Source organism: Amblyomma americanum, chromosome 6 (genome assembly GCF_052857255.1).
Source record: "Amblyomma americanum isolate KBUSLIRL-KWMA chromosome 6, ASM5285725v1, whole genome shotgun sequence".
In the NCBI taxonomy this organism is placed as follows: domain Eukaryota; kingdom Metazoa; phylum Arthropoda; class Arachnida; order Ixodida; family Ixodidae; genus Amblyomma; species Amblyomma americanum.
In genome coordinates, this window is record NC_135502.1 from 113305532 (window position 1) to 113374044 (window position 68513).

The following is a 68513-nucleotide window of genomic DNA, read 5'->3' on the forward strand; positions in this document are numbered from 1 at the left end:
CTGCCTGCCTGCCTGCCTGCCTGCCTGCCTGCCTGCCTGCCTGCCTGCCTGCCTGCCTGCCTGCCTGCCTGCCTGCCTGCCTGCCTGCCTGCCTGCCTGCCTGCCTGCCTGCCTGCCTGCCTGCCTGCCTGCCTGCCTGCCTGCCTGCCTGCCTGCCTGCCTGCCTGCCTGCCTGCCTGCCTGCCTGCCTGCCTGCCTGCCTGCCTGCCTGCCTGCCTGCCTGCCTGCCTGCCTGCCTGCCTGCCTGCCTGCCTGCCTGCCTGCCTGCCTGCCTGCCTGCCTGCCTGCCTGCCTGCCTGCCTGCCTGCCTGCCTGCCTGCCTGCCTGCCTGCCTGCCTGCCTGCCTGCCTGCCTGCCTGCCTGCCTGCCTGCCTGCCTGCCTGCCTGCCTGCCTGCCTGCCTGCCTGCCTGCCTGCCTGCCTGCCTGCCTGCCTGCCTGCCTGCCTGCCTGCCTGCCTGCCTGCCTGCCTGCCTGCCTGCCTGCCTGCCTGCCTGCCTGCCTGCCTGCCTGCCTGCCTGCCTGCCTGCCTGCCTGCCTGCCTGCCTGCCTGCCTGCCTGCCTGCCTGCCTGCCTGCCTGCCTGCCTGCCTGCCTGCCTGCCTGCCTGCCTGCCTGCCTGCCTGCCTGCCTGCCTGCCTGCCTGCCTGCCTGCCTGCCTGCCTGCCTGCCTGCCTGCCTGCCTGCCTGCCTGCCTGCCTGCCTGCCTGCCTGCCTGCCTGCCTGCCTGCCTGCCTGCCTGCCTGCCTGCCTGCCTGCCTGCCTGCCTGCCTGCCTGCCTGCCTGCCTGCCTGCCTGCCTGCCTGCCTGCCTGCCTGCCTGCCTGCCTGCCTGCCTGCCTGCCTGCCTGCCTGCCTGCCTGCCTGCCTGCCTGCCTGCCTGCCTGCCTGCCTGCCTGCCTGCCTGCCTGCCTGCCTGCCTGCCTGCCTGCCTGCCTGCCTGCCTGCCTGCCTGCCTGCCTGCCTGCCTGCCTGCCTGCCTGCCTGCCTGCCTGCCTGCCTGCCTGCCTGCCTGCCTGCCTGCCTGCCTGCCTGCCTGCCTGCCTGCCTGCCTGCCTGCCTGCCTGCCTGCCTGCCTGCCTGCCTGCCTGCCTGCCTGCCTGCCTGCCTGCCTGCCTGCCTGCCTGCCTGCCTGCCTGCCTGCCTGCCTGCCTGCCTGCCTGCCTGCCTGCCTGCCTGCCTGCCTGCCTGCCTGCCTGCCTGCCTGCCTGCCTGCCTGCCTGCCTGCCTGCCTGCCTGCCTGCCTGCCTGCCTGCCTGCCTGCCTGCCTGCCTGCCTGCCTGCCTGCCTGCCTGCCTGCCTGCCTGCCTGCCTGCCTGCCTGCCTGCCTGCCTGCCTGCCTGCCTGCCTGCCTGCCTGCCTGCCTGCCTGCCTGCCTGCCTGCCTGCCTGCCTGCCTGCCTGCCTGCCTGCCTGCCTGCCTGCCTGCCTGCCTGCCTGCCTGCCTGCCTGCCTGCCTGCCTGCCTGCCTGCCTGCCTGCCTGCCTGCCTGCCTGCCTGCCTGCCTGCCTGCCTGCCTGCCTGCCTGCCTGCCTGCCTGCCTGCCTGCCTGCCTGCCTGCCTGCCTGCCTGCCTGCCTGCCTGCCTGCCTGCCTGCCTGCCTGCCTGCCTGCCTGCCTGCCTGCCTGCCTGCCTGCCTGCCTGCCTGCCTGCCTGCCTGCCTGCCTGCCTGCCTGCCTGCCTGCCTGCCTGCCTGCCTGCCTGCCTGCCTGCCTGCCTGCCTGCCTGCCTGCCTGCCTGCCTGCCTGCCTGCCTGCCTGCCTGCCTGCCTGCCTGCCTGCCTGCCTGCCTGCCTGCCTGCCTGCCTGCCTGCCTGCCTGCCTGCCTGCCTGCCTGCCTGCCTGCCTGCCTGCCTGCCTGCCTGCCTGCCTGCCTGCCTGCCTGCCTGCCTGCCTGCCTGCCTGCCTGCCTGCCTGCCTGCCTGCCTGCCTGCCTGCCTGCCTGCCTGCCTGCCTGCCTGCCTGCCTGCCTGCCTGCCTGCCTGCCTGCCTGCCTGCCTGCCTGCCTGCCTGCCTGCCTGCCTGCCTGCCTGCCTGCCTGCCTGCCTGCCTGCCTGCCTGCCTGCCTGCCTGCCTGCCTGCCTGCCTGCCTGCCTGCCTGCCTGCCTGCCTGCCTGCCTGCCTGCCTGCCTGCCTGCCTGCCTGCCTGCCTGCCTGCCTGCCTGCCTGCCTGCCTGCCTGCCTGCCTGCCTGCCTGCCTGCCTGCCTGCCTGCCTGCCTGCCTGCCTGCCTGCCTGCCTGCCTGCCTGCCTGCCTGCCTGCCTGCCTGCCTGCCTGCCTGCCTGCCTGCCTGCCTGCCTGCCTGCCTGCCTGCCTGCCTGCCTGCCTGCCTGCCTGCCTGCCTGCCTGCCTGCCTGCCTGCCTGCCTGCCTGCCTGCCTGCCTGCCTGCCTGCCTGCCTGCCTGCCTGCCTGCCTGCCTGCCTGCCTGCCTGCCTGCCTGCCTGCCTGCCTGCCTGCCTGCCTGCCTGCCTGCCTGCCTGCCTGCCTGCCTGCCTGCCTGCCTGCCTGCCTGCCTGCCTGCCTGCCTGCCTGCCTGCCTGCCTGCCTGCCTGCCTGCCTGCCTGCCTGCCTGCCTGCCTGCCTGCCTGCCTGCCTGCCTGCCTGCCTGCCTGCCTGCCTGCCTGCCTGCCTGCCTGCCTGCCTGCCTGCCTGCCTGCCTGCCTGCCTGCCTGCCTGCCTGCCTGCCTGCCTGCCTGCCTGCCTGCCTGCCTGCCTGCCTGCCTGCCTGCCTGCCTGCCTGCCTGCCTGCCTGCCTGCCTGCCTGCCTGCCTGCCTGCCTGCCTGCCTGCCTGCCTGCCTGCCTGCCTGCCTGCCTGCCTGCCTGCCTGCCTGCCTGCCTGCCTGCCTGCCTGCCTGCCTGCCTGCCTGCCTGCCTGCCTGCCTGCCTGCCTGCCTGCCTGCCTGCCTGCCTGCCTGCCTGCCTGCCTGCCTGCCTGCCTGCCTGCCTGCCTGCCTGCCTGCCTGCCTGCCTGCCTGCCTGCCTGCCTGCCTGCCTGCCTGCCTGCCTGCCTGCCTGCCTGCCTGCCTGCCTGCCTGCCTGCCTGCCTGCCTGCCTGCCTGCCTGCCTGCCTGCCTGCCTGCCTGCCTGCCTGCCTGCCTGCCTGCCTGCCTGCCTGCCTGCCTGCCTGCCTGCCTGCCTGCCTGCCTGCCTGCCTGCCTGCCTGCCTGCCTGCCTGCCTGCCTGCCTGCCTGCCTGCCTGCCTGCCTGCCTGCCTGCCTGCCTGCCTGCCTGCCTGCCTGCCTGCCTGCCTGCCTGCCTGCCTGCCTGCCTGCCTGCCTGCCTGCCTGCCTGCCTGCCTGCCTGCCTGCCTGCCTGCCTGCCTGCCTGCCTGCCTGCCTGCCTGCCTGCCTGCCTGCCTGCCTGCCTGCCTGCCTGCCTGCCTGCCTGCCTGCCTGCCTGCCTGCCTGCCTGCCTGCCTGCCTGCCTGCCTGCCTGCCTGCCTGCCTGCCTGCCTGCCTGCCTGCCTGCCTGCCTGCCTGCCTGCCTGCCTGCCTGCCTGCCTGCCTGCCTGCCTGCCTGCCTGCCTGCCTGCCTGCCTGCCTGCCTGCCTGCCTGCCTGCCTGCCTGCCTGCCTGCCTGCCTGCCTGCCTGCCTGCCTGCCTGCCTGCCTGCCTGCCTGCCTGCCTGCCTGCCTGCCTGCCTGCCTGCCTGCCTGCCTGCCTGCCTGCCTGCCTGCCTGCCTGCCTGCCTGCCTGCCTGCCTGCCTGCCTGCCTGCCTGCCTGCCTGCCTGCCTGCCTGCCTGCCTGCCTGCCTGCCTGCCTGCCTGCCTGCCTGCCTGCCTGCCTGCCTGCCTGCCTGCCTGCCTGCCTGCCTGCCTGCCTGCCTGCCTGCCTGCCTGCCTGCCTGCCTGCCTGCCTGCCTGCCTGCCTGCCTGCCTGCCTGCCTGCCTGCCTGCCTGCCTGCCTGCCTGCCTGCCTGCCTGCCTGCCTGCCTGCCTGCCTGCCTGCCTGCCTGCCTGCCTGCCTGCCTGCCTGCCTGCCTGCCTGCCTGCCTGCCTGCCTGCCTGCCTGCCTGCCTGCCTGCCTGCCTGCCTGCCTGCCTGCCTGCCTGCCTGCCTGCCTGCCTGCCTGCCTGCCTGCCTGCCTGCCTGCCTGCCTGCCTGCCTGCCTGCCTGCCTGCCTGCCTGCCTGCCTGCCTGCCTGCCTGCCTGCCTGCCTGCCTGCCTGCCTGCCTGCCTGCCTGCCTGCCTGCCTGCCTGCCTGCCTGCCTGCCTGCCTGCCTGCCTGCCTGCCTGCCTGCCTGCCTGCCTGCCTGCCTGCCTGCCTGCCTGCCTGCCTGCCTGCCTGCCTGCCTGCCTGCCTGCCTGCCTGCCTGCCTGCCTGCCTGCCTGCCTGCCTGCCTGCCTGCCTGCCTGCCTGCCTGCCTGCCTGCCTGCCTGCCTGCCTGCCTGCCTGCCTGCCTGCCTGCCTGCCTGCCTGCCTGCCTGCCTGCCTGCCTGCCTGCCTGCCTGCCTGCCTGCCTGCCTGCCTGCCTGCCTGCCTGCCTGCCTGCCTGCCTGCCTGCCTGCCTGCCTGCCTGCCTGCCTGCCTGCCTGCCTGCCTGCCTGCCTGCCTGCCTGCCTGCCTGCCTGCCTGCCTGCCTGCCTGCCTGCCTGCCTGCCTGCCTGCCTGCCTGCCTGCCTGCCTGCCTGCCTGCCTGCCTGCCTGCCTGCCTGCCTGCCTGCCTGCCTGCCTGCCTGCCTGCCTGCCTGCCTGCCTGCCTGCCTGCCTGCCTGCCTGCCTGCCTGCCTGCCTGCCTGCCTGCCTGCCTGCCTGCCTGCCTGCCTGCCTGCCTGCCTGCCTGCCTGCCTGCCTGCCTGCCTGCCTGCCTGCCTGCCTGCCTGCCTGCCTGCCTGCCTGCCTGCCTGCCTGCCTGCCTGCCTGCCTGCCTGCCTGCCTGCCTGCCTGCCTGCCTGCCTGCCTGCCTGCCTGCCTGCCTGCCTGCCTGCCTGCCTGCCTGCCTGCCTGCCTGCCTGCCTGCCTGCCTGCCTGCCTGCCTGCCTGCCTGCCTGCCTGCCTGCCTGCCTGCCTGCCTGCCTGCCTGCCTGCCTGCCTGCCTGCCTGCCTGCCTGCCTGCCTGCCTGCCTGCCTGCCTGCCTGCCTGCCTGCCTGCCTGCCTGCCTGCCTGCCTGCCTGCCTGCCTGCCTGCCTGCCTGCCTGCCTGCCTGCCTGCCTGCCTGCCTGCCTGCCTGCCTGCCTGCCTGCCTGCCTGCCTGCCTGCCTGCCTGCCTGCCTGCCTGCCTGCCTGCCTGCCTGCCTGCCTGCCTGCCTGCCTGCCTGCCTGCCTGCCTGCCTGCCTGCCTGCCTGCCTGCCTGCCTGCCTGCCTGCCTGCCTGCCTGCCTGCCTGCCTGCCTGCCTGCCTGCCTGCCTGCCTGCCTGCCTGCCTGCCTGCCTGCCTGCCTGCCTGCCTGCCTGCCTGCCTGCCTGCCTGCCTGCCTGCCTGCCTGCCTGCCTGCCTGCCTGCCTGCCTGTCTGTCTGTCTGTCTGTCTGTCTGTCTGTCTGTCTGTCTGTCTGTCTGTCTGTCTGTCTGTCTGTCTGTCTGTCTGTGATTTTTTTGCTCACAATGCCGAAAACGCTGATGCCGGAATTATCTGAGTAACGGGACCTTAACGGTTAAAATGGTTAGAATTCAGTGAAGACATTTGTATTTCAGCTTCTTACCTTTCCTAGTTTATACTTGCATATCGTAGGGCGAGAGAAAATTCATGAATAATTCAAAGTGGGAACAATGTTGGTCAAATATTCAGTGGAATTCCCCGAGGTGGATCCGGGTTCGAGCTCCAGACGAGGTAGATTTTTTTCTTTGATTACGAAGTTTCTATGCAAGCTGTAAAGCTTTCCTTTGTAGCCATTGGCTGCGCTTGGGTGGATGCCAATTAGTAATAACTTTCTTATTAGGAATCTACTCCATCTTGGGGGATTCCCCTAAACATTTGACCAACTTGAAATTCTTCTCAGTGTCACTCAAGGCGAGGATACCCGAGGCTCTTTTCTTATTCACGCGACTTCGTAACCTCGATTAACGAGCAACATGTCTCATATTCTCTCGTATTGGACGCTGGCCTAGCGTGAGCGCTCTGTCGTTGTTGTTGTTGTTGTTGTTGTTGTTGTTGACCTCACACAATGGCACATACCCAGAAGGGGGATTGTCCATAACCAGGCGGTGACTATTTAAATGACCAGTTGCATGTGGCAATCATGGGATGACCTACCAAAATTTGGATCGCACAGTCTCCGTAACCGAGGTGGTTGCAGGAGGTTAGGGGGGTCATACAAACTAAAATTTAGGCAAAGAAGGGTTAGGGATTACTATAAGTGGTTGTAAAAACCGAAATACAGAAGCTGATAATGGGATGGGCAGGACGAAAGCTCATGATGGTAGACGTTTTGATTCTAGGAGATAATTTGAACGGCAGAGCAAGCATTCCCATTGGTATGGCCAAGCATAGAAGCGCCAAGAGACAGAACAACCGCAGAAGACAGGCGCAAACTGAGATTCTGTATTGGAACTTCTAATAGTCGCCTCCTAATCGATGAGTAGCGACGGCAATAAAGAAGAAAGTGCTCTATTGTTTCCGGCTCCGCACAATACGGACACAATGGGGAGATCGCCAGACCAGGACTGTAGAGGTAAAAATTTAGTTGCGGCACCCGGCAACGAAGCCTCGTGAAGGAAACTTCAAGATTGCGCGATCGCCAGACTGAGCTTCTCCAAGGGAACAGTAGGTGCTGGAAGTCGTCCAAGGAAGTAAGCGCTGATGCGCCCAATTCGTTCATTACAGTGTACCGTCGAAAGCGTGCCGCCGTGATGTAAGCAGTTGTTGGAAGCGGGTCAACAATCGGTCCACTCAGGGCTGCCTTTAGTCAACAACGAAACAGTGAGTGGGAAACGACTAGCAGATGATTTCAATAACTATTTTGTGTCTCAGGCAGACGTGAGCTACAATTTTATGAACATGAAGTGTCTTGACTCGCGGGTTGTTTGCAGTGCTTTCTTGTCTCCAACTGATGCGAACGAAATCAAAAATTGTCTTCTAGCTTTGCGTAACAGCAAGTCGTGTGATATTGTTACGTACTTTGCACGCACGGGGGTTTATTCAAAGAGGGGACCGGTCGAAGCAGGATGGAAGCAGGAAGCCTAGCAGCGTCCTTCAGCTCTCTCTTTTTCTTCCTCTTTCTCCGCGGGTCAGTCCTTCATCTTCTGCTTCTTCCGTCGAGGTTCTGTGGAAGCACGTTACATTTCCCTCCTCGCAGACGATGCCCGTCGGGCGAGTTAAACAGACCGTCTGGGATGGAATCGCTTGAGGCGGGCTACATGCACCACCTGAGATTGGCGTGACCGTCGACCACTAGCAGTTAGTCGTGCTATAACGTAATTAACGTCACTTATGCACTCCAACACAACAAATGGTCCAGTGTAGTGGGATAGCAGTTTCTGACACAGACCACGCTTGCGTAGAGGGGTCCACAACCACACAATGTCACCAGGAACATAAGAAACTTCTTGGTGTTGGACGTCGTAGCGGTTCTTGGAACGCTCTTGCGAAGATAAAATTCGAACGCGGGCAAGCTGGCGAGCTTCTTCAGCTCTGCAGAGTGTGGTCGCAAGAGAAGGTTCATCGTGGATGAAAAATGGTAGCATGGTGTCAAGGCCGCAGCGAGGCGAGCGAGCATAGAGCAGGTAAAAGGGGCTGTAGCCAGTTGTCTCATGTTGCGCGGTGTTGTACGCATGAGTGATGAACGGGAGTACGCCATCCCAGTCCTTATGATCTGCAGCGACGTACATGGCAAGCATGGTGGTGAGCGTACGATTAGTGCGTTCTACCACACCGTTCGTTTGGGGATGATATGGCGTGGAGTGGCGAAAACTGCAGCTGCTGAGGCGGAGAAGTTCTTCAACAACGTCCGCTGTAAATTGACGTCCACGGTCGCTAATGAGAACTGCAGGAGGGCCGTGCCGAAGAATGACGAATCGAAGTAAGAAGTTAGATACTTCAGACGCAGTAGCAACTGGTATCGCGGCTGTCTCACAATAACGGGTTAAGTGGTCTACGCACACAAGAATCCATCGATTTCCTTTAGAGGATCGTGGGAAAGGTCCAAGGAGGTCAATGCCAACTTGCTCAAACGGGGCTGTTGGAGGTGTGATTGGCCGCAATTTGGCCGGTGGACTTGAAGTCGGCAGCTTAAAGCGCTGGCATTGCACACAGCTGGCTACATAGTGCTGGATGGTTGAACGCATGTTAGGCCAGTAAAATCGTTGTTGTGTGCGGTGGAGTGTGCGTGTCACTCCCAAGTGCCCAGACGTGGCGTCGTCGTGCATCATTTCAAGAACTGTGATGCGTAGGCTTTCGGGTACGACAAGAAGCATGCGTGCTCCTCCAGAAGCGAAATTCTTGTTATAAAGCAAACCGTCGCGAATGCAAAAAGTATTCTTTACAGAATCTTGAGCGGCATCAAACAAAGAGGTTAATGTTTGGTCCTTGCGTTGCTCAGTTCGAAAAACTTGAAGATCGGGGAAGGCTTGTGAAAGTGACGACAAGTATTCATCAAAGTTGTCTGCGTCGTCCTCAGTCGTTAGAAGCGGCAAACGGGAAAGACAATCGGCATCTGAGTGTTTACGGCCGCTTTTATGCACAACAGTGAAATTAAATTCTTGTAGGCGCAAAGCCCATCGAGCAAGCCGGCCACAGGGGTCACGAAGACTCACTAACCAGCAAAGCGAGTGGTGGTCGGTCACGACGGTGAAAGCATTCCCGTACAGATAGGAGCGGAAGCGCTGTACAGCGAAAACAACGGCGAGACATTCTTGCTCAGTAACCGTGTAATTTCTTTCGCTCTTACTCAACGAACGGCTGGCATATGCTACCACGTGCTGATCGTGACCATGGCGTTGTATAAGTACAGCGCCGATACCGATACCACTTGCATCAGTGTGCACTTCAATTGGTGCAGATGGGCAGAAGTGGCGTAGGATGGGGCCCGAGGTCAAAAGAAATTTCAGATGCCGGAAAGCTGCGTCACATTCGCTGGTCCAATTGAACGGTGCATCTTTATGCAGCAAACACGTGAGTGGGTAAGCGATGTCCGCAAACCTAGCTATAAAGCGTCGAAAGTACGAGCAGAGCCCTAAAAAACTCTGCAGCTCTTTCACTGATTGAGGCACCGTAAAACTTTTGACAGCTTCAATTTTCTTTGGATCTGGTCGAACACCTTCTTTATCAACTAAATGACCAAGAACAATTGTTTCACGGTTCCCAAAATGACATTTCTTGGAATTGAGGATAAGGCCAGCTTGTTCCATGCAATCAAGCACAATATCCAGACGGCGGTTGTGCTCACTAAACGTTTTGCCAAAAATTACAACGTCGTCCAGATAACATAAACAAATTTGCCACTTGAGGCCACGCAGGATTGTATCCATGAACCGCTCGAATGTTGCAGGTGCATTACATAATCCGAAAGGCATAACGTTGAACTCGTAAAGTCCGTCTGGTGTAATGAATGCCGTTTTTTCCCTATCTGCAGCGTGCACGGGGATTTGCCAGTAGCCGGATCTCAAATCAATAGAAGAAAAGTATGAAGCGGAGTGCAGACAATCAATTGCGTCATCTATACGTGGAAGCGGATAGACGTCCTTCTTCGTGGCCGTATTTAAGCGACGGTAGTCAACACAGAACCTCCATGTGCCATCTTTTTTCTTAACAAGGATAACTGGAGCCGCCCAAGGACTGGAGGATTCTCGAATTATGCCTCGCTTTAGCATCTCTTGAACTTGGTCATCTATTAACTTACGTTCAGTGGCTGAGACTCGATAGGGCTTCTGGCGTATAGGAGGTGCGGAGCCGGTGTTGATCGTGTGATGAATACGACTGGTAGGCGGTGGTGTTGAATCGTCTTTGGCAAAGTCGAACACGAACACGTGTTTCAGAAGGAGTTCCACTAGAGTGCGACGCTCGGTTGGGGAAAGAGCCTGATTAATCATAGCCTTAACTTGGGTCTCCATATCTCTTTTCACGTGCTGCTCACTGACAGAGTTGGTTAACGCCGCGACGAAACCTGACACACCTTCCTCGAAACGGGCGAGTTTGAGGCCCCGGGGCAACACAGCTGGCTCTTCAGAGTGGTTCACTGTCCACAGCTCGGTACGGCCTCTCACCACGGGAACGACGCAACGAGGCACGACGATACTCTTCTTAGAGCAGGCGAGTGTCGTAGGCTCTACCACAGCTTCAAAAGATTCGCACTGATTGTGAATAGAGGAAACCCGCACAAATGCTGCAGAGAAAGCTGGTACAATAGTATCTTCTTCCACCGCAAATGCTCCAAAATCCGGTGTCGAGTTATCCACAAGAGCTGAAAGTAACGAAGAATTCAAAGCAACTTCTCCCGTACGACAGTCTAAAGTTGCACCACACTCTTGCAGAAAATCAATCCCAAGAATCACATCATGCGTTGACCGTGGTAGCACTGCGAATTCTGTTCTAAACGTTAGACCACCAATAACAACATCCGAAGCACACACACCAACTGTTTATTTTATGGAAAGGTGCATATTTAAACGGTTCCGCTCAAGCATGATACTCATCCCATTATCACTTCGAACCCAGCACGTGGTATGAAAATCCGCTACATCAGGTTAACAGACTATATACTGCAGATTATACTAACAGATAACTCTGATCAAATTAATTAAAAAAAAGGAAACAAAGGGGCCATCTCTTAGCAAAAGCAGTGTCAAACAATTGCAGCAACAGCAGAGTCATACAAGAGAAGCAAAAGCAGTCAGAAACCAAAATATAAAAACTAAAAACCAATAACAATCGTTCAACAAAATTTCACCAGTAAAATATGTCGCTGATGTAATTAGTCCTGTGTTAGATTGTATTTTCAATAGCTGTATTGAACACGCAGTGTTCCCTAAGAAAATGCAGTTTGCCAAGGTCACAGTTATTCACAAAGGTGGAGACAAAAACAGTCTGTCAAATTATCGTCCAATATCTATTCTACCTGTTTTCTCAAAGTGCTTTGAAAAGATCTTGTTCAACCAGATATCTAGTTTTTGTGACAAAAATAACATAATAACGCCCAGTCAGCATGGGTTTAGGAAGAACCTTTCGACGGAAACCGCGCTGCTGACACAAAAAGAGCTAATTTTAGAATCCTTCGAGCAGAAACTTCTCACTCTTGGCATATTCATCGATTTTTCAAAAGCGTTTGACCGCATTAACCACAAAATAATGTTAACTAAGCTCGAGCATTACGGTTTCCGCGGACAGTTTCTTGACATAATTCAGTCTTACTTAAGTGCTCGATCGCAACAAGTAAAAATAAGCAATGATTTGTCTGATATTGGACACATCGTTTCTGGTGTCCCGCAAGGTAGCATCTTGGGACCATTGCTGTTTCTTCTTTATGTTCATGACATCGTCTGTATTAGTAATCTTCCAACCTTTGTGATTTACGCTGATGACACCACTTTATTCTTTAGAGCTGCACAGCTGCCAGATCTTGAGAAACAAGCCACAAAATGTTTACAGTCACTCCAAGAATGGTCTCAAAATAATTTATTAAACATAAACACTGCAAAAACGAAGGCCGTGTTTTTCGGCCTCGTAACAAGTTGTCAAATATGCCACCACTCTGTTTGAGGATCGGTAAGTCGCTCATCGAAACGGTCCCTGCGGTCAAAAGTTTAGGTGTTATTTTTAATGAGCATTTGAGTTGGAATGATCACGTTGACATGGTGATGAACAAGCTGTCAAAGGTTGTCGGTATTTTGTGTCGACTGAGATATTTCATGCCGAAGAGTATCAAGAAAATGTTGTATAGTGCACTTTTTTCCTCTGTTATAAAATATTGTTTTTTGGTGTGGGGTACCACGTCTTTTACAAATATTAACCGCTTGTATCTTCTTCAAAAGAAAGCTGTTCGAAATATTATGAATGCTCCTCGACTAGAACACACCGAACCGTTTTTCAATGAACTTCGAATCATCCGTTTGCCACAGCTGTACGATGTTTTACTTCTACAACGGTATAAAACCGGTATTAATCACAATAATTGCAATATGCTAAATCTGTCAAGATTACAATGCAATGAGCCAAAGTACACTACACGTGCGACACCCAAATGGTATGTGCCTAGGATGCGTACAAATTATGGTTATCAAATGTTGAGCTACACTCTCCCACATCAACTAAATAAGGAGTCCGAATTGATGTACAGCTAATGTCATATATGTTACTTTTGTTCATTTCCTTTTTTTATCCCTCGAAGTGCTAACATGTTGTGTACCACTGCAATGCCCTTGTGGGGTGCGTCGGCCTCGTCAAGCCTTCCCAATGGCTTTTTGTCGGCGCACCCAACATCGTCATGATGTTAAATAAACATGATTGATTGATTTAAAGCATCAGCTGATTCATTTAATAGAAGACCCCTGTGCCCAGGAACCCAAAGAAATCGAATTGATGTGATGTGTGTAGGTATCAGGAATTTTAGTGTCCGAAAGAGCTGCGATTCAGCGGACGCCGAGAGGGAAGCGCATAAAGATAACGAGTCCGTAATTATTATTACTGCTGATAAAGAAATTGGTACCTTGCGCAGAGCGAGAACCACTGCTAGAAACTCAGCCAGATAGATAGGAGTGAAATCTTGGAGACGGAGAGAAAAAGCGCTCTGTCCCACGCCACTGCCAGCTTCGTCGTCTTCGTCACACTACCCGGGGCCACTGAGCGATTGTCTCGATCTTTGAAGAGACGCACTAAATGGTGATGGGCTTCAAGGGATGGTTCAACAATAAGGAGAATGTGATGAGGTGCTGGCCACCAAGGTGTAGGAGAAGGGCAAATGGCTCCTGTTCCGCGAAGCTTCCGGGCCGCAGGTCGCCAGGAGCCGATGGCCGAAGCCCTTGGACGCTCCAAACTTCTTGGGCAGGGGGGCTGTGTCCTCGCAGGCGGGTGGCGTCTCGGGTCGGGAGGTCCATGGTCGTTGGGTACGCTAAGTTCGTCGTGTCACGTGGTCGGGGCGAGGTCGGTTCAGGTCTGAAAGGCTGGCACACGGCCGGGCGACGCAGGCCATGAACTCACGGCCGATAACCATGGCTGATGGAGTATGTCGACGCTGCAGGATTGGAATGAAACCCCGCACCTCCACCAAATGTTATGTGGCGACCAGCCGAACAATGAGGCCCGATGAACGATGACAAAGATATGTTGTTGTTACCCTCACACAATTGCTCATGCCCACAAACGAGGATTAGCCACGAATTGGGGAGAAGAGAGAGTTTTTCAGATAAATCTTTTCATGGACGACGATATGATTCAATGGCCGCGGCAGTACAGCACGAGCGCTCCATCCCGTACCATTGCCAGCTTCGTCGTCTCCGTAACAATATAATCTGCTACCATCAGTTGGTTTTATAGCTTAGCATATTAGCAACGCGTTTCGGGACGCAAAATACAGAAGTTCGAGGCAGCCCTTGAGAAGTTTTTTTCTTTTTTTCTCTTATTAAATGAATTAAAAAAAAACTGGCGAAATCAATATTTGTTTGCCCTTGGAGTGTGTTGTCGTTTGGTAGCATTCCGAGATCTTTAGGTTAAGCTTCATTGCCAGCGCTACTGGCAGCTTTTTGTGTGGTGTATTATGCCGGCACAACCACTCGAAAATTAGAGTTCCGACAATACCCATTGTTCCGTGGCGGCCAGCCAAAGAATGAGGCACGATTCAGTGTGGCAGAGATACGATTTAATGGCCGCTGACCTAGCACGAACGCTCCATCCCGCGCCGCTGCCAGCTTCATCGTCTTTGTCAGAGTACAAAAACGTCATTTGCACAACAAGTTTTTTGAGAAGACAAACGCTTTGTGTATTTTTTATAGCAAACGACTAGCTCTCGAACACCTCCGCCCTATCTCCCTCACTTCCTGTGCTGGGAAACTGATGGAGCACGTCATTGTCAACCGTCTTAATCATTATGTTGAAGATGATCTTCTACCACGCACCATGATTGGCTTCCGCTCAAATCTCTACGCAAGACATTATGCTACAGCTCTCTCGAGAAATACTGTGCCCCTTTACCAGAGCGGGAACAAACGGGATTTTAGGGTTTGATTTGACTAAAGCATTTGACAATGTCTCGTACGTAGATATTCTTGCTAACCTCTCCCTACTAAATACTGATCGCCATATCTACGAGTATATACGCGCCTTTTTCTCTGGTTGTACAGTTTAAATTAGCTTTGGCTCTGCCCTCTCTGACCCTATAACCTTCGGTAGCAATAGCATCCCCCAGGGATCCGGTGTCTCTCTTTTTCCTTTAATTTTCGCCTTGCTCACGCTACCTTTAAAATTAGACGCTATCTTCCGGCTATTACAAACCTTATACGCAGACGACATCACCCTCTTGGCTTCAACAGGCAACGATGCTGAGGTTGAACCCGCACTTCAACAAGCGGTAGATGTCATTGAGCGCCACATATCCGGAGCCGACCTCTCGTGCTCACCTCAGAAGTCCGAGCTGCTGCTCATTCGAGGTCAACCCGGCCTCCACGGCCATCCTCCCATCCGCATTACTGCTAGCGGCCAACCCATACGCGAAGTATCCACCAATAGGGTATTGGGGCGTCTCATCCAGAGCAATCGGAAAAACACTGACACTCTGGCTAAACTCACAGTCTCTGACTCGCAGACCATTCGTCTAATTCGTCGCATTGCTAATAAACATAGAGGCATGCGAGAGGCTGACCTCCGACGTCTTGTTCAGGCGTTTGTTATCAGTCGCCTCACATATAGCCTCCCTTATCTTAGCTGCCAGGAACGGGACCGCGTTGACTGCCTTATTAGACAGGCATACAAGGCAGCTCTGCATCTCCCCCATCGGACGCCCACGTATAAACTACTGATATTAGGGGTCTACAACACTGTGACGGAGCTTTCGGAAGCTCATCTCACCGCTCAGTACGAGCGTCTCACTCATAATTCCACGGGACGTCACAGACTTGACAAGGTTGGAATAAGCTTCGAAACGACCGCCGCCGACAAGGCTCAGCTTCCGTCCCATATCCACAACAACCTTATCGTTGCCCCTCTCCCGAAAAACAAGCACCCAGAGTATCATGTCACTCGCCGCAAGGACAGGGCTTAGTATCTGCATAAAAAGTATTTAACAGATCAGACAGCGGTCTACGTCTGCACCGCCGAATACTCTGATCGCGATGCTTTTTCGCTCGTGGTTGTAAACTACTGTGGACGGCCGTTGGTTGCGTGCTCCATTTCCGTCAGATCGTCTGAAGAGGCCGAAGAGGCGGCCATAGCCTTGGCGTTGGTCTCCACCTCTGTAGAAACCGTCTTCAGCTACTCTAAATCTGCGATTCGTAATTTCTGGTCTCCCCCGTCACCCTATCTCTCCTCCACTCTACCAAGGACAAACTCCGCCCGACCCAATTGATCTGGGTCCCTGCGCACTCATCCCATCCAGAGAATGAGGCGGCCCAGAATTATTCCCGAGGATTCGTCGACCGGGATGTGGTGTCGCCCGTCCTGCGGAGGGCGAGAGATCGTATGGTTACATATTATGACATAACCATGCACTACCGCTTAGGTAGACTTCTATATCTTCCCGTACATATTTCTCTAACCAAACCCCAATTGGTCGCGTGGAGGCAACTCCAAACGAACACCTTCCACAACCCCGCGATATATGCCCGCGTATACCTTGGGGTCTACTCTCCGTCCTGTCAACTATGTGGCAAACATATGCCACTCTATCCCACATACTCTGGACTTTCCCTCAGGACTCCCCTCCGCGAGGTTTGCAGCTCACTAATCCAGACCAGTGGGAGGTCGCATTGCTCTGTTCTGGCTCGGACACACAGATCCGGGTTGTGACGAGAGCCCTAGAAGTCGCCGAACACCACGGGCTCATGGCCACTTGATGGGGCTATAACCCCTCACCAAGTGCTACCTTGGTCGATGAAAATAATGTTTATCCTCCTCCTCCTATAGAAAAATTATGCGAAACCCTGTTTTTAGAGCGCTGTTTTTCGGTTCCCATTCGTGGATTCCGCTTCGTCGGCGTGATTCTGAAAAGTAAATTTTTCACAGGAAAGTTCATATACATTTTGTTAAAGGTATGGTCGCGCTCAATATTAAGTCCCTTGGGTGCGTAAATTTTTAGACACCATTTCGGGTGCCAGAAAAGGTGGATATGGTAACTTTTCTTTTTGCACGAGCGCGTGGCACTTTGAGGACGACGAAACTTGCTGGGAACGTAGACCGTGCAAGGCACGTGAACAAAAGAAGCGCGAGGACGGCGCAGGAGTTAGCCAGAGGGAAAACAAGAGCAGCCCCCTGCGAACAGTTCCATGCCAAGCTGCTCGCCTTCGAACTCCTTCGTCAGCCGTTCGTCGTTTTGTGCTCGTGTATAGTTGTTATGTGCTTCGTTAAATGGCGCTACATTTCGCATGGCGGCTCATTTCTTCAAAGCATTGGCGCGGTTCAGGTGTCAGCCGATATGTGAGACATACTGCGCCATTAAATTTCCTTTCCCCAACAGCCAAATCAATTCAATGGGGTTTGAGGAAAGGAAAGGAAAAATACATTTTAAACGGGTGCGAATAAACAAGCAAAGGTTCTTTGATTGGTGGCTGGAAACAAGACAAGAATGAAATCTCACGACTCGCAAGTAAGTAACAGCATATTGCTGATGTGCTTCAGACATGACGCGGATAGGCAATCGATGGCTCCAGCCAATACCCACGTCTGAGGCTGAAACTGCTCATCAGCTAACAAAGCAACTTGCAACTTGAAGTTAAATCAAGGGAGAGTTTAACATACTACGGAAAGAAAAACGATAGTTTATGATCTATGGGGACGTAGCAAAGCGACTCAGGCTATGAGGGACACCGTAGTGAAGAGCTCCGGAAATTTCGACCACCTGGGGTTCTTTGAACGTGCACTGACAACACACTGACATCGCACAGTACATGGGCCTCTAGCATTCCGGCTCCATCAAAATGCGACCGCCACGGCCGGGATCGAACCCGCGTCTTTCAGGAAAAGAAAAATTGTGCCTTGCGTCAAGAGACCGAAACAAAGCAGCGTGAAATGAAGGCTAAACGTAGGTCAGCGGTATTCCTTTGCTGAAAAAAATAATAAAAATTATGAGATCACTGCGGCACCCGCATTGGAAGAATGCGTAAGCACTGACGCCTCCTCGCCCCACTTTGCCTCTCTTTACTCTTTACTCTCGCTTCGTTCCGTCCACACTTCCGGTTTTTCATATTTGCCGCCACTTTCGCTCACCCAGCCCACGTTTTGGACATTTCTGGCTATAATTAATTAACTAATTGACCCGCCTCAACTCCCCGATTCCCGGACGAGATTTTTTGATGCTCTATCCGATAGTATCATTCTTTTTTTCGCATAAACCCATTCGTTCGGACGTAATCGTGCGGACAAGCTCGTCATGACACAAAACCGCAAACATAGCCATACAATGCTTACGAATTAAAAATACGGGGAAATAGACACGGCCGGGACGTTTATTGCTCAGACTAGATAGGCAGTAGCAGCACTGCACAGTGATGGAGTGCGTGCGCAGGGAAGGAGAGCGCATAGCAGAGAGCGTGTATCGGTGGGCTTTGGGAGTTTGCCAGGCGAGAGGACAGAGCTCACTGCATGTAGGTCAGTGAAAGAGTAATTTACTCTAGGGCCGACCTCGCTTAGATAGCAATTAAAACGGCAGCCAACGAGAGACAGCACACGGCCAAGGGACACGGCACATTAGCCTCATGCCGTGTCTCGTTGCTGTATGCTGTCCCTCGTTGGCTGCTGCTTTAATTGCAATGGGAACCAACTAGCTCACATCCAGATTATCCTGCTTGCTTGTAGTGTAAGGGGCATAATCATCATAATCACCACTGCGAACGCGTGCTGTCGCTAGGGGGAGCAGGAAATCAAAGTAGAAGAAGTGACGTAAGGGCGAGCGCCTCGCGAGCGCCTCGCGCCCACCGCTGTTCGATCGCGTTCTTCCTGGAGCACCAGAAGCCCACTGCTGCGCTGGAACCGGCCTTCGAAACGTCATGAGCACCGTCAGGTAGGCAGTCAGATCTTTCGATTCCGGCCAGCCCCCTCCGTGCGTGGAGTGAGGCCAGGTCAGCGCGGGCGTTGTCGCGCAGTGCTTGGATGTAGTGGGTGGAGCGAGAGAAGCTCTCCTTGTGGCGCCCAGCTCAACGGTACAGTTGCACGCCACCGCTTTCGCGTTTCAACGCCTGCACAGAACTGAGCAGTTCGCCGTGAATTCTTATTTTGTCTCTCGTGTTTTCCCAGTACCACCCTGCGGCCCCCGAGATACAACATCGGTGAGGAGGTCAAGTTCGATGTGGTTGTCGGCAGCAGCTTGCTGTAAGTGAACGCCTCCAGGCTTCTCGCCCCTTCTCTAGGGCGATGAGAGGAAGTTTATATCTGTAATTCATGTTAGGGCAGCGGTAAGACGAGAAAAAAAATTATTTTCAGGGAAAACAGAGGCACGTCGAACGACTACCTAATCCTCTGTGCCGTCCTGGTCACCGCAGGTGAGTGACACTTTTCGCCAATTAATGAACAAATCTGCATGTGTGTGCACAGCTCGCTTGGGCATGCTACCGCGAACAGGCGGCCTAACTTGACCACGGCGCTGTCTTACTCAGCGATACATCATGGCGCCTAACACCAGCTTGAATGATTCTTACCGCCTTGTTCGAACTCGTGCAGTGGTGCTGAAGAAGGTGCAGCGCCGGATCCACTTTCCGTACACCCTGTTCATGTTCATCGCGGGCGTCGGATTCTCGTACAAGGACAAGTCGAACGAGAGCATCAACTCGCTCTCCATGTGGCTACGAAACATCAAGTTTCACGTGCTCATGGTGTTCGTGCCGGCGGCCACGGTCTACGCCACGCAGGGCATCAACCACTTCATCTTCCGAAGGTACGCCGCTTCACGAGGCTGGTGCGTCGCGGCGCACGGCCCGTTTCCGCCAAACCAGATCCCGATCCCGTGCACTGGACACACTGCACAGGAAGTCTGGCAGCAGTCTGGCAGCATTCTTATGCCAACGAAGCTAAACACCATAAGTAACACAGCAAACTTGGTAATCCCGGGTGACCATGTTCACGAACGCACTAGTCATCGGCACTGGAGCATTTCCTACATTGCGGCAAAACCCGGCTGATTACTGCCATTATTAAGCCATCGATTTCAGCAGGAGCTCTCGATTGATTTGAGACAAAGCTACCTTGCGCAAATGTAGCCTTAGTGAACATGCGCTTCTATTTTCTCTGCCTGACACCTTATATGCCCAAAGGCATAACAGTAGCGAGATTACGCGTGTGTTTCTGGCATGTGGCCTTTAGCACTATGGTAAATCGACTATTAACAGGCCGCTAACTCGCTTCTTTCGTCATGTTCATGCATGAGGCCGTTGGTACCACTCATGGTCGAGGCGGCTGCATCTATATAGAATCGGAAAAACCCTCTTGCATACCGAATTTTCCCTGTGCATGAGATGTAGTCGAAATTTATCAGAAGCCGTCCATTACGTCGGGTCTAAAAGAAAAATGCAGTTTGCATGAAAATCCGAAAAGCTCTTTCCCAACAGCCTCAAGCGGCAGACGAGCAAAGGGGACAATGCTCGCACAGACCGCGAATAAAACACCTTGAAATATTGCACTGGCTTCGCTTCGGTTCACACGCATGTCATGTTATGGTAGGATATCCGCATTCCATGCGAAAAACTTCGATTAGAATCTCGTGTTCGCAATATTTAGTTCGCAATATTTATTGCTTTTAAGCTATTGCAGTTGGTTTACGCACAGTGAAAAACGAGCTTCAAGAAACCCTTTCGCGATTATGGCGAGAAGGTAAACTGCGCCACTCTGCTACCTCGCAGCGTGCCGCCTTACAGGACGGAGCTCGACGTACACTACCCCACTTGAGGTTCGGTTAGTTACGGGATATGCAGTGTAACTTACAGCGGCACTTTACGCGGATTCCGACTTAATGCCTAGTTTTTATCCTTAGCCGACCAGAAACCTCGTGGCGCTCTTTGGCCTTAGGTGTCATTGCGCAAAAAAAAAAAAAAACCTAGCGTCATCATTAATGCCTAGTAGGGTCAGGTTGTTCATTCTCAAGAAGAGCATTTCATGCAAACTTGAGGTAAAAAGCAGAAGGATCGGACAGCCTGGCAGTAACATGTTGGAATGTTGGACATGATGGTTCGTGACCTTGATTATTTTACTTCCCGACACAAGGTGTTCCTTGCACCCTGATTCTAACTGTACAGGCTCTTTCACAGGGAAACTGGAAGAACGTGGCAGCCACGCGGCCGCGCTTCGCGAAGCGTTGCCGCAGACTGCCGTGCGTAATCGGCCGCAACAGCGCATGCGCAATAAACACAGCCGGCTGCACTTTCCGCGCATGCTCCTGATGCCGCCTATTCTGGCTACGTTTCGCCCGCAACGGTTCTCGAACCGCGGCGGCCCCGCGCTCCCAGTTTCCCTCTGAGTGCGAAACAGCCAGTGCACATCAAAACGGCAAAGGAGAATTCAAAAATAACTGCACAAAACACTCCAGGCAGGTACAGTCGCACCACCACAGAGCTGTACCGCGCCTTACCTCCCATGTTATGCCACGAGGGCGGCCACTTTATGGGGCCACATCGAGCTCTACGTTTGTATTTATGTGGTGCGCTATAAGATTTCGTAGTGGCATATCGCATCGAGAGGGCTGCTTCTTGCAACTGCTGTGTAGACTCTAAACGCAGCGACACGCCCGACATTGGCATGATGTGCCGCTCCAAAAGCGTAATCACAGCTGCATTCAAAAGTGCCCGAGTTCCTCAACATATAATCATGGTTCAGCCCGTCAGCTGCGCTCACTGCAATGGCGCGTACTCTAGCGTAAATTTCAGCTTCGCAGCAGGTACAGAGACAAAGGCCATAGAGGCTTTAAGCACTTGCTGCTTTTATTGCTGCAAGCCCCTCAAGTTATAGGCGGGCCAAGCTACGTGTTCCCGCCTTATGCAAGGTGCCTACAGTAACCGAAAGCTCTAACGTTCTATACGAGTCGCGAACAGTTAGTGTGCATCTCTTGAGTGAGCCTTTGCGCAACTATGTAGGCTCACCGCAGCGGTGGCGTGGCAGTTTAAGCATCCGCCTCGCCCGCGGGAAATGCGGTGTTCGATTCCCCGTGCCGGCGGTTAGGCACCGGTAATACAAGGGGTATAAGCTTTTCTATGGTCTGGTGCTCGGCTTTTGTGTGGTGAAATGCTTGGAAAATAAGTAATTTCACCCTCTCCGCCCGCGCGTAAAGAAAAACAGTTTGTGCCACGGCACTCTTGCGCCCATAAAATTTATCATCATCAGCTATTTATACGCCCTAAAAAATTGAAAATTGGTTTTTGGGGAATGCAAATTGCGCAATATCTGTCTCACGTATCGGCGGACACCGGAACCGCGCCGTAAGGGAAGGGATAAAGGAGGGAGTGAAAGAAGAAAGGAAGAAAGAGGTGCCGTAGTCGAGGGCTCCGGAATAATTTCGACCACCTGGGGATCTTTGACGTGCACTGTCATCGCACAGCACACGGGCGCCTTAGCGTTTCGCCTCCATTGATATGAGCTTTGGAACTCTGCACCTTCTCCGTTTAAGGTGCTCGCGAGCAAGCAGTCTTTTTTTCAGCAACTGAATTTCTCGGTGCCATAATATACTTTCTAATGGCTGCTCTTCCGGCTGTCTGGTCCACGAGATCATACATACAGCTGCCGAGCACAGAAGTCTTGCTCCAGGCAGAAAATCAGTTTCCCGTACCGAAGGTCTCTCTCTTCCTGTCCCCTCACCTCTTTCATTTCATTTCTCCATTCTGCCTGCTGTCCTTTATTTCCGCTGCCCCAGCTCAGGTGCTTCAGTATCGATGGCAGATGCCGGGGCTAGCAAAAATCTTTTCCTTCCTTTTTACTATTATTTTTTAATAAAACCCCTACCACCACCCCCATCGAAGGTCTATAGGCAATTCTTGAGCAACAATATGGCGTCTCCAGAACGAGAAACATTTCTTACCGCCCTAAATGCGAGGGTTGGCGTAGAGGCCTTGGGAAGAACTGTGTGGGCGACCCTACAGCACTTGGGTGTGCGTGTAATACGCAGGTGCCACCGCGAGATCACCGTGTTCTCGGTCGGCACGCTGGCCATAAGCACGGTGGTGTCTGCACTGTACGCGTACAGCTTCCTGGGCACCAAGGGCATCAACAACTGCCTGCTCTTCGGAATCCTGCTCTGCTCCTGCGAGCGGCTGCCCATCGCCGACCAGCTGCTGGAGGAAGGGCGCTACCCGATACTCACCACCATGCTGCAGGCAGAGTCCATAGTCAACAACCTGTTCGTATGGTCCGTCCTGGACACCGTCGAGACCCGCGTACGTCGACGCCACGGACACTGATCCCTGTCTCCAGCGGCGCTCTGTGGGAGGACTTCTATAGTGGACGATAGATGTCGGGCAGAAGGGGTCGCTTGGCTCGGGTAAAAACAGCGATTGGATAAAAATGCGTTCGCGCATTTGTGCGCATTACTAGTGCTCACGGCCTGTTTGTATTTTGTCGTAACGCCCGTATATACTGATCTTCAATAACGTAGTGCGTACGAGAACCCTTGTATATTAATCTTTGCCAACGTATTGTGCGCGAGAATGACTGCTTACTTGAAAAAAAAAATACTTTCGAGAGATCAACTCTGTCTGTTGCCGAGTTTCCTTATTAAGGCAGAGAAGCTTCATCACTTACACGTGACAAATGAGCGCATTCACCAAGGTGCATTTTGCGGCAGCGTCTAGCTAGCTTTCAGCGGCTAGCTTTGAACTTTCAACGTATTAAATATTTACTTCATTATTAGGGGAAAAAATGCACGAACCTGAGTATTATTGACAGCAAAAGTTAACGGCGAGGAATATCCCCGATAACTGGCGGCTGTTAACTGCATCATGTCTCCTTGCGTAACTGCAGCCATTGATGAGACACCTGAATGGCAAAAATAAAGTACATCCCTCACTCGTGTAGGTTAGGTGATCGAAGAGAGCTTGAGTGGGAACTATAATTCCCTTCTTAGTTTGTATGTCTTGCGGCCGCTTCTCGGCGTTGGCATTATACCCGCCATAAAAAATACATAATTCGCATTCTGGCTTTCACTTACGAGCATTTGAAAGCGCGTCTTAAGTTTGCCTATGTGCGTTTCGTCTTCAGAAATGAATGAACTTAGCTTGTCTGTACGTCCGCAGTACGGCTGTGCCTTTTAATTCACTGAATAAATGTGCTTCACTCAAATGGTTTGCTTTGACGTTCGAAACATATCCTCCCTACGTTTCCTGGCAGTGTGGCTTTGTCCATTTTATATACAGTGCGTGCCAGGGACGGCAGTGTGTTCGTAAAATATGTCGTAGAAACTGAATTTAATATTTTCCGTGATCACTTCCTTCCTTCCTCAACAATTCCCCCAAGGTGTACTTCTTGTTTGCATGTAGAATTTTGTATAGCGCGTCATGTCGAACCAAAAATAAAGTTATCCTTCTAAATTCACTGGAGCTCTACTGTAATGCTGTGACCTCACACCTCCAAGGTGATTGATATAAATCCGGCACCCGAGTGCTCAGCCTGAAGTACTGGGGAAGAAGCAGACCCGTCGGAGAATAAGTGTGGCGAGATTTTCTCACCGGGACTCAGCGTGACGGCGGTGCTGCCCCGTGCAGGAGGACAACAGCGTGGCGACTGTGCTGAACCAACTGTTCGCGTCGCACCTGATGGGCGCCCTGGGTGGCGCCGCGATGGGCGCGCTGGCCATCTGGTCGCTGCGCCTGGCGCCCCAGAGCCAGAGCAGCAACACATTCCTCCACATCGCCCTCACGTACGCCACCTTCTGCCTGCTCGAGGTGATGGGCACCTCTGGGGTGGACGGCGTGGTCGCCTTCACTCTGGTCACCACCTCGCACCGCCTGGTCGCCTGCACCGAGCTCGAGGGCCTGCTGCACAAGTACTGGTCGGCCATCTACGACGTGTCGGGCTTCCTGGCGCTCTTCATGTCCTCCCTGTACGCGGGAGAACTGCTCTTCATCTTCGCCCGCCGGAGCATCCTCTCGCAGGCACGTCAGCTGCCGCCCTGACGAAGCCACTCCATTTCAATCTAGGGGCGACTATTATTTTCACGTAATGTACTATCAGCAGCGAATGAAAAGCGAATTAGCTTCTGGAGAGAAAATACAGTGAGATTAACAGTTCTAATGGACAGTCTTCCCGCCTTCGAAAAGAATTTACCCCTCGCTATTATTCAGGTTCAAACATACTGTTCTCTACTCTGCATGATTGTACTATATTCTGCTCTATCGTGCTCTGCTGTTCATGAATCTGTTTACCAGTGTCTCTAAAGAGGAAAGTAGATAATAGCTATATCTTTCCTTCCTTGCTCAACGCTTCCTAAAAGGCGCATTTCTTGGCTGCATGCATCTACATTCTTGTATATCGTTTCATGCTGAAAAGAAAATAAACTTGTTTCTATGATCACAGAAGCTGTGCTGTGCTATGGAGCAGAAACATGGAGGATAACGAACAGTGCTGAACTTAAACTGAGCGAGATGCAGCGAACTATGGAAAGGCGTTAAGAGATTGGAAGACGGCAGTGTAGATCAGGGAACAAACTCGAGTTAGACATCCTACTCGAAATGGGCCTGGGCAGGGCATGTAATGCTAAGGCAAGATAACATGGACCCTTAAGGTAACACAGTGGATTTCAAGAGAAGGCAAGCGTAGCAGAGGCGGCAAAAAGTTAGGTGGATGGTGCACAGGACAGGGTTAATTGGAGCGGTAGGTGGGAGGCCCTTCGCCTGCTGTGGACGTAGTTAGGCTTATGGCAATTCTGACTCTGCTGTAGGTTGCAATTATGTGAGTCAGGGTTTTCAAGAATAGGTGTCGTGTTGGGCTAAATAGGAGCCTGGGTGGGCACAGCGACACCTGTAAAATACAGAACATGGACAACGTATCTCGCTTGACGGTCTGGTGGTGCAGCAGGCCAGCTCTTTCATGTGAAAGCAGCCCGATAAGGAAGTGTGGTGTCTGCTGGACGCAAGGACAAGTACAGTACATGCGTTTTGTGTCAGGATAACCACCAGAGAAATTTTTCATTGCCCAAATTCGCCCTTTGGAAAAAATAAAGGTCCACAGTCTTCACGATAGTAAATTACAGGCCATTCAATAACCGGCCCAGGTAACACACCTTGTTATTAGGCCCTTTTGAGCTTTAAAAACATTGAACAAATACGCACTCCACTGTTACCTCTGAATCGAGTTCCAGACATCCTAGCTTGAAGATAGTTTAACCCAGCATGACCTACAAGGTCCCCTTGTTGGTCCGCCAGAAGTAAGGTGTTTACACTTGAAAAGAACCGGCACTACAAATGGGAGGCGATGGCGCCTGCTTGTAGGTGGCGGTGGCATACGGCGTGCGTACCCTGGCGCGGCTGTTCTCGGTGGTGGCGCTGTTCCCCATCATCGAGCAGTTCGGCTATCCGGTGTCGTGGCGCCAGGCCCTGGTCACCGTCTGGATGGGTCTCAAGGGTCCGCTCAACATCACCGTCGTCACCTTCCTGTACCACCACCAGTCGACCATCAACGTGGAGTACGTCGGCAATGTAAGCACCCGCCTCTACCTGCTAGGCAATGAACAAACGATTTCAGGACAGCTGGCGAGCGACATGGATTGGGAGCTCTCGTAAATGCTAGCACGGCAGAGTTAGCACTCTCTCTTCGTCGTGGGAAACGTCTGGAACTGTTCTCGGCGGCGCTTTTAGGATACGGTGGCTACCCTTTTTGTCCGTACCACTTTACGATTAGCAAGCAATAGTAACATTTCATGCCACCGCCTTGTTTCTTTCCCTGTACTACTATGCAAGTTCTAAGCGAATGGATTCATTGATGTATTACTGCTACAAGCAATTGCTTTTTTTTTTGCCTCACATGCACCTATGATTTGCAACCTGGGCTTCATGCTGCTACGTGTCCTGTAACTTTTGTTTCGCGTGCCAGCTGTGTACCCGAGGTCCAGTCACTCTCTTAGCCAAAAGTAGTCCCCTTGGGAGCAATAGCAGCCGTTAGTCCCGTGAGCAACGCTAAAGGACTAACTGCGACCGCGTGCGTGCCGTGTGCAGACTTCACCGACCAAATGCCTAGCCCTTGGCCTGAAAAGGACTAACTCAAGGACGAACGACAGAATTCGCTCCCTCTGCTTCGCCGTTACTCCCCAAACATGGCAGCGCCCTTCAAAGCAGGGCCCCTCGCTTCACACCGATTTTGTAGTTGTTACTGCACTTTCAGTGCATTCACTGGGGCAAATGGGGCACAGGTTTTTGCTTCGTCTCATTTGGCCGATAAGAAAACGTATTATCGATAAATTTTTTTTATTATTCATTTAGGGTGACGATTCTGCCGCTGCTAGGCTAAAGCGGTGGCCTTGTGGTAGAGCATCCGTCTCGCATTCGGGAGGTGCTGGGTTCGATCCCCAATGCCGCCGGGTACCCACCGGTTTTTAATGGGTACAAGATTTCCCCCGGCCGGGTGCTCGGCTCTTCTGGGTGAGATGCTTGGGAAAAGGGTCTTGACCACAGTTGCTCTGATGGATCAGCGATATGTTCCGCCGTCAACAACGTTAAATACGCCTCGTGCGGTAGAAGCCCATTTTGTGGTGCGTCGGTTTGTTGACAAAAATGTTTGCCGTACTAACAACTAGATGGTGCCACTAGTCTGCACTTATCGTTCCTTCTCTGTTTGCAAACTAAAAGAGGGGTTGTGAGATATGGCGTAAAGTCCCGCAACGTACCTCCGTTTAGCGTATGGACGCTTGCATTCGCAAATGGTACGTCGACTGCGTCGCTTTATAGACTTCTCTAACCATATGTGTGTACGCCAAGAGCAGCGAGGTGACGGCTGGGAAGTGTGAACGAGGTAGCATTTCGGCGGCGGCGGCGGATTTTCGCTCGCTCTCGCCGCCAAATGGCGAAGTGTACTGAGCCATAAAGCCAGTGACAGCACCGCCGCTGTCCGCGCCGAAGAGGATGGACTGTTTTGCGCGAGAAAAAGGCTTCATAGAATCGAAGCCACTGGCAGCTGGGAAAGTGCATAAACAAGTACTACAAGCACTGGACCACGATTTGAAGGTCAGGGAATTTTTTTATAGGGGTGGCGTCTTGCGTTACTCTTTTTTTTTGTTAGAACTGTGCGAGAATGGAACAGTTTTCCATCAAGTACTGTTTATTTCGATGAACAATGCTTTTTACCATGCGTTCAAGTAATATGTAAAGTGACAGTTGACGTCTGTAGCCCCCTGCTGTAATGCCCTACGGGCGATGCAGGTATCCAGTAAATAAACAAACACGTACCGAATGTGAGTTGAAAGGCTGAGCGTTAAGCCAGCATAAGTAGTTTCATTTCGTTGCCGTTTGTTCACGAGCTGAGCTGGTGCTGCGTAAGTACCGGCGACACTTAGCGAAACGATGAGCGGAAAATATTCTATTCCCCAACGCCGCTGCCCGCCAGTAAAAAAACGAAGTGAACCACAGCCTTCTGTATTAGTTTTCAACAGGCCGCTATGAGCAGCTGCCTGTTGCTACAAATAAGAGCACTTTATCCCCCCCCCCCCCCTAAAAAAAAGAAAACGGATTTGCGATTGTCAAGCAACGGCTGGTATGTATGCACTGTTCGACACTTCTCTTTTGGCCAAAAACGCGATTTAAACCACTGTGCGTATACTTTAAGCCTTACCTTAGCCTGTTGCAAAATCATATGACAGCAAAATCATCGTACTTTGCTTTGAACAGCCATGCGTTTCTTTAAATGGCGAGCGTTAAACCCAAACAATGTGTGCGATCCGTATATAAGCCGTTTACTTTAAACTCCGCACTGTCTGCTGTGGTGGCCTGGTTATATCCGTGCTTGGTTCACAATCCAAAGGTGGCGAGTTCGAATCCTGATATTTTCACGTGGGCTGATCTCTATTTCCTTTCTTGTTCTAATAAGTGGTAGCGGTTTCTGTATGTGTTATTGTCCGCCCGAACAATCGCGCTCTAATTTGCACAGCAAATCGCGCTTCGTTTGCATTTCTCCTTGAAAAAACTGCTCCCGGGGACTAACTGTGGCTCCCGTTGCACCCTTTGTAGTTAATCCTGAAAAGGACTAATGGTTGTAGCAAAGCAGTTCATTCCCAAAGAGACTAACCTATCACCCCCTTTTACTCCTTTATGGCTTAGAGTGTATGAGTTTATGTGAACATTTGCATCGGTTCAATAAAAAAATTGACAAGAAAGTTATCACTGGTTAACACGAGATTCAGCATTAGCCGTTAACGAATGTATACTTTACAAGATGTTATGACAGAGAATACGAGACCGACCACACACCGACCACACACGCTCTTTTTAGTCGGCCACAAAGTCAGTCCACCGCTATAAAGCGCAGGACCGCCGACGATCCTCTCCTCTGGCGGCGCGTTTCGCAGCAGCTGCCGCAGATGGACCGAGCTATATTCCCTCCGCTCTCACCACACCCTACCTTCTCATCACGTTTATGATGGTTACCCTGGTACGCCTTCGTACACTCGCCATACCCTCCTCCTCTCGCCGCTAGAGGTGAAAGTGGGAGGTGCACCAGTCGCTGAGGTCCAAACGATCAGGATCTTGGGTCTGTATCGGCAGTCTAATCGCAAGAATAGGGAGGCCTTGGAAAGGCATAAAAATACGGTCAATGCTACCGTGAGGCTAATCAGGAGAATCGCCAATCGTAAGCGAGGGCTCAAGGAAAAGGGACTTGTGTAAGCTGGTACAGGTGTTTGTGCTCAGTATAATAGTGTATGCGGCGCCTTACATAAATATGGACGCGACGGAGAAAGGCAAGGTGGAGGCTATGATTAGGCAAGCGTATAAGGCGGCCCTTGGGTTTCCTAACAATGCGTCTACCGAAAGGCTGCTGGGGTTAGGGGTGCACAACACCCTAGAAGAACTGCGGGAGGCGCACATGGTGATGCAACTCAGTTGACTTTCAAAAACGAGAGCAGGCAGAGACATATTGTAGAGGATCGCCATTACATTTGATGCTCCAGCCGAGGACATGAAAATTCAGGTGAAGCGAGAAATGCACAAGGGCTTGTACATAAAACCTTTGCCCAAAAAATGCATCCGATACATCACGAGAACCGCAGGAAAGCAAGAGCCAGAGCTATACATGCTAAGTACGGGAAGTACAACAGGGCATTCTACGTAGATGTCGCCGAGTATAAGGGCAAGGACGCATTTGCCGTTGCGGTGGTGGACGGGTGGGGACGCTTGGTCACCTCTGGATCAGTCAAAACCCTCTCCTCAGAAACTGCAGAGGAGGCGGCGATAGCGGTATCTATAGCTAATACTAAAGCTGACCTGATTCTCAGCGACTCTAATACACCCACCCAAAATTTGGCGAGGGGCAGAATATCTGTCACAGCGACTCGATTGCTAAATCGGGCCACGAGGCGAGGGACTACAGAGGTCGAAATTGTCTGGGTACCGGTACACTCTGGGAACGACACGGCTCACACGAATGCTCGAGGTTTCGTCAGCCGAGCAGGTGAGCTGGACGTTTCGGGAACGTCCACGAGAAATGGGCTGGTGTCCTTTCACGACATTACTAACCTTACAAACTTTAGCGGAAAATTTACCCGCCCCCGGAGAAGCAAATTGGTGAAGGCGCAGGAATTTGTCTGGCGAACATTGCAGACGAGATATTTCTATAACCGATACGTGTTAAACAAAATCTACCCGGACGTTCAGCCGGAATGAAATTGGTGTCATGAATTGGCAACCTATGGCCACATATTATGGAGCTGTAGCATAGCGCCGCCACCGGCGGATGTTATGCGTGATCCTTCTCTCGAGCAGTGAGAGGTCGTATAGGCAAGCTCAGACCCGGTCGTCCAGACCAGGGCCATGGAGTGGACCACCCAGATCGCCGTCAGCCATGGGTTGATGGCCATCCAGCACGGAATCGTCTGCACATGCGTTCTGACGAAAATAGTTTTTCCATCCATCCATCCATCCTCCTTCCACGGCAACCTCCTCCGCCCAATAGGGTAAGTACGCTCCGGTTGGTTGCCATATGGCAGTCAGGTACCGGCAGTGATTTCTCATGCTCTCTTCATACCCTCCTCCTTCCAATGTAATCATCCTCCAGTTGGGGATTTCTCCGCTCTCGCCACCATCCACCTTCCTGGGTATCCAACTTCCGGTCGGTTCCCGTGGTAACCTTCCCTCCTGTTACGCCTTCCTAGGCTATCGCAATAAAGCCTCCTTCCGTGGCAACCCTCCATGTCATTCCAGAGTAACTACCCTCCGGCTGGTTTACGTAGCAACCACAGACCGGCTGTGCCCTGATTGGTGATTCCTTCGCTCTCCCGATACCCTCCTCTTGCTGCGGTAACCACCACCCTCCGGACGCTTCCTGTGGTAAACATACAGTCGTTACGTACTTTTCCGCTCACGTCATACCTTCCTCCTTGCTCAAATGTTCAAGGGGAATCCCCCAAGGTGGAGTAGATTTGTAATAACGGAGTAATTACTCACTGGCATCTACCCAAGAACAGCCACACGGCTGCAAAGGAAAGCTATACAGCTTTCTCAGAAACTTCGCAGTTAAAGAAAAATTCGTCCTGGTCCAGGGTTCTAACCCGGGACCACCGCTTCACCGGAGCAGTCGCTCTACCAATGGAGCTAACCGGGACGGCAAGATTATGGTAATGCGAGAACGAATTGATCCATAACTCGAAGTGGAAACAATGTTGTCAAATGTTTAGGAGGAGTAGATTTGTAAGCAGTAGATTCGGTCGACTTTTTCTTTTCGACCTTTCCTCTTTCTTTTTTATTGCAGACATTCCTCCACATCGTCTGCGACATCCTCTTAGGCCAGCTCGTAAACGTTGCTTTCCTCGAGTTCATCTTCAAGATTTTCGGTAAGTCGATTCGAGTTTCGACTGTCCTGCAAATAATTTCGAGATGATGAGCGCGCACGAAGTCTCCGCGCGTGTCGTAAACGCGGCGCTCTTGCGAACGCCAGGCATCCTGGAGGTGTCCGAGATCGAGCAGCGCACGATGTCGAGTGCCGTGGCCTACCTGCGCGACCAGGTGGTGGGGTCCAGCCGGATTCAGGAGGCCGACTCGTACTTCCGGCCGGTCGACTGGAAGTGGGTGCTGCGCCACACGTTCATAGAGAACCCGTTCGCCTCGGCGCCGAAACCATGGGTAAGCTGGAGACGGTTCTCCCACGCAGTGTCCAAACTCTAAACACGACTACGCCTATGTGGGAGTGAGCTGTCCTCTACGGCAGTTCTTCCTATGGGCAGGGTATAGGCTGCCCAAGTTCCGGAGCAGATTCGATTAGTAAATATACGCAACGCTTACTCTTGACAACGGAAGTGTATTCCCACTGCAAACCAGAGTAACTTGATGCCGTTAGCAATGGGAGGAGGGTCTTAAGGGGAGATGCGCGTCGAAAAAGCTAGTTTTCCGAGTAATTTTTCAGTTTTGAGTTTTTGCCTGTAAAATTATCTTTGGACATTCAGCTACAACTTCCCATAAGATCAAGGCAAAATTCGATCGCGAAATTAGTGAAAAGTCTATTTTATTCAACCACGGTGGCTCGAGAAAGTGCTGTTTTTCGTGCAAATCGTCAACTTTCGAGCGCCTGCATCTCGAAAACAGCGCGTTGCCCGCCATTGCCATTTGGTGGGAGAGGTTGAGTAAGCCTTTTTCTCGTAGACAGCGCCTCTTGCAGTTTCGTATCTGGCCGAAAATAATAAGAAAAACACGTTTTTCTCGCATGCTCCAGCGGCTCTACTGATTACGTGGTGCTCTAGCGAGGCCGCCATTGGCCCAGACTGATGCGATGCTGTGGCGAAGCCTACCTCCTTCCTTTCTTGCTCTCGCTTTGTACGGCTAGTACGGCGTCTCGATCGAGCTCTGCGGCCTTTTAGCATTTGTTCATTCGCGGTGGACAACTCGCAAAAGCGCAATTTCCGAGCTCGAAGGTCTCGGACGAACAACCCGTACCGAGGATGCCGTCGCAAACCTCACCAGAAAACGGCAACGGCAAAGCAGTCACCCGACGCCAGCTAGTCCTAGCCAGGCCAACGGGCACTCGGATGAGATCGACGCCTCGGAGGTGAAGATTGGACTCTTCAAGGAAGATAAAGCTGCATGCGGTCGACATTCTGCGAGTGCTGCGATATGCGAAATTAGCGCGCTTACGGTGCTCGTAAGCGGTGCTACTTGCCCTACGTGTCGCACCTGTACCCTTGCGGTACGCGAACCAGTGGAAAAGCGAAAGGGGCTTTCAGCTTTTCTTGAGCTGCACTGTGAAAATAGTGAGTGCCCAGCATCGGTGCTTTCTGCTGTGCACACCTCGAGCCGCGTAGTGCCCAGTGAATTTGCGGATGGCGCCAGCGAAAATCGGGACTATCAGAGAGGAAGCTCTCGCTACAGCTTCGCCGTCAACGTAAAACTGGTGGTGGCTGCGCGCGCGATTGGCGTCGGGCACGAGCAGCTGTCGCAATTTTGTGCTAATCATGGCCTGCCAAACCCATTTGCAGTGTTTGCTTAATATTTCTTTATTTTGCAATAAAGTTTCAAGTGCTTTAGTGAAGTTTCTGAAAAATACAGATGTTTGAAACTTTCAAATGCAGTTTTCTCCATTTGTAGTTTTCAGCATATTAACGTGTTGTGCAACAAATTTCAAGTACTTTAAATAGTCAAATTTGGATGAAATTTTGCACACAGCCTCTTCAAAGTGTGTAAAATGTTGCTATTTATCTGATTATAAAATATCTCTTAACATTTTTTGAAAAAAATTCAGAATGTTGACACATGGTGCCCAAAATATACACTTTGGTGTTCCTGAATTGTTTTTACAATTATGGGCTAAAATGAATAAATTTGAAGCAGATTTCAACATACTGCATTACCAAACCATCACAATGAGCTATTGCAAGCTGCTCTAAACATATATTTCATTATCAAAAAAGTTGCACAAAATGCCCTATATTGTGCTTGTGTGGACCCTTTTACATAAAAACTAATAAATGTATGCTGAAACTAAATACATATTTGGAATCAGCATTTAAAACTCTATCAGTGGCCAGAGTTTCATAACCTTAGGTTCAATATTAAAGAAAGTGTTTTCAAGGATCATCTCCCCTTAAACCCAACACTGGTGTCCTTCAAGTTAGCAAGTAGAGCAGGCTGTAACCTCTGTTAAAGTCTTCGTAACTGCTAGTACTTCGCAGTTTTAAATATGAAACTTGTTTCCGTTGTTTCCGTTGCAAACCTTAAGTATTCCGTATTTTTAGGGATGGAAATCTACCGCAGGACCTAGGCAGCACACTCTGCCCAAAAACAGAGTGCTCTAGAGGGCACCTTACTCATTCAGCGCAGTTTCATCTGTAATGTGCATGTTTGCTCGGAAACATATCCTTTTCAAACGTGAGCAAAAGTTCGGCTTGTTGGAGTTAATCTAAACATCGGAACGTCTACAGATTTTTATTTGAAAAACTGAGAGATACGTCGATGCAGTTTGTTCATGTGGATTGTGTTTCAAGGTGGACATTATGTACTTGATAGAGCTCAATAATTAGACACTTAACTAAAATTATCTACCCAATTATTTATGACTGTAGGGGGCAAGATTACACTGCGAAATTGAAGGCCATCAACATCGAAGGTGAGCCCAGTTATTAAATGTTCTTAATCAGCAATGTGGTTTGAAATGCCGAACGTCAAAATACGAATCTGAAAGCTCGCTCGTTGAGTTCACTTCTCCGCGTTGCAGATTTATAAAGTGCTATCGCCCGCATTTATAATTTCGCGAATACTGACGCAGTTGTGTATTTTATGACGCAGAAGAAGTTAATGTGATTTAGGCGACGATACTGCTCTAAGAGGCACCATTTTATAAATGTGCAACACGGGAAAGCTAACATAACGAACTTTCAAACGCGGATATTTGACGTTTGATATTTCGAATCACACGGCCGATTAAGAAAATTCAAACGTTTGACTCTCTTTAGATGTTGGCGGCTTTCAATTTCGCAATATAATCTTGCCATAAAATCAGAAATAAAAAGTTCATTTGCTAATTTTAGCTAATTAGTCGTCTTAGTATTGAGCTTTCCTGTACAGGAAACACCGATGTATCAGTCACAGTTTTGAATACAAAAATCTCTAGAAGACGTTAAAAAAATTATCTGGTATATTACAGTCTTGGCGGAGAGGGGACGGTGTCCAATGAACGTAGAGAGAAAGTTTTGTAGGCGTATGTCCAACAGTTATCTCTTTATGATCTTTGCTTATGATCTGTGCGACGGGTTCCTACTCCTTCAAAAAACTTTCAGTAACGCCTGCTGACGCATGTGTAAGTACAGTCGGGCCGGAATGAAACGCGAACCGCGCCAGCGAAAAAAACTATACTTCTAAAGAAAGCATCGCAAAAAAAAAAACAGAAACGGGAAGAAGGAAACACGCACGCGCGCTGAGTAACAAATGATCGTTTTATTCCAGCGCTTTGAAATTTATATAGCTGGAAATGAAGATAGGCCACAAAAGATAAATGAACGACCCCAAAACATATCACGCAATCACCATGTCTGGAACGTATAACATAGTGGTAAATACTAACCAGTCAAAGGAATAAAACAAGACAAAACGCAGCACAAAGCAGTAATAGCCTCCAAGGTTCCTGATTTCTTCTTTTTTGAGCGTTACCGAGGGTGTGCTGGCGGAAGTGTCTCCCCCTTGATGTATCCGGAGCGCTTCAATTATATCTCCCTTGTGCGCGCGTCTCTGCTGTACGTTCGCGTAGTTTTAGTTTTGTTAAGGAAGGGTTTCCAGCCTTCGCAATTGCCGCAATGAATTACCAGATTGCTGTATCACCTTCTTTTCGTCTTAGTTTTGTTTTGTTTTTTGCGCTGTTTCCCAATTTTTAAGTTATGCGGCAACTATCCCAACGAGCTTTATTACGAAATGCTTTACCTGTGTATTCTCCGTTGCAGTGTACAGCTAGCCTGGTTCATGTTTCCGGACAAAGAATCTACCAACAATATGCTCATGAACCGGTTTTGAAGGAATATCTTGCTGGAAAGTACAAAACAGTACGCCATATGCGTGTTTGCTTTGCATTCTGGCCTGACTGTACATACGTGGCACAGTGCAATTCAAGTCAAAATCTTTGGAGCTATCTGGCCGCTTTCAGCGAGAAGCTGGTTTAGACAATGCCAGCAACTGGATAGGCTGCTCAGATTGCCTCTCGATGGCAATTAGGCTGCGGTACTAGTTCGCTTTTTTTTAACCGCCGTAAAAGAGGCACGCGCACTATAATGTATATTATACGCGGGATGTAACGAGGATATGTGCGTCGTATAGGAGCACGATGGAGATGCCTCTGTGCTACTGATGGCGACTAAGCATTCCAACTGCTTGCGATTCGCAGTTTAAGATTTCCGGCAGAAGCAGGCTGAGCCCACGGGAAGTGCAGCTCAGAGCGGAGACCTTCGCGGTTGAAAACGTGCTGAGGATGGAGCAGGTGAGCGACGGTTGACGTCCGAGTAGCTCCTGCTGGAAGGTTCAAGCTGCGCGTGCTCGCTCCGCAGGTGAGCTACTCGCGCCAGTACCGGGAAGGGATGATCCAGAAGAGCACCATGATGACGCTCCTGGCCGCTCTTCAGTACCCGTTCGACAAGAAAGTGTGAGCATGCTTCGCCGAGAGGAGCCCCGCTGGGCTGGCTGTAAACTAATTAGTCGCGTGCTGTGGTAGTACGTTCACAAAAGGTTGTGCTAGAGATCTGACCAGCGGCTTTTGGACATTAGCACGTACGGGGCGAGGGCACAAAGGACGTGGACAAAAATACCGGAGCTTTTGGTTGCAGACATGTTCATGCCCTGCACTCGAAGATGGGAGTAAAAAGGCAGTAAGTTACCCTCTGGCACACTAGGGAGTGCGCTAGAGGACCACATACTCCCTTTTTAGTGCTTTCTCTTTATATCGTACGCCCGGACCAGCTGTAAAAATCATAACATGCCAAGTGAGACAAGAGCGCAGCGATAGTGCTGTTCCCTGCAGTTTTACACAATAAACAACGGAGAGACATGTGCTTTGGTCGCTGTACGCGTGCACAGCAAGCGACAGGTGATTATGAGGAATAGCTACGTGGAAGACTAAGCTAGAGTGTGGAGTACAGTGATTAATCTGGCGAACTAAAGAAGTGAGTTTAGGTGCAGAGCTCACAACGGGACCTGAACATTCAGAATTGCTGTGTGCGAAGTCAACTGCTATTAAAAAGAATTATTCAGTAATCTGCAGCTGATTGTATAGTATCTCAAACCGTTTCCTTATTGCTAACGGGAAAGCATTGCCCTTGTCTTGAGCAACGATCGCCGAGGTTTAGTGTCCATGGCAGATGTCCGTAGCTTGAGCACTATTTTTGGATCTTACTGCATGTAATTCGATAAGAAAGCATGTGCTGGCACATAAACAGGTAAGGACAAAGTGACGAATAGCGAAATGCGTGTAGCGAGTGGTACGATTTCATTATAGAGCATTGCTTCTTGTCCTATGCAGAGCTTAATCCGCAATAGTTGCTTCCGAAAGCAGCCTGAAATGTTTAAAGCCACTAAACACAAACTTTAGAAAACCGCAGAAATAAATCTGAAAAAGTTGTAAGGGTTTATCATTCCCATGTTTCTCCTCAAAGGTCACAATCCCCCGTGACCTTCACAGAGAGACTTGCACTATTTTAGTCAAACGTTCTATATCCCAACATACAACATGCCGCCCTCTTCGCCGTTCCCTCAGCTAGACCTCATGCTTTTAAATAAAAAAAATTATTCGATTCTTCTAATAGCTTCAAAGAACCGAATATTCCCGAGTGTTTCCGGGAAATCCCGGATTAACGGCCAGCTGATGAAGGCCCGAATTCATGTCTGAATCAGAGTCTGGCCTCCATCTGATGCCTCTGTATATTGGATGCAGTTTAGCTCACTCCTTCTCTGACACTGCTCTGCGCAGGTATATGGGCGCGGACACCATCGAATCGCTCATCGACATTCCAGAGTGGATCAAATGGACGGTGAGGGCCATCGCACGTTAAGCGGCAGTAGCCGCGGTGCCTCTGGTAGCGGCTTCTCTACACAAGGCCGGCTCTGTTGTATGCAAATACAGTCGAAACGGTTTGTAACGAAATAATGGATACAACGAAATAATGATGATTCCCCTTGGAAGCCCGGTACACACGGTCTATAATGAAGCTACGGCTGTAACGAAGTAATTGCCGAGCCCCCTCAACTTCGTTACAACGAGGTTCAACTGTACTTTAGCAAACGAGTTGATCCGTCGTCCCCTTCCGTTCGGGGCTCCGCAGAAGGAGCGCCTGTCGGTGTCGAGCTTCGGCGAGGACCTGATGGACGACACCGAGTCCTTCCAGAGCCAGCTGGAGCGCAACCTGCAGGAGCGCGTCATCGACATGTTCGAGCACAAGTACTACGAGCTGGTCATCACCAGCACGGCGCTCACCTTCCTCACGTGCCTGCTGGGAATGCTGCTGAACACGCCGCTGCCGCCCAAGCCGCGCTCGGACGCCATCCTCGTCCTCGAGGGCACCTACATAATCCTCTTCGCCGCCGAGATCACCACCATGATAACGGCCTACGGCCACCGGTTCGTGCGGCTCGACAACTACAACAAGCTGGACCTGGTGCTGGTGGCCACGTGCATCTTCGTCTTCGTCGTCCAGTTCACCATCTACTTCTTCGTCCCGGCCCAGTACCAGCACCAGGCCATCCCCACGGCTATCTTCATCCTCGCCGTGTCGGTGCGGCTGGTCCACGCCGTCAAGTACATTGAGGTATACTTACTAGAACAATACGTTCGCATGAAATGCCCACTTTGGCGCCGCAGAACTGTCGGTACCAAGCATTATATGCTTTATGCTTGTAGCCTTGTGTTGCGGCGGTACGTTCAAAATGTCCCACTCAGACGCCGGCACCGAACGCCTCGCAGTAAAACAGCTACGGCATGCTGCTGCCTGACTCTCGCCGTGACGCCTGTCTTTTGCCACAGTCTGCGCCCTCTAGTGATCCCAGCATATCAGTAAATTGCTTCTAACGGAGATATGAGTTACTTATGTGCTCCTCCTTCCAATAATAGAGGGACCGGAAGCAAAATCATGGAAGGTGGTCTCATACATTAACGTTCCAAACCAACCTAGGCTATGAGGCATGTCGTATAGTGGATGACTCCGGAAAATTTCGACCACCTGGTATTCTGACATCGCACTGTACTGACAGTACGCGGGCCTCTAGAATTCCGCCTCCATCGAAATGAGACCGCCACGGCCGGGATCGAACCCGGTCAGCAGCCGAGCACCATAACCACTGAGCCACCGAGGCGGCTCAAAATCTAAGAAAGGAACAGGGTTAAATGTACTTAATCAAATACCCAAGTTGGATTTTACTTAGTAAAGAGTAGCCTATAAGGTTGAGTTTCAATAGAATGCGATGAATAAAACACTCGCAGCTCTGTATGGTTGCGGTGAGCTCATTTTTCAAGGAAAACTAATCGTGCTGGCAAAGTGTCAGCACAGTCGCGCGTGAAACATCGTCTAGAAGCCATACGGCACGTGACCCACCCAGTTGAGTTCGTGCGTACTGTCTAATCAAGCAGGTACATGCGGGCCCTAAAAAATGCCCACGGAACCCGCCAGAATCACGCGCTGTTGCAGGAAACGGAGCAGCTTTGACAAAACTAGCCACGATCTATGGCACGTGTGTCGCGAGTGAACCAAGTATAGAACACGAGTATGGATCATTCCTACGACATAAAGTACGCTACAACATCGCCCAGCGTGATGCACAGTAGGGTACAAAAGTCTCTGGACCATGTGGTTCGTAAACAAAGCGATTGTTCTACTATGAGCCGCCGGCTGAACACCACCCTTGCAAAGGTTGTTAAAAAACCCGATTTTGACAAGTGTGGTCTCCAACAGGCGGCCAAACTATAGGCTTGGTTTACGAAGCACTTGGTCCAGGGACTTTGGTCCCCGACAGCGCGTGAGTCTCGACTGTAGGTGCAACAGAACGAGTCGCAGAAGGAAGGCGAATCTTGCTTCACCAGATTCCGTTGTCGCGGTGACCGCAGCTGGTGCAGGACTGGCTGCTGGAGGTGCTGCACCGGTACCTGGATAAGGTGATCTACGCGGCGTACGAGACCTCGCTGGCCATCATCACGGGCGAGGAAGAGGTCCAGCAGAACGTGTGGAACACGGTCAAGCCGGCCGACCTGGCGCTGGACGTGCGCAGCCGGGCCACCAACAACCGGCTCATCGTGCTTCGCAACCTGGTGGAGATCCAGTCGCGGTTCCCGGGCATCGCGGTGGCCTTCAAGAGCCGCCAGGCGGCGCAGACCATCCTCAACGACGTGGCCGCGCACGTGGCCGAGATGCAGCGCGACGGCTTCTTCACCGAGGAGCAGCACCGCGAGCTGTACCAGATGCTCAAGGACAAGATGATGGGCATCATTTGCGCGCCCAACGGCCTGCCGGCCAGCTACAAACCCATCGCCGTGCTCCGGGTCATCCCCTGGATCGGCTCAGACAGCGTGCGGCAGTTCCTCGCCGTACGTGTGTGGCGCTGAGGCTGAGACTTGCCTCCTTCCTCCCAGGAACAGGCGTTGTATACACGGTTTCTCTGGAAGACAGACAGAATTCCTCTGTCCTGCTGCCTGTGCTCTCCATAACTTTCGTTAGTAAAAGCGATACTGAGACGAAATTGGACGTAACTCAGAAATGGCTGAAATATTAATCAATACGCACTTTTCCCCAAGCTTTAGTGACAAAGATATATAAATATTTCGGAAGATAGCACTAGGTGTACAGCCCCTGTCAAAAGTATACAGGCCAGGGGGTTTGCTTGTTAGGCCTGCAGCATGCCTCATCATGCACCCTCAGCGACCATAATCTCTCGAAAGAGGAATGGCTTCGCGTCCTCTATCCTCCCAAGCTTTGGGGCGATAGATGGGCCAGGGGGCTCCGCTGAACAGCTTAGAAGCAAACCCCTTGGGCTGTATGCTTTTGACGAGGACTGTACTTATACTCGAAGAAAATGAGCAAAAATGTTTTTGTGAGGTGAAAAGCCGTGCTCTATAAAATGGTTCTTGCTCTTCTGCTGTTCAAGAAAAGACACTGTTTAATGTCAGTGCTCGTTGAACAACTTAAGATGGTTTAAATTAATCCGGAGCACTCTGATGCGGCGTCGCTCACAGTCGCTTCGGGACGTTAAACCCCACACATTAAAATATAAAATTACTTCTACTCTTCCAGATGCAGCTCAGACCAGTGGCATTCGGGGCAGGCGAGGTCATCGTCGACAAAGGCTGCGAAAGCCCGATCCTAATTACATACTCGGGTATTGTCAAGGTGAGCCGTTGCCCTTTTCGTCTCCCTGATGCATCAGATTTTTTAACGCCTAGTGCGTATTATCGGAGAAACCTCGCGTCGCTCTCTTCGAATGCTTTTAGCTTGCATCTCAGTTTTATTATTTTTTTACTTGTACGACTTGAGCGGCATTGCAAGTGGAGCATTTTCAAGCACCCACGACTTCTGCTGCTCTGAGCTAGATGACGTCATTCGTTAACTCAGCGAAGAGCTAGCACAGCCTCAACGTACGTTCTGGGTGCCAACCGGGGTACTGAACTACGAGAATACCCTCTGAAGAAATTGTATGTGGGATTCTCGAGAGCGGGTTTGCAAGTATTCTTCGCACTAAAATTATAGCGCGCAGGCCGGAAGTGGTTTGCTGAGCAGAAAGGGGAAAAACTTTTAATGCAATAGCATTAGACTTCTCACACCAAAGCCTCGCCAATGGCCAGTGTCACAAAATTCTCTGAGTGGTCTAAGGGGTCACCTGACCTTGTGGCGTCATCGCAACCTGCCCTGATGGGCCCACCTGATTGGTCGAGAAAGGTCACGGGTCTTTGCGACGTCATCACAACCTGCTTACCTGGTTGTGTGCAACCTAGTTTCTAAGCAACCTTGATAATAATAATAATTGGTTTTTTGGGGGGAAAGGAAATGGCGCAGTATCTGTCTCATATATCGTTGGACACCTGAACCGCGCCGTAAGGGAAGGGATAAAGGAGGGAGTGAAAGAAGAAAGGAAGAGAGAGGTGCCGTAGTGGAGGGCTCCGGAATAATTTCGACCACCTGGGGATCTTTAACGTGCGCTGACATCGCACAGCACACAGGCGCCGTAGCGTTTTTCCTCCATAAAAACGCAGCCGCCGCGGTCGGGTTCGAACCCGGGAAGTCCGGATCAGTAGTCGAGCGCCCTAACCACTGAGCCACCGCGGCGGGGGCAACCTTGATAGAGAATCTAAATAAAAAACAGACAAAATGGGACACGCAAATGTCGGCGCCGTCACAGCAAAGCGGATGCCTGCAACATGCTGCTAGATTTCCGAATATATGCGATTTTAGGACCGATAATTGCAAAGAAACTGACGCAAACACACAAAGAAGTTGCGACAGAAGCGGCGACAAATGTGAAATCTAATGCTATAGCATTCCACTCTTAAGGTGACGCAAGCGTCTGCATAGGAATTTTGTTTGTTTGTTTGTTTGTTTGTCACAGCCCTCACGGAGCCTTTACATGCATGCGCTGTATTCGCGGTCGTAACCACAATGTATACAGGTACGTGTGGTGTTTTATCGGAGACATATACGCTGCGGCTGGATGTGAGCCGTCTGTATGATGATGGCTGAAATGACTATCGGCCTCGTCGCAGGTCGAGGGCGAGGTGGAGTACCGCGAGGATGGTGCGCTGCCCAACTCGTCGTCGGCGCTGTTCTTCTTCAGCGACGAGTACTTCGAGGACTACCTGGGCGCGCCCGTCACACTCGGCACCCTCGGCCTGGTCACCGACGAGCCCAGCGCCACTCGCGCCTCCACCGAGACTGCGGTTAATGTGAGCAGCGCTAACAGCTGGCCCAACGGATATACTTACGTCTGATTTGCCGCGCGCAGTAGGAATTCTAACAGACGATACAGCATTGCTTGTGCTCCGTGCCTACTTTTCCGGAATGAACCGAAGGGAAATATGTGCATCCCTTTTGTAACGAGGCAGTCGCAAATGCCGCCAGATAATAGTATTTTTAAATATTCCGCCTAAAGTTGACTATTATTAAAGATAAGTTGTCCTTCGGAACTGAACAGCGCGATATTTATCATCATCGCCATCAGCCCGACTGCGCGCACTGCGGGGCAAAGCAATTAGCCATATCTCACCATGAAACCCTCTCCTGGGCCACGTGCGGCCATCCTATCACTGCAAATAATCTCGTCTGCCCCCTAAAGTTTTTGCCGCCCTCTGCTACCCTGCCTTCTCTTGGAATCCACTCCGTTACCCTTAAGGATCACAGATTATCTCGCCTTCGCATTACAAGCCCTGTCCAAGCCCATTTCTTCTTGATTTCGACTAGGATGTCACTAACCCGCGTTTGTCCGCTCACCCACTCTGCCCGCTTTCGTTCCCTTAACGTTGCACCTGTCATTTTTCTTCCCATTGCTCACTGCGGTGTCCTCAACTTAAATTGAACCCTTTTCGTTAGCCTCGAAGTTTCTGTCCCATAGTAGCCTGTTAAATTATTGCTAAAGTACTGCGCGTCATGTGGTTAAGATGTATGTATTAGACGAGCAATCTCTTAGAGGAAAAATAGACTATGCGAGTGCAAGGACAGGAGGCGAAGAAATGAATACGACACCACGGGCATGCTTCTTCATTTGCGCTGTCATATTCACGCCGTCTTTTTTTTCAGTAGCGCCATTCGTGGCTGGCTACTCCCCGCGCCCGCAAGCGCGAGTACAGCTTTCTGGGCTTTCAAAGCCGCATTACGCTTCAACATTGTCACTACTTTCCCTTAAACCGTCATGTGAGTCCATGGTTGAAAGGGGTGGGGGTGGGGGGGGGGGGGGGGGGGCGGTGGGGGGTCGAGGGAGGAGGCCACGCGAGCAGCGCCTGTCCTCCCCCGCCGATTCGCGTTCAGAAGGAGAGGTCTCGGGAAGCGAGACGCAAACTCGACTCGCCTGTGTAAACAATTCATGTCGTTCGACGCCCATCGCGAGTGTTAACGCGCCTTAGGAAAGGTTGATCAGGCTTTAAACAGTACTGCACTGCTTATTTTGACGACTCGTTTTGTTAGTATTTTGAACGCCTGCGCGTCCGTATTTCACTGTACTCGTCTGTCAACGCTTCAAATAGGTTATAGCTGGGATGTCCCTATCGCGTGTTATCTAGATGTCACCGTTCCGGCTTGACCCTGTCTTCCACGGCTTTGCACGCATTTCCAGGCTTACGTTATCCCTCGGAGCCGCGTGGTGGAGGCGATACAGATCTTCACTAGGCCGCCGAGCTTCCTATACCAGATATGGTACTACATCGCCAACATTTTCGGCGTCCTAATTTTACAATCTGAACCCAAGTACCAGGTGAGTCAAGCCTCATTTGAGCAACTCATGTGCTGTGTACTGTCGACTGACGTCAAGCTTGCTTAACGTTGATCAGCAATAAACTGGCCTTTAATCATAAGCAAGAAAAGTAGCCTGTTGCGCAAATTACATGTAGTTAACTGCTGATCATCACGCCCTTCAGCCTGCGCAGTCATTCATCGTTGTTTCTTGCCGTTCAAGATTGCAACAAGTTACCAGGTGATATTGTCTTCACCCTGAGCCATGACGCCTTTGTGCAAAAACTAAATTTTTTTTTATAAATTCTGATTAGGAAGACTCCATTCCTGCATATGCTCAACTTCGAATTTTCTGCACTTTTTTTCGATTTTGCCTGTTTTGGATTTGTGTTGCTTGTAGAACTATGTGTGGAATATTGTTTATTTGTAACTGTACACCCCCCTCCCCCCTCCCCCGCTATGTAATTCCCGAAAAGGGCATTTAGGGTATGTGAATAAAAAAAAATTCATGCATGCACTGATTTTTCATTCCATATGACATGCGGGTCAAATTTCTGATGTCACTTCAGCTTGTGGTCAACGCAAAATGGCGCCATAACGCGTGAACAGGCGATCACGGTACGCTAAGGTACGGTTCAGTACGGTATGGCACGGTACAGTACGGAGGTTTTCGCCACGAGGCTACACATAGACTGCCTAATGGAGGTCTCCGGATTAATTTCGACCCCTTTGGTTCTCAACATTTCGCCTCCATAGAAATGCGATCAACGCGACCGGTATTCGATCCTGCGATATATCGACTGAACCACCTACCGGGGTGAGACGCGTATCATCATCATCTCCTCCTCCAGACTTGGCCCATGGAGAAGATAAAGATGCGCCTGAGCTCCTTCCTGCTGCCCGACCTGGCGAGCGCGCACGACTTCCTGGTGAGCCCGGACATCGAGGACATCCTCCTCATCCAGGGCACGCTGGTCGACTTCAACACGGGCGACGTGTACGCGGCGCCTTACTACATCCCGCGCTTCGTCAAGAGGTTCATCTTCCCCGTGAGTGCAGTCTCCCACCTGCATCCCGACGGGAGCGCCGGTTGTTTCCGCTTCCGGAGCAAGGGGGCAATTAAGTTCACCTTAACAGTGTTACGCGATCATGTTCCTTGGTGACGCAGACGTAACGTGCCAGGCCTGCGGCCCAAGAAACAGAAGCTTGATTCCAGCACTTGACCAATCATTTTTTATTCCTTTAAACGAAATTGCTTCGGATCTGACGTCACAACCCTCTCCACCAATCAGGATGGATGGATGGATGGATAAGGCTGAACCCTTTAAACCGGGCGGTGGCTCAAGCCACCTAGCCATGACTTGTGAAATTCTACCCTTGTCTTGATTTTAGCCACCTATAAGATAGTCTTCGCTTGGCTACTCCCACCCGATTTTCCTTTCACAGCGCCATCAAACGCCGGTTTTCCCGCCGACTGGGACCCTCAACGCTATCGCGTTAGAACCGTGACAGGGTTTGTCTGGTCGCGGTGAGTGCGGCCAGGCGAAGGAACAAGTCGTTCAGCACACACTAGTTCTTGAAATTCTGCCCTCACAGTATTGGATGTTGTCGTAATCAGAATTTTCTTGGCTATTTAAACATGACATAGAACTTTCTAGATATAACAATCGCAGATCGCCAAGAACAGTCCTGAGTGATCATCTTGTGTTATTAGTGTGAAAGCAGTATTCCGATCGGTTAACCCCGAACAAGACCTTGCGATGTTTACGGGTTTGTGCCAAGAGCGTAGCATAAATAAATAAAACAAACATTGCCTCGAACCCGCGCTGTGCACTGCACATCGTCGTCTTCATCAACTTCCACCTGTGGCACGAATAGATCATATCCCCATAAAATCGATCAGAGCTTAACCTGAGTCTAATATCGTTTCCAGACGTGCCGACGACCCAGCAGAGCAGAACCATGAGCCAACCAGGCTAAACACATGCTTTCGCAAGTCTGCCCCGTTGAACTACGTTAAAATCCTGTCATTCTTGCTCTTGGTTAAAAAATTAAGCGCAACATATAGACGATCACAAGTGAGAAAGACAGGACAACTCGCTACTCGCAATTGACCCTTTTACTGAATGGCACAAACAATATAGGCATTCAGTCAGAAGACCTACCATCTGCAGGAAACGTCAGGTATAGAGGGCCATAAAAGCGAAAAAAGGAAGAGATTTGACACGGAAATTAGCTAAAAGAGATAGAAGCGAACGGTTAATACCTAAAAGTGAACCAGTAATATGACATGTGGTGTAAAGGGCCAATTAAAAGCATGACTCATTCAGTGATTATTGGATGGCAGAGAACTGAGAGATGAATTAAAATTAGAACGAGAGAGACCTAAAACAGCACAATACCTTCGGGGAGGATTAAGCGCACCGCACAATTCCAACCAGAGTCGATAACCAGCCGTGTACACGGGCAACACGATCGCGGTTTCTGTCTAAAAGAACAGTTTCCTCAAGAAGGGGCTTGCTCGAGCGGTGTAAGTAATCCTTACAGTGTAGCGGCAGATTTCAACCCGTGTACAATCCTGCATGGAGCGCTCATGTTCTCTCAAATGCTCATTCAAACATCACCCAGTTTGACCTATGCGAGAGATATCTGACAAATAACCCTTTTGGGTTACATTCTAGATACTACGTTTTGTTCAGCAAGCTTGATGCTTTGGTTTTCTGTATTGGTACGAGGACATAAAATGGCCATCTTAAATGGAGCAGAAAAATGAACTGGAACATTGTACATAGCGGGTATGCCTTTTTTAAAATTGTGAGCTACACGTGTATGCTAGGAACAACTTCTGGCTTAACTCTTTCCTCAACGCCACTTCAATGCCTGCTCTTGCGTTTTGTCTTTTGAAGAACGGTCTCTGTGGCAGCCGTCAAGACAGTCTGAAGAAAGCCTGCATTTTGGAGCCTTACGATCTGTCGTTGAAAGCTTGTTTGCTTGGTATAACAGCATGAAAAAATGCAGCGCGAACATAGACGACGGACGAAGAAGAGGTGCACAACACAAGCACTGTCTCGCAACAAAAATTTTATTCAAGAGGAAAACACATATATAAAAGCGTCCGAAAAACGGCAAAGTCAGCAATTACATAAGGCAATCAACAATTGGAAGAAACTTAAAAAAACAGACCAGATAGCGCAGGGCGCCCTTTTTTCTTCTTCTATGACCCATGGCAAATCAGGTGTTGCACAAGAACCGCATCTCCGCATCAAGTAGTGTGATAGAGGGTTGACTGATGCACGTGTTTATCTTCTTCCTTATAAAAAACGCTTCCATGATCTCTCTAGTACGTTGGTCGCGGTGCCGGTACAGTAACTCGGTTTTCTGAAATATTACCTTACAGTTGGCTTTATGCTCGCACTGAGCGCAATGTTTTGAAACATCTGACGATGCGTTTTCGTGCTCTTTTAGTCGGATATTTAAGCACTTCAGTTCCTAGATCTAAGACTGATGTTCAAGGAGGGCCACACTTGTTGGGTTAATAAACCGCGCTCCAAAAAGCCGATACTCAACTTTTGCTCAGGGCACACAAAACTGGTAAAAAACGGCATAGCCCTCTCCTGCCTAAGATCTGCTCTAGAAAAATCTTGTGTGCACTCCGTCGCATACGGTGTTTCCTTGCAAGTACAACGACTGACCGCGGCAGGTTTCCCCCTCTCTGTGATATCACGAACATGCGAAAAACTAATTGGCAATTTCAGAGGTCTCCGGACCACGAACAGAGGTGAAAGAACGGGAGCCAAAAAGAAAGCAGTGGCCGTTCCCTACGTGCATAGATTGGCGCACAATCTGAGGAATGTTGCTCGTCGTTTTAATGTCGACGTGGTCTGTACAGCACCCCAAAAGCTTCTACGCCTTTCCGATGACTGGGACTGATGTCCAAGAATGGAAGAAAAAAAATGCACCCCTTTATGTGTTCGGTGCGGCACAGATCAAGATTTGTGGATTGTGCGCGTTCGGTGGTCTACCAGATTCCTTTCACTTGCCAAAAGGTGTATATCGGACAAACCGGGCGCTGCTTAAATATCCGACTAAAAGAGCACAAAAACGCATCGCCAGATGTTTCTAAACATTGCGCTCAGTGCGAAGATAAAGCCAACTGTAAGGCAATATTTGAGAGAACCGAGTTACTGTACCGGCACCGCGACCAACGTACTAGAGAGATCATGGAAGCGTTTTTTATAAAGAAGAAGATTAACACGTGCATCAGTCAACCCCCTATCACAATACTTGATGCGGAGATGCGGTTCTTGTTCAACACCTGATTTGCCATGGGTCATAGAAAAAAAAAGGGCGCCCTGCGCTATCTGGTCTGTTTTTTTGAGTTCGTTCCAAGTGTTGATTGCCTTATGTAATTGCTGACTTTGCTGTTTTTTCGGACGCTTTTATATATGTGTTTTCCTCCTGAATAAAATTTTAGTTGCGAGACAGCGCTTGTGTTGTGCACCTCTTCTTCGTCCGTCGTCTATGTTCGCGCTGTATTTTTTCCTTTAAGAATGTACGTAACCCAACTAGCCCAACTTTCCATCCTATTATAACAGCATGACTTTATAATGGCGGCTTCCAGACCTGGCGTGGCAATGGCTCTCTTCACACTATTAGAGTGGGTTAATTCATACGAGAAGAAATCATTAAAATAGAGCAGCGCGTAACAAAACAGGACACAAAGGAGAGACACAACGACACGAGCGCTAGCAACTGTTTATTTCTTGCTGTCGCTACGTATAAATATATGAGCCACAACGAGAAACGAAAAACAAAAAATGATTGATAAGCCAGCCTTTCGCTGGTTGCGATCGATCTAGATAGGAGAGCTCTTTCCCTGACAGTGCCACTGATGCCACGCTCACACATTTGTTACCTGCACGCGAAATACTACAAGCCTCAATAATCTCTCGAACAATCTTATCATTGTGGCGGGTTATGATTTGGCTCTTCTTAAAAAGTGGCATGCACAAATTTGGCCGGTCCCGTTTCTCGGACTCGACCTTGCAGTGACGACAGTGTTGGCTTAGGTGGTCCGATTTGTTCTCATTAACATTGTAGTCACGTTCTTTTAACCTGCTATTCACAGATATCCCTGTTTGCCCAATATACTCATGGCCACAAGACAACGGTACGCGATAGACAACACCCCCCACACAAGTGACAAATCGTTTCTGATGGTCTATTAGACATCTTTTTTTTTTCTCCTGGATACCGCACGGATTGGTCTTTTTGCAAAGCATAGACAGTTTTACGGGTGCAGAAAATACAACTTCAACGCCTGCTCGTTTTCCTATTTTCTTTAGGTTGTGGGATGTATGATGAATGTAAGGGATGACAGCTACTTTCTTGCGGTCCTGCTGTTCATTGGTACATTCCTGCTTGTTGAACAATCGTGTTTTTTTTTATTTTTTGGAGCAGGCCTTCAGCCACAGAAACAGTTAGTGGCCCAGGATACCCAGAATCGGACAGTCGTCTAATCTGTGATGCCAAGCATTCTTGCATCATGTGCTCACATGAGCTTTTGAGCGCATTTGTCAGGCAATACTTGATAATGCCTCTCTTTACCAGTTTCGAATGCGCCGATACCACTGGAAGTAGGCCTTTTTTTGCACGAGGTTCATAACCCCAACAGATGTGGTTAGTGTGAAAGTTAAGTCTAAGATCTAAGAACTTGATAGAGTTCTTCTCAGGAAGCTCATGCGTCAGAATTAATGGGTTTAAATGTTTTCTTAAAGGAGTCGAGCACGTTTGCAGCGTCAGTATTAAAAATCTGCCTTAGAGTTGTCAATGATGATCAAAAAATCATCCACAAATCTAAAAATTTTTACAACTTTGGAGCTACTTAAGCTTTTCCCTAGGATACTATCATGCTTTGCAAGAACAAGGTCGCTGAGAACAGGCGCAATACATGAACCAATACAAATTCCACACTTTTGCAGGTAAACACCTTTGTCCCAGGTAGCCATTGTTGAGCGCAGGTATACATCCGGCAATTCTAAAAACCCACTCACATTCACTCCAGAACTGTTCTGAACGGAAACAGCTCCAAGCGCGTCAATAGCTTGTTCAACACACAACAGCAATTCATCCTGTGGCAAGGAGTAGAACAGATCTTTGATGTCTATTGAAAAAGCCAATACATGTTTGTTTTTATTCTGGCACAGATAGTCGACAACCTGTTCAGAATTTTTTACAAGGTAGGGGTCATCAATTTCGAGTAGCGCCAAGTTCTTTTGCAGGGATCTAGCTACACATTTCTGCCATGCCTCTTTTTCCGAGATTATTACGCACTGTTCTTTGTGCGTTTTAGCAGAAAAGAACATGTCTAAGGAAGGTTTATGGCTATCCTGAATTAACGTGACAAGGCTCTGTAAACCTGACCGTTTGCATAACTTCTTTGCTTCCGCCTTAGCTTTCTTTAAACATTTTTGGTCCTTCTTAACGAAATTTCATTCTATAGCTTCTGAAGCTTTCTTCCGAAACAGGTCATGAGGTAAGATGGCGAAACCCCCCTCCTTATCAGCTGTCAGGGCACAGAGGCGATTGTCGCAAAGAAAATCTGACACTCGTTTTAACGGCACGGTCTGCTTTGGTCGCACTGAACGTTCGAGAACGTCTACGCCTTGGGATACGCAGCTGCTCTTCTCACTTTCCGGCGTAAGGCTTGTAACTCGTCGGGCCCTACCTTGTAAAAAATTCTGCACAGGTTGTCGACTATCTGTGCCAGAATAAAAACAAAAATGTATTGGCTTTTTCAATAGACATCAAAGATCTGTTCTTGCCACAGGATGAATTGCTGTTGTGTGTTGAACTGGCTATTGACGCGCTTGGAGCTGTTTCCTTTCAGAACAGTTCTGGAGTGAGTGTGAGTGGGTTTTTAGAATGTATACCTGCGCTCAACAATGGCTACTTGGGACAAAGATGTTTACCTGCAAAAGTGTGGAATTTGTATTGGTTCATGTATTGCGCCTGTTCTCAGCGACCTTGTTCTTGCAAAGCATGATAGGATCCTAGGGAAAAGCTTAAGTAGCTCCAAAGTTGTAAAAATTTTCAGATTTGTGGATGATTTCTTGATCATCATTGCCAACTCTAAGGCAGATTTTTATACTGATGCTGCAAACGTACTCAAATCCTTTAAAAAACATTTAAACCCATTAATTCTGACGCATGAGCTTCCTGACAAGAACTCTATCAAGCTCTTAGATCTTAGACTTAACTTTCACACTAACCGCATCTGTTGGGGTTATGAACCTCGTGCAAAAAAAGGCCTACTGCCAGCGGTATCGGCGCATTCGAAACTGGTAAAGAGAGGCATTATCAAGTATTGCCTGACAAATGCGCTCAAAAGCTCATGTGAGCACATGATGCAAGAATGCTTGGCATCACAGATTAGACGACTGTCCGATTCTAGGTATCCTGGGCCACTAATTGTTTCTGTGGCTGAAGGCCTGCTCCAAAAAAAGAAAAAAAGCAAGATTGTTCAACAAGCAGGAAGGTACCAATGAACAGCGGGATCGCAAGAAAGTAGCTGCCATCCCTTACATTCATCATACATCCCACAACCTAAAGAAAATAGGAAAACGAGCAGGCGTTGAAGTTGTATTTTCTGCACCCGTAAAACTGTCTATGCTTTGCAAAAAGACCAATCCGTGCGGTATCCAGGGAAAAAAAAAAAGATGTGTAATAGACCATCAGAAACGATTTGTCACTTGTGAGGAGGGTGTTGTCTATCGCGTACCGTTGTCTTGTGGCCATGAGTATATTGGGCAAACAGGGATATTTGTGAATAGCCGGTTAAAAGAAAGTGACTACAATGTTAATGAGAACAAATCGGACCACCTAAGCCAACACTGTCGTCACTGCAAGGTCGAGTCCGAGAAACGGGACCGGCCAAATTCGTGCATGCCACTTTTTAAGAAGAGCCAAATCATAACCCGCCACAATGATAAGATTGTTCGAGAGATTATTGAGGCTTGTAGTATTTCGCGTGCAGGTAACAAGTGTGTGAGCGTGGCATCAGTGGCACTGTCAGCGAAAGAGCTCTCCTATCTAGATCGATGGCAACCAGCAAAAGGCTGGCTTATCAATCTTTTTTTGTTTTTCGTTTCTCGTTGTGGCTCATGTATTTATACGTAGCGACAGCAAGAAATAAACAGTTGATAGTTAGCGCTCGTGTCATTCTGTGTCTCTCCTTTGTGTCCTGTTTTGTTACGCGCTGCTCTATTTTCGTGGATCACCAACTCGCCCAACAAGCAACACTTCTGAGAAGAAATCATTCTGCGCACGCGGGCGATACATGTAGCAAAACCTGTCGTTTGCTATATAGTTAGTTCCAAGCCTAAAAATTGCAACTTTGCACCTTCCGGTAGCTCGTATGTAAATTCTATCCCATTCCGTACTCTCTAAAAAATTCTTCAAATCTCAGTCACTGTCAGGGCGAACGTAGTAAATAACAGTTGTGAAACAGTCAACTTGTTAGTCTGCTATTCGACATAGCCGAGGAAGCACGTTCTATCAACCGTAATCATTTATTTTTCCTCCGTTCATATAGCATCAATGTGCGAAGTATGTGATATTTTCATTCTTCGAATATTAATTTGGTGTTTCGACGTTGCAGTTTGCTGCCATTGTGATACTTTGTACAAAATTTCGTGCATGGTTGAAACACAATCATTGTCATTTTGAGTTGCAAACCGAAAATTTTTTTTCGGAAGCTGAATGGCGAGCGGCGCTTGAAAAGGTTAAAGGGGTTGTGAAAAGAAAATGAAGCCGCCCGGTTGTAATTTACATTGATTCAATAAATATTGTACATGCCGATTCCGAAATATTTCAGCGCAATATTGAGTCTGCATTTATTAAAGCCCGTTGGAAATCGTTGCCTTTTTGCGCTCGTGAAACGACCATGCGGCCCCGGCGGCTGACAGAAGTACTACCCAACTACGTCACATTAAGACGCTTAGAAACTGATATATCTTTCAGTTTCGTTTACCCCAAAATAATAGATTAGTATGAAAGTTAGAAAGCGAAAAAAAGTGTGACAATTATTTGCACACGGAACTTTACTCGGCAAAGAACAGCACGTGATCCTATACTCCGTTTCATACATAGCTGTCTACACAGCCAAAGGTACGGAAGTAGTCCGTCAAAAAAAAACTAACAAAATGTGTCACTCCGCCTCGCGTCGTGGCTGAGTGGTACGAAGCGCGGGCATGTTTGTTCATTTTGTGAGGGGGCCCAGGTTCGATCCTCAGCGTAGGTTTGTCCTTTTTTTATCTTTTTTCGGCGAATCTCTAGATAGAAAGTCTAAATGCGAGCCATATATAAGTGGCCTTTTTTGTTATCAAAATGAAATGACTTCTTTAATAAGAAGCGTGCTGTTAACTTTTTCCGCAGGGAAACGAAAGTGAAGTGAGAGTTGGCAACGGACGTGCTGAGAGGCGCTGTTTTTCGGTGTTCACGGATTTTTTCGCATGCTGCACACAATGAATCATTAATTGGGGGGTGATAGAATTCAGTGTGGCTTCAATTATTTTACTCCGCCAGAAAGACCTTCTTTCTTAAACCTCACAACTGTCCGAGGGCTCACTCCGGTCATCTCGCCCACAATTGCGAGAACGTCACGCACAGTCTTCTCGGGGTGGAGCTTCCTTATGCTTGCGTAGACATTAACTATCACCGCCTTGCAGTCTTTAGAAAACTTTGGAGACTTCACCTTGGAAAAGAGGCGAACAGGAGATGTTTTCGAAGTCGAAGCGGGGGAAGAAAACAAGCGAGCAGGTGACAGCGACGCCATTTTCACAAACAGACCTGCCGGCTCAGCTGCGAAAACCTGATACAGCCGGCGCCTGAGAAAACGAAAAATCTGCGTCACTCGGTTCTGGAAAACATAAAAGAAAAATCAATCTATTTGCAAAATAAAACACTTCCATCGGTCTACTATAATATCAACTACTGTTCACTTTGCTTGTCAATTCATTTCAATTTTTATTTTTGACGCACTATATTATGATGCGGACGAGGATCGCAAACAGGCACCGTAGCCTTGGCTGCGTAGACAGCTAATGGTGTCTTCGACTGGTCGCTCTAGATCGCTCTAGAGCGCTCTGAGAGGCGACCGCACATTCGGCTGGTCGAAGCCGGCCGCTCTGACTACATTCGGCTGGTTCTTTCTGAGCGCTCGCCTCCAGCTCAGAGCGCTCTGAGGCGCTCCGAGAAAAAAGTCGGAGCGGCTCCGAGATGAGTCCACGTGACAGAGCCACTTCCGCCATTTCGCGAAAGCGGTGCGAGCCCTCGGCGTCCCCTGCTCGTAGGCAGAAGCAAGTGTGGGCTCTCGACGCAGTCACGCTTTTTGCGTTGTGTTTTGCGGGTGCCGCGCTGTGTGAGTCAAAATGTTCCAAGAAACGCCGGATAAGCATGTACGCTAGGAACGCGGTCTGTGTTGCGGTCGCATGACAACAACGATTCCAGCAGCTGCTCAGACGAGGACGACAGTGTTATCCACAAGGCGATGTTCGAAAAATGAGCGTCCCGTAGGACGGAAAGCCGGGGTAGCGATCGATACAGGCTAAGCGGTGACCGCGATGCAAACTGTGAGACCACGTGCGGATAAAGGTAATCAAGGGACCTTACGTGCGGCTACTGTTGACATCAGCAGCGATGCCGCGTCATGGTTACGGAAGTTACGTCCCCCTTCTGCCTCCTGCGCTTCCGCTCTGAAAACTCGCTGACCATTCGGCTTGACTAGACTCTCTATGCGCTCAGAGCGAGAGCGGCTCCCACTCTGCCAGATCCGAACCGGATCGTGGGAGCGACCAGTCGAAGACACCATAAGTATGAAACGGAGTATAGATCAGTCATTGACCTGGGATCAGTTTCGGTTTCGGTTACGCTTCTCCGTCCTCCGTGGGGTCTTTCGTTTACATGAACTCGATAGCGGGTGGTTCTGTCAGGGCATCGAGTTGAGCAAGGCCGGTCAAACTCGACGACTCTCCGTTTACATGCGCTTAATACGTGATGCAGCGTGACGTCATTTTGACGCCACATTTGAGTACATATAGTGCTCTGACCTCGGTCAACTATGGGCCAGCAGGCCTCGCTAAGCCGCCATGTTGTGTCGGGGACAGAAGCCTCGGATTGGCTACTTATGATGACGTTTCCTGTAGAGTTGAGGAGGACGCGTGCCGGGAAATCGAAATTAACTTTTTTTCGCTATTCGATCAACCCGGACGATGAAACGAATCACTGTACGCTATAGAATGAAGGGTCAGAATTCCAAATATACACGTCGTCCAAAATTTTCGGAAAACACTTCACGACCCCTTTAACATCATGATCGATAGACCCTGGGTAAGGCGATAAATAAAGTAGTCGAGGCCAGTCATGAAAAACCGCGGTCCCAAATGGAAAGCCACGCGCCTAGAGGGCTCCCGCTAACTATGGATCACTGTGCGTCAACAGCGCTCAGATAGAGGACGGGAGTGCAAACTGCTGGGCTAGGGCTAGTGCCGGGCTAGGACGGTGCGGACTCACAGGCAAGCGCTTGTCTATCTCCGCTCCGTCCCGTCTTCGATGCTTCGACGTGCTATTGACGTACAGTGAATACGTACCAACTCGCCTAAAATTCAGCTTTATTCAGCAGTGGTCTGGCTTGTACTATTATTTCTACGTGCTTTTAAATGTGATAATCCATGACACATCGGAGTTACTACGGGCTTAATCTGGGCAATAGTTTCATCATAATTCGGTCACCCATGGGCAAATCATTTGCGATGCATGAATTCTTGCGTCAGTTAATAAACAATCGGTGACCTCATTTTTCCTGTCTGCATTATTTAGGGTGACTTCAGTACCCGGCCGCGACCGGTAATAGCCGTCGTGGCGAACAAGCAGTACAAGCTTCCCCTGGAGTTCGACTGGCTTCGCCGGGTGCCCACGGAAGAAGAGCGACTCGCAGAAATGGAGGCCAGTCGCCGGGTGAGTGAGGGAAACGCCGCCCAGCGCGAACGTTCTCGTCACGAGTGGCAGCCTGCGTGCAGCTTCGACAGCACCTAAGCGACGCACAGCTGCGTTTGTCAGTCCAGCCAGCAGAATGCCTGAGGCAACTTTTCAGACGCACCGCAGCTGGCAAAATACAATCGAGTCTTTTTATGTTTATGAACCGAAAATCCAATGGCCTAAACGATCACCTTTTAACGGGGCTTTGAAAGGGGTCTCAACAAAGATGCGATGTGCCTAGGATGCTAAAGGACGCCGATTCACAAATATCCTCCAGCTCGAATTTTTTAGATGCTTTTTGTAGAAGCTGAGTTATCTGTAGTCAAAATTTGAATTTCCGCGTCTTCGCGCCTTTCCCTTTCCTCTCGTCACTTTTTGCGCGTTAAAATGCCGGCCCTCTCCACCGGCCCCTCTCACTCTCCCCCTCCGCCGGCTGCTGACGCGCGCGAACCAATGCTAGCAGTCTGCTGCTGGCGTAACGAGCGCTACATGACGTAACAAGCGCGGATGCTGCCGTAACGAGTGCGGATTCGGGCGAAACCCCAACACCGCAGGTCGCCGCTAGGTGCAAAAGCGGGAGTTTTAAAAATTGTATTGCAAATTATCGTCTCGCTTTTGAGGTCTTGTACACGGCATAAACCGTCGTTGGCCTGTACTCTACATGATGCGAGCATTTTATAGCCAACCTCAAACATTCTTTTCAGGGACCCTTTAATAGACGAGATTCTGATAGGCAAAAAGTGCCAGTTCTCTATTGAAAGTTTCCGTAAGGCGATTCCTATAACTCTCTATATTTCAATATGGATTATATAGAGTAAGTATGCAGTGTATGGAGTCGGTGTTTACTTCATGACTTTATGGAAAGAGCGTATGGAAGCTTACGAACTCCATATGACGTTGTGCATTTTGTGAAAGCTACATAGAAATTTTAAGGAAAATTTAGACTCCATACAATACCTTATCGATGTCCGATATCTTTTCACATCATGTGGACTCCATATTCCCATAATTCCATACGAGCGACTCGTATGGAACGTTTCAGCAGGGTTCGAATAAACCGAACGTTCCGATTAAGCGAGTTTTAATTAACTGGAAACGATATCCTCTTAATACACATGATTCTGACATTAAAAAAAGTGCAGTTCGAATAAAGCGAAAGTTCCGATTAAGCAAGCTCGAATTAACGGGATTCCACTGTAATTGATGTTTTTTGGTAGGTTCGTGTGCTAGCATGGGCAACCCTGTACGCTTTTCGTGTAGTGTGCTGGCTATTCTGGCTTGTATGCAAGCTTATCTCCAGGTGGCTGCGTTAACGTACTATTTGAGTGCGCAGCGGGAAGACGAGTGAGTGAGAAAGAGTGAACAAACTTTAATCAGAACAGCTTCAGGTATCAGGCCCCATTTAAAACGCAATAATTTTACAGAATTCAGTTTTTCAAATTTTTAAACCAAAATACCAATTCATTCCTGAATAAGCTGCAATAAAAAATGCTTCTGAATATCACTGTTACAAAGGTACAGCCAAGTTTTAACCCTCTACACATCTCGCGAAACAGAAACTAAGTTTTACTGCCAAACAAAAGTCTACGTTTTGCATTTATATTTATTTTCTCCTTGTTCATTTTTCAGTTTACATTTATAATAAATATTTCACACTATATATGACTATTTTACAAAACTAGGTGAAACGATCACAAACGATCACAACAACTGAAACGACCACAAAAGTGATGCAAGATGATACGAACACATGGATAGTAATTTCAGGACACGATCACTGAAATTTGGTTTGATGTATCATTTCAAAAACGGTAGCAGAGATGCACTAGACTTTCTAAAGCACATTGGGATAAACCGTGGTCCGCACACAAAGAAAGCTTACCCCACATGCATGCGCAAAGAAGTTTGCAGGGCAATGTATCCTGCTTTGACCGTTGAGGTCTGCAGTATCGTGTAAATAAATAAATAATAAATAAATAAATAACTAAATAAATAAATAAATAAAACAACCTGTTGTTTCACTAAGCTGATCGCTAAAATAACCGCGAAACTTGGGCGATGTTTTCGCGCCCCACACTTTGAGAGAGTAGAAAAGAGCGCATTGGAATAATTGATGTCGGACAACACTTTAACAGCGGAACTGTCATTATAGATGTATAGGATAACACTAGTTCTGGCTCTCCGAAAATGGCAGGACGAGGCAATTTACTATAGTCACTCGCGCGCCCCATATTATCATAGAGAGCGCGAGCAGTGTTCCTACATTTGTATTCTTTGTTTCGGCAGTGTTTGGCGGACACTTGATGATACGTGATGAGAAGTTTGCCGGATACGTGATGAGAAGTTTGCCGCTATCTCTCGAGAGGGAAGCAATATAACCATCGAACTCTGCCTTTACCCAACTATATGGTTCTGAAACATCAAATTGGAGGCCAGGCTAACGGAAAAGCTTTAAATTCTAAGGGCAGCGCACCGAACTGCGCAGTATCGAATACAGGACCAACGTGAGCTTAGGATATATCTTTGCCGAAATTAGGAGGAAGTTCTATGCAGGACATTTAATGCGCAGAAACGATAAACAGTGATCCGTGGGAGGAACGGACTTGTACTTCGAGGAGAACGTTGTCGAGGGCGGCGTAAAGTCATCTGCAGGGGTGCGCGAATATTCAACGTTTTCGAATAGCGAATTCAGTATTGCTTTATGCAATTCGCTGAACGAATCGCAAATCGTGCGTGCTCAAAATTATTCCAAATGAATCGAATTCGTTTTTAGCTTTCTAACATATTTCGAACAATTGGCGCGAAGTTTGAAGTAGTTTTTTTTTAGGTGAATCTTTCAAAAGTAGGGGCAAGTTTGTCCTGATGCTACCTCGATCGGTCTTTGAGGGAAGGGGGGTTCAGCGCCATGGAGCGGTTTAACCTTGAGTGGCGGCGTTTATAGCGGTCATACGCATGACCTTCAATATTAGGTAATGTGACAGGGTTCAGTAGGGTTAGCGAACCCTCTCTACATGCCGGATATCAGAGGCAAAGGTTCAAACTGTCGTCCATCCCAAGCCAAGATTTGGCGCTTATTTGTCCACTGTCGTAATCAGTATAGCAAAAGTTAATTTTCCTATGCGTATGATATGGTGGCCACAGAACTAGTAAGATACTAACTTCGTGTTGCGTGTCTGCGTCCCGTTAAACCCCATAATATCTAAACCCAAATCATGTTGTTTCCCCTAATGGCGGTCAGTGTTGCATCTTTCGACTGCTACAGATATAATTCCTTATAGCGCCACCACTCTCTCGAAAGAATATTTGTTTAGCACACGTTTTCGCACTAGAAGCGAATAATCAGAAAATTGATTGATTTGTATTCGGTTCAGTTCTTTCGCCATTCGATCCATATTTGTTTCGGTTCTTGACTAACTATTTTGACTAACTAAACCGACAGGAAAGGCGCATATTTTCCTGCAGTGAAATTCGCTCGTCTAATGACACCGATAGTGGTGACGATGATGATAATGGGCTGTTCTGAACACGCACCAGGCAGCATAGCAGCGCCACTCACTGCCATCCTCTTGCTTGTCCCTTAGTTGCGGTTGTATACCACGCGTTTGCAATGGCGATGAATAGCTAGCATCTAAGCAATGCGCAGTTTGGTACTGCATACAGTCTGGTACAACATCAAGAACAAAGCGGCAGATGCCCCTCAAAGGAGACCCTTCAGCCAATGGCGTCTGCTGATTTGCACGACGCCGTGGTTAACCCGATTAAGCAGTGGTTATTCATCTGCTATTCCCTGCGATTTCACGTTGACAGGTCCAAGGGGAACGGTAAGGGGGAAGACCGTTATAAAAATGGTCTAAAGACAGCCTATAGACTCCTTATAGATATTTGTTTTTGTCTATTCATAGTCTGTATAGACTGTCATAGACAAAAGTCTACTGTATGTGTATGGCCATAAATGTATAGATTGTCTATAGACTGTCTGTAAGATTTGTATTTCCTATAGACTGTTCTTTAGGCTTTGTATATAGTCTTTAGATTTAGAGACTAAAATCTATGGACAGTCTATAGACTGTCTGAAGAAATTTTTGTAAGGGGAGAGGGAGATTCGGCCCAGATGGAGATTTGCCACTTCGTTTTTGAGTTGTATGGGACTATAGAAAGTGATATATGCGAGGGGGGAACGGATATCCAGGTTCTAAAGTGTGCATCAACTCTCTGCTTATGTCCTTTCAGGGCGACATCGGAAGGGAGTATAAGTACCTGACCAGGCGTCGGAACACCGACCAGGACTTCTAGAAGCCGCCAGTGTCATTTTCCGATGCCTCTAGTTTATTCATGTTTTCTTAAATTTTGTGTGCTAATAATTTTCCGCGTGCTTTTCTTTACGTTACTATGTCGACCAATGCTTCGCCCATTCGATGTACAGAGCAGAGAGGCGAACATTCCAGCTGCGCGTATTTGCGATCATCCCACATTCAACGGGCGACACGGACGAGGAGGTTGGTCGGCATCGACGTCGCTTCAAACTGGCACTTATGCGCTTCGATGTTTAACTTTTTCGCAACATGGCGAACATTGAACAAGCTTGTGCCACCTCTTCCGCCGACCACCGAAAAGAAGTCAGCTGTATACTGTGTCACTAAAGCCCTCACTTTCTGTGAACCACAGAGCATTCTTCTCTGCACCCGCATGCGGTCTCAAGACAGTTGTCGTTTCCCTCAATTGTTTTTAGGTGCTGTGAAATTCTTGTTTGCGCATTGTTGATGACGGTGCACTCATTTATTTCCATCGCTCCTCCAGCGACTAGTCTCCTATGACTAGCAACGTGAACCGTGCAAATCTGTGAAAGCATTCCGTGAAATATTAAATGCTGCTTACTTTGCATGCTGCGTAGTTTGTACTGTTATTGAACTTTCCATTCCGTGTGTCGATGCTGCCCTTGTAATTATAGAATTTGGTTCAATAATAAATCAACCTGTCTGTGCAATTTTTTTTCTAGGTCATGATGGTATAGCACGAATTCATATCAGCTGGAAAGAGTAGATGGGGTAAGTTCAGGGTGCACAAATCATATAATTTTCGCATTTACGATGTGTAATCATCTCTTAGTAAAGCCCCCATAACATTTGCAAGAAATACAGGGCCAGTACAACCACTGTTATCGTGCAGTTGTCAGCATAGCAGAGTTTGTGCAGAGTGCAGATAAGCAGGACTATCGTGCTAGCCTTTGCTTGGCAGAGGCTAGCAGAGACTAATTCCTTGGCCTGCAAAACACCAGGGTGTATCATTGTGGGTAAAAGACACTGTGCGTGGAGGCGCTACCGGACAATACTTTGGTGTAGAGATGAGCCCACTGCGCAGGTCTCACCACCTGAAGTACTTCATCAGGTGACGCCCCTACGCAGAGCTGCACAGGTCCGAACTTTGAGGGGGGTCTCTTTTGCTCTCGATAGTACTAAGTAAATTTTCCATCAGTCCTCGTAGCTTCCTAGGCACACAAGTCCAGGATTCTTAGATATCATTTTTAATTGTGAAGAAACTGGAATATTGTAAGATATACTGTTATGTAAATATTGAAGGCAATGGTCTATTCTTCTGATCCGTAGCAGATATATCGTTCGTCCATCGCTCGCATCGAACAGTTATGACTGTCATGGAAAACCCATGGGAAACTTTTTTGACAATAGCAAAAACGTTAATAGCAAGCAAATGCAAGCCTGCCGAGGGGAGATCTGCGGATCATTGTGGAGTCTTGCGATATATGAAAAAATTGGGTTCATAAACAACTTGCCGTCGAAAAATGTGCTCGTCCAGTGTTCCTGGGTATGCCCAACAACACTGAAAAAACTCCAACAGTTTAAAAATCTGCAGACGCACTTAAGACTGCTTATGTGTGGGAATGCAAAAACATTACTGTCCCATGGGTGCATTGACAGGGCTCACAGATCAGTTTTTCTTTTGCACCTTAATATCTCTCACACTGTGTACTTTGTGCAGCTTAATTGGTTGGTAGACTTTGTGAAAGTTTCCTGGATGCAATTATTTCCTGCGTGGGACCTAATGGGAACTATTATTCAAGTTGGCCCAGTTGGTCCAACTGGTGCAATTGTTTACTAATTTACGATTGGAAATTGCAATTGGTACCAATGAAAATTTCCCAATTGGAGTCAATTGTTGTTTTATTATGGGACCCATACACACACACCACCTGGAATACCATATGAGTAACTGCTGCATCACAGTTTTGAAGCGAAAGTCTGCTGGAAAGGCATACAATTGGAGGTGCATATGTCGTCGGTTTGAATCCTTGTCAAAAGATAGCCACCAACTTGACTAGCACATGTAAGCTGTATGCAACGAGATGCCGCCTGGAGCGCTGTACAACAAACTGTGGCGTCACAACTTTGGTATGAATGTTTTTTTGATGAATTTTGAATGAATGTTTTTTTTTTTTTGGTATGAATGTGGCGCCAGTCTTTGGAAAAACTGGCGCCACATAGAGGTCCGCCAGTGGCGAGTATATAAAAATGAATGACATGCATAGGATTCTCTGAAGTGAGGTGAGCGGCTTGCTGTGCGCGTCATAGTGCCGCTAGATGACGTCACCCTATTTTTCTTGCCATCGCTGATATTTTTTTACCTTCTGCGAGTGTGAGCACGCACGCAAGCACACACACACAAACACACACACACAACGGCTTTTCTCGTAATAGCACTACAGTACTGCTTTCGTAGTAGTAAAAACTGCTTCGTTGCTTATGTGACATGTAAGACAGCAGCCAACCCCTCTTCACAAATTTCAACAACAGCGGAGGGTCTCTCGCTGTTTCCTTGGCAATGGCCTGGCTGTTTACAGGTACAGAAAGCAACGGTGAAGTACTAAATGACTCCAATTTTCATCTTGATGATGATGATTTTTTTACGGTTTCGAGGGCATCTGTGGCCAAAGGGTGTGATGGCATAATATATTTCTGCCTACACAAGGTGGTGCTGAAGTCCCATTTTTTGAGTATTTCATCCCAGACAAGCCGAGCACCAGGTAAAGGGAAAACTTGTACCCACTGTATCCGGTACCCACTGCTCCGGTAGGTACCTGGCGGCACTGGGGATTGAACCTCGCACCTCCCGCACGCAAGGTGGATGCTCAAACCACTAGGCCATACTTCATCTTGCTCCTCCACGGAGTTGACTGATAGTCTCGAAAAGCAATCTTTCTTTATTATTTCGAGAACTTGCAATGTGGCATAAGATGGGACGTAAGATCCACGACTATAAAAGGTCATGGATGCTATTTTCATCCAGAAACCTGAACAAGCTCAGGCTCTTAGTGTTGTCCGTCAGCCACAGGGTGAAGTCTTTCTCCCTAGTAGCCATTAGTCCACTTCCTTTAGTCGTCTTGCCGTTGAAGCCTTCGTTCCGGGACACGTCCACAGCGGGTAGCGAACATACACGTCAGCGGTGGGCTTGGAATATTTTAGAACATGTGCTAGAAATTGCTTTTTCTTGACTGCCCCATGGGCACGTCACCAACAGGGTAAGGCCGGCCCCAGTCCTAACTTTTTTAAGGGACGTCTGCTCGAACCTCGTTAAATTATGAGGGAAGGGTTAAGTGCGCGGAGGAATCAGGGTACGTGCACTTCTGAAAAAGAGAACATCAAGATGTTAAGAGCAGGGCGGTGATGAAAAGGTCTATAGTTGGGGAGGCACTCGTGGTTGTGGGGCTTTGTGTTGAAGGGCGTGTGCTCTCCTGTGGTCAATGTTCTGCGCATCTTTTCGTGTAATGTATCTGGATGCGTTTCGTTATTCTCACATTGAGAGCATGTATCTCTTGAGTAGCGTCTTTGTAGTTCTTTTAAGTTTCCTAATAAATTCCGTTAGAGTCCGTGTAAATATGCGCTTCTCTTAAAGACACCAAGTTATTTAGCTGCCATACCATCACGGATAGTGTAGAGCTCCGTCACAAATGGGTCCTGGTGGTAGGAAACATATTCCCGATATGTGAGTGCACGTGTGTCGGACTAGTAGTAACCGTTCTACCGCCCTTGTCTACGAATGACGCATCCGTATAAGTGATACATGTTTCTGGACTTATGTCAACCAGAGTTTCTGGTGTCGGCTTCTATTTCCGACGTCTTGTTTGTAGTTATTTTCGTGCATACTTAGAAGGGGGTCTTTTTGTCTTGCTGCCTCTCGCTAAATTCGTTATTCAGATGTGCATATTCTTGGAGAGCCGGTATAGGTGTTAGTTTTGGCAGGGCCGCGATGGTGCGCATTGCATTCCTGTTTATCATTTCCTGGACCGTCGGCTCGTAAGTCTATGAAATTGAGTCCGGTATATAGTATACGAGGTTGAAGTACTGAACACACAAGACGTCTGGCCATCTCAGACTGGGCTGTTCCTCTCCTGTATATGCGACCACGATGTGACCGCGACGTGAGGCAACCTGTGGCAATAATAGTTCATGGCTCATTACAATGATCTCAGCTGTTGCACATCTTCAGGTGCCGGTGCGTTCACGATAGCACACACACTATCATCAGATGTCCAGATTTTTTCGGAGCTAATAACATGTCCGAAATATTCTAGTTGCCCTTGGAAGAAAGTAGACTTCTCCCTTCTCAATCTAAATTCTAGTTCAGCAAAAGTAAAAATCAGCAAATGTCATTAGAGTATTGCCTGTCACAAGAACATCATCCAAGTAACAAATCACTCCGGGTATTCCCCTCAACATGTTATCCATGACCCGTTGAGAAATTGCAGGCGCAGGAGCAATTCCAAACGATAGACGATTCATGAAGTATAAGATTATGCGAGTGTTGACTGTCAACTTCAGAGATTCTACCGTCATAGCATAGTCACTTACAAATAATCCCTACAGAGATCTACTCAGGAAAAGGTTTGTACACCTGCTAATACTGCGACGAGTTCATCCCCTTGGCAAAGAGTAGCGTTCGACTTCAAACACAGGGTTTACAGTATGACATGGCTTACGCAAAAAGCGTACACTGGCGCTAAAAGACGGAGACAATACACACACACGACAGGACTGGCGCCAACTTCCAACTAAGTTTATTCATGGAAAAAAACCACTTTATAAAAGATAAAAGCAAAACATACACAAGCGGTGACATAACAAAGGAACACGTGCCAAGAGGGCTAAGCAATGATTATAACGCTGATAATGAACCGCCGAGAAAACTAATCTCTTCTTCCGACAGTGAGACAGATGGCTTGCTTACGCAGACATGACCCTTCTGCTTGATGTAATAAGCTTCGATGGTTTCATGCTCTAATCTCTCTTTACACGAATTTAGTATTTTCGAAACCTGGACGGCACTTGCAGCTTTTGCAGTGAGTGGCCATGTGGCTGCCATAACCATTTTTTATAGCAATCTTGTGCTGCCTCACTCTCATTAAAGCACATGACCTGTCTGGCCGATATATTCCTGACCGCAGTTTAGAAGCACAACATACGCAACGTCTGCAGTGCAATCAGTGGCGCGGATTTGGTGATTCTTTTTGCACTGCCAAACCATTCTTACTTTGTTCAAGGTGCAAACGCACGACAGCTTGCAAGGAGCAAATAGAACCACATTAACCTTATACCTGCTGGTCACTTTCTTTAGATTGTGCGAAAGCCGATGAATATAGGGAATCACCACCGTAGGTTGCTTTTCTTTATCCTTGTTCTTTTGAGCCTGTTAACCCTTTGACGTCGCCTTGCGCTTCTTGACAAGGTTCTCACTAATACTATAGTGATGAGGTGTATGGGCCCAGCAAGCAACGCACCTTTCCATGTACGTCCAAAAAGGATGGAATGTCCCAGTCCTAGTACAACATTTAACAAACATTTCCAGACTGTAGTAGGCAGGACATAGAAACACAAGCAAAAAAGCAGTGCTCCCACTAAGGGTTTAGGAATGTTTTTTTTCGATAGTGTTAAGCAGAAACAAAAAATAATCATAGCATTTTGGCCCCAGAAAGGAAGTGAGGAGAACGTTTCAAGACCAATGCTTTTCAGCAATCAATAAAAATCGACTACTCGCTCTCTTCTCTCTCTTCCTCGCGCCACAAGCTGCGGGGAGAGAATGTTTTGCTCTTGCACTCGCCGTTTTGAGAGATCAAACAGTTTCGCTAGGGCGAAACTATTAGGGCGCTCGGCTACTGATCCGGAGTTCCCGGGTTCGGACCAGACCGCGGCGGCTGCGTTTTTATGGAGGAAAAACGCTAAGGCGCCCGTGTGCTGTGCGATGTCAGTGCACGTTAAAGATCCCCAGGTGGTCAAAATTATTCCGGAGCCCTCCACTACGGCACCTCTCTCTTCCTTTCTTCTTTCACTCCCTCCTTTATCCCTTCTCTTACGGCGCGGTTCAGGTGTCCAACGATATATGAAACAGATACTGTGCCCAGGGCCGGATTAAGAAAAATGGGGGCCCTGGGCTAATGCGCATGTAGGCCCCCTTTCCCTATACTGACTGAAATATGCCATGTTTCATTTTAATTCTACCAAATTAAAAAGAACGAAGTGCGATCAACGGGATTATTATTATTGTTATTATTCTAAGGAAAGCAAGAAAACTTGCTTGAAACGCGTGCTGTTGTAAACACCAACACATATCTTCAGTTTGTGATTAATCTGCATTCTGTTTTCAGCAAAAGCTAGGCTTTAAAGAAAAGTTTAGTGCACTCAAGACGAACAAGAACGTAGAAAAGACCACACAGCTCAGATGTCGATCCTTCTGAAGCTAGGCTTTGTTTGCATCACTGAGTTTAATCTGGTGAGGAGACGCATGGTTGTATCCAAAACATTCTTTAAAATTCAGCATCAGACTGCAGTAATCGTTATACACGTTACTCTGTAGATATGAAATAGATATATACAATACTTAGGGCAATACAAACACCATAAAAATGCATTAGAATACAGATGAAAATTACCAAATACAATTACAAAACATTATTTGAAATGATTTTCGTTAAAGGTAAGACAAGCAAGGACGACACCAAATAAACGTGGCGCTATCAAAAACAACAAAAAATACATTTCTTTATAAGCACGCTAATTATCCACAAGAAGAAAAAACAAGAGACGAACAACGAACATTTGCATATCTTGAATTACACTGCTCAGCGTTTCATTGGCAACGTGGAGGCTGGGAGGCGACACAACGAACTTATTGGAACTATTCATGTATAGCGCAAACAGTCCTCTTTTAAAATGGCATCTTTCGCGCCTTCGCTTTGGCGAAATCAGATATAGTCTGTTCGAAGGATAGATCGCGGAGGAGGTCACTTTCAATGGACATGATAGCAAGCGAGTTCATCTTGTCGTCAAGGGGGCTCGAACGAAGGCGATTTTTTATCAGCGACGACTTGGAAAACGATCGTTCGGTCTCACTGTTTGCCACGGGTATGCTTAAGTACATTCGCAAAGCAATAGAAAGGTTCAGAAAGTCATCAATAAGCTTTCTTTCGTGCAGCAACTTCATTATTCTCAGGGGAATCGTGTCCTGGCACACAGAGTTGTGCAGGAAGTTCGCAAACTGAATGATTTCAGCGGAAAATGCTGGCTCCAAATCATTTTTGCAGGTTTTCACCAACTTCTCAGCCTGCTGTGCCAGAAGGGCCTCGCTCCCAACTTCTGTCAGCAATTTTAAGAATCCGAACGTTTCGCAGAGTTCAGTGTAGGCAGCCTTTCGTACTCGCAAAGCAGAGCTTAGACTGTCAAGTACAACATTGTAGGTCTCTACGATAAACTTTTTTCTACCTTGTAGCGCACTCTCGCTTTTTCCGTCCTGGTGCTTACTCAAAACGATGCGTTTGCCCTCATCCTGATAACATTGGTTGGTACTTAGCGTGCGTGCTTTCTCTTCGAAGCTATCAAAGAGACGTCGCAAAGCAGTAGCAAAGCCTTCTAGAGAGCTCAGCAGGTACACAGCAGTTGAAATGTCTAGGCCTGGTTTCTGAAGTTCTACGCTCATGTTGTCAAAGCGCTCCAAGATTTCACTCCAGAAAATCGCCATGAATGCAGTCTCTAGTTTTGTCCTTTTCTTGAAGAGAGAGTGCGCTTCGTTCTTCTTCTTCTTCACCCCAGGTATATGGCACATACCCACGCGGGGGGATTGGCCAAGGTGTAGTTGAATAAGCAAAGAAGTTTCCATGGAAGATGATGACAAAAATGTAGCACCAATCGTGAATTTTGAAAAATCAATGAATAAAAACAAGAGAACAATATTGACAGTTAAATAACAGACAGCATTTTGGTGAAAAAAGAAGAGCTCGTAGAGCTTTAAAAGAATTAGCACATCAACCTACCAGCTGCAATTATGTAATCGTGGAGAAACCCACAAATAGAACCCAATGCAAATCCCTTGGCGTTCGCACCAAACGATAATAATACTGGCAAAGATAAAGGGAGCCCTAACCTGGAGAGAGGGACCTCCAGGTAAATCTTTCTCTGAAGTGCGAACTTTGGGCAGTAGAAGAGAAAATGGTCTAAAGATTCAACTTTCCCACATGCGTCACATAGGTTCGTCTGTGTCAACCCACACCGTTCCTAGTGTCACCGTTTTCTTCCTCGTTCTTTGATATAGCTTCAAGGCAACACAAGACTGCATTGAAATTTTTCAGAATGGCCTTACATGATTCAGCGTGTCTTGACCGCCTGGTCTCAGAGATTTTTCAAAACAAGCTGCTGGCCATTTCCGCCCATGCTGTCCAAAAGATACCTCCATCGCTTAGGTGAGGCAGCAAAGAACACATAAAGTCTCTGAATTACAGAGAAAAATTTGACTGCCTCAAGGCAACTGTGAACGCTAAACGCGCCAGCTAAGTTCAGTGAATGGCCAGCACACGAGACGTAGACTGCCAATTCGTTCAGGTGTTTGATTTGAGCCCGCAGTCCTTTGTGTTTTC

At 49.4% G+C, this 68513-nt stretch overlaps 2 protein-coding genes across 2 annotated transcripts; both read left to right on the top strand.

The window, feature by feature from the left end:
- Positions 1–17998: 17998 nt before the first annotated feature.
- LOC144095463 (uncharacterized) lies at positions 17999–24158 on the top strand. The gene is made up of 6 exons (XM_077629193.1): positions 17999–18073; positions 18307–18381; positions 18493–18551; positions 18730–18943; positions 22157–22424; positions 23748–24158. The coding sequence occupies exons 1-6, from the start codon at positions 18060–18062 to the stop codon at positions 24156–24158; spliced, it is 1041 nt and encodes a 346-aa protein (XP_077485319.1). The 5' UTR covers positions 17999–18059.
- Positions 24159–25528: 1370 nt separating this feature from the next.
- LOC144095464 (sperm-specific sodium:proton exchanger-like) lies at positions 25529–60410 on the top strand. Its single transcript, XM_077629195.1, has 14 exons — positions 25529–25679; positions 30934–31015; positions 31120–31304; positions 35542–35634; positions 35702–35796; positions 37117–37177; positions 37469–37951; positions 39244–39720; positions 40424–40519; positions 41887–42066; positions 43449–43586; positions 44416–44613; positions 55442–55579; positions 59831–60410. The coding sequence occupies exons 1-14, from the start codon at positions 25593–25595 to the stop codon at positions 59891–59893; spliced, it is 2376 nt and encodes a 791-aa protein (XP_077485321.1). The 5' UTR covers positions 25529–25592; the 3' UTR covers positions 59894–60410.
- Positions 60411–68513: the final 8103 nt, after the last annotated feature.

Bases quoted from the DNA above. Each gene is read 5' to 3' on its own strand.
- LOC144095464 (XM_077629195.1), top strand. From the start codon at position 25,593: ATGGGTCTCAAGGGTCCGCTCAACATCACCGTCGTCACCTTCCTGTAC. The intron at 31,305-35,541 runs GTAAGCTGGAGA...TGCGATTCGCAG, and splicing joins CCTCGGCGCCGAAACCATGG to TTTAAGATTTCCGGCAGAAG. The intron at 55,580-59,830 runs GTGAGTGAGGGA...ATGTCCTTTCAG, and splicing joins AAATGGAGGCCAGTCGCCGG to GGCGACATCGGAAGGGAGTA.
- LOC144095463 (XM_077629193.1), top strand. The intron at 18,552-18,729 runs GTGAGTGACACT...GAACTCGTGCAG, and splicing joins TGCCGTCCTGGTCACCGCAG to TGGTGCTGAAGAAGGTGCAG. The intron at 22,425-23,747 runs GTACGTCGACGC...TGCCCCGTGCAG, and splicing joins TGGACACCGTCGAGACCCGC to GAGGACAACAGCGTGGCGAC.